Here is a 56,731-nt window from a genome sequence, read left to right on the forward strand (position 1 = left end):
GCGGGGAGATAGAGTGTACACCGGTAGGATGGCTGTCGGGCAGCAGGGAGAGAGAGTGTACACCGGTAGGATGGCTGTCGGGTAGCAGGGAGAGAGTGTACACCGGTAGGATGGCTGTCGGGCAGCGGGGAGATAGAGTGTACACCGGTAGGATGGCTGTCGGGCAGCAGGGAGAGAGAGTGTACACCGGTAGGATGGTTGTCGGGCAGCAGGGAGAGAGTGTACACCGGTAGGATGGTTGTCGGGCAGCAAGGAGAGAGAGTGTACACCGGTAGGATGGTTGTCGGGCAGCAGGGAGAGAGAGTGTACACCGGTAGGATGGTTGTCGGGCAGCAGGGAGAGGGAGTGTACACCGGTAGGATGGCTGTTGGGCAGCAGGGAGAGAGTGTACACCGGTAGGATGGCTGTCGGGCAGCAGGGAGAGAGTGTACACCGGTAGGATGGCTGTCGGGCAGCAGGGAGGGAGAGTGTACACCGGTAGGATGGCTGTCGGGCAGCGGGGAGATAGAGTGTACACCGGTAGGATGGTTGTCGGGCAGCAGGGAAAGAGAGTGTACACCTGTAGGATGGCTGTCGGGCAGCGGAGAGAGAGTGTACACCGGTAGGATGGCTGTCGGGCAGCGGAGAGAGAGTGTACACCGGTAGGATGGCTGTCGGGCAGCGGAGAGAGAGTGTACACCGGTAGAATGGCTGTCGGGCAGCAGGGAGAGAGAGTGTACACCGGTAGGATGGCTGTCGGGCAGCAGGGAGGGAGAGTGTACACCGGTAGGATGGCTGTCGGGCAGCAGGGAGAGAGTGTACACCGGTAGGATGGTTGTCGGGCAGCAGGGAGAGAGTGTACACCGGTAGGATGGCTGTCGGGCAGCAGGGAGAGAGAGTGTACACCGGTAGGATGGCTGTCGGGCAGCAGGGAGGGAGAGTGTACACCGGTAGGATGGCTGTCGGGCAGCAGGGAGAGAGTGTACACCGGTAGGATGGTTGTCGGGCAGCAGGGAGAGAGAGTGTACACCGGTAGGATGGCTGTCGGGCAGCAGGGAGAGAGTGTACACCGGTAGGATGGCTGTCGGGCAGCAGGGAGAGAGAGTGTACACCGGTAGGATGGCTGTCGGGCAGCAGGGAGAGAGAGTGTACACCGGTAGGATGGCTGTCGGGCAGCGGGGAGAGAGAGTGTACACTGGTAGGATGGCTGTCGGGCAGCAGGGAGGGAGAGTGTACACCGGTAGGATGGTTGTCGGGCAGCAGGGAGAGAGAGTGTACACCGGTAGGATGGTTGTCGGGCAGCAGGGAGAGAGAGTGTACACCGGTAGGATGGCTGTCGGGCAGCGGAGAGAGAGTGTACACCGGTAGGATGGCTGTCGGGCAGCAGGGAGGGAGAGTGTACACCGGTAGGATGGCTGTCGGGCAGCAGGGAGAGAGAGTGTACACCGGTAGGATGGCTGTCGGGCAGCAGGGAGAGAGTGTACACCGGTAGGATGGCTGTCGGGCAGCGGAGAGAGAGTGTACACCGGTAGAATGGCTGTCGGGCAGCAGGGAGAGAGAGTGTACACCGGTAGGATGGCTGTCGGGCAGCAGGGAGGGAGAGTGTACACCGGTAGGATGGCTGTCGGGCAGCAGGGAGAGAGTGTACACCGGTAGGATGGTTGTCGGGCAGCAGGGAAAGAGAGTGTACACCTGTAGGATGGCTGTCGGGCAGCGGAGAGAGAGTGTACACCGGTAGGATGGCTGTCGGGCAGCAGGGAGGGAGAGTGTACACCGGTAGGATGGCTGTCGGGCAGCAGGGAGAGAGAGTGTACACCGGTAGGATGGCTGTCGGGCAGCAGGGAGAGAGTGTACACCGGTAGGATGGTTGTCGGGCAGCAGGGAGAGAGAGTGTACACCGGTAGGATGGCTGTCGGGCAGCAGGGAGGGAGAGTGTACACCGGTAGGATGGCTGTCGGGCAGCAGGGAGAGAGTGTACACCGGTAGGATGGTTGTCGGGCAGCAGGGAGAGAGAGTGTACACCGGTAGGATGGCTGTCGGGCAGCAGGGAGAGAGTGTACACCGGTAGGATGGCTGTCGGGCAGCGGGGAGAGAGTGTACACCGGTAGGATGGCTGTCGGGCAGCAGGGAGAGAGAGTGTACACCGGTAGGATGGCTGTCGGGCAGCAGGGAGAGAGTGTACACCGGTAGGATGGCTGTCGGGCAGCAGGGAGAGAGAGTGTACACCGGTAGGATGGCTGTCGGGCAGCAGGGAGAGAGAGTGTACACCGGTAGGATGGTTGTCGGGCAGCAGGGAGAGAGAGTGTACACCGGTAGGATGGTTGTCGGGCAGCAGGGAGAGAGAGTGTACACCGGTAGGATGGTTGTCGGGCAGCAGGGAGAGAGTGTACACTGGTAGGATGGTTGTCGGGCAGCAGGGAGAGAGTGTACACCGGTAGGATGGCTGTCGGGCAGCGGGGAGAGAGAGTGTACACCGGTAGGATGGTTGTCGGGCAGCAGGGAGAGAGAGTGTACACCGGTAGGATGGCTGTCGGGCAGCAGGGAGAGAGAGTGTACACCGGTAGGATGGCTGTCGGGCAGCAGGGAGATAGAGTGTACACCGGTAGGATGGTTGTCGGGCAGCGGGGAGAGAGTGTACACCGGTAGGATGGCTGTCGGGCAGCAGGGAGAGAGAGTGTACACCGGTAGGATGGTTGTCGGGCAGCAGGGAGAGAGTGTACACCGGTAGGATGGTTGTCGGGCAGCAAGGAGAGAGAGTGTACACCGGTAGGATGGTTGTCGGGCAGCAGGGAGAGAGAGTGTACACCGGTAGGATGGCTGTCGGGCAGCGGGGAGATAGAGTGTACACCGGTAGGATGGTTGTCGGGCAGCAGGGAAAGAGAGTGTACACCTGTAGGATGGCTGTCGGGCAGCGGAGAGAGAGTGTACACCGGTAGGATGGCTGTCGGGCAGCGGAGAGAGAGTGTACACCGGTAGGATGGCTGTCGGGCAGCGGAGAGAGAGTGTACACCGGTAGGATGGTTGTCGGGCAGCAAGGAGAGAGAGTGTACACCGGTAGGATGGTTGTCGGGCAGCAAGGAGAGAGAGTGTACACCGGTAGGATGGCTGTCGGGCAGCAGGGAGAGAGAGTGTACACCGGTAGGATGGTTGTCGGGCAGCGGGGAGATAGAGTGTACACCGGTAGGATGGCTGTCGGGCAGCAGGGAGAGAGTGTACACCGGTAGGATGGCTGTCGGGCAGCGGGGAGAGAGAGTGTACACCGGTAGGATGGTTGTCGGGCAGCAGGGAGAGAGAGTGTACACCGGTAGGATGGTTGTCGGGCAGCAGGGAGAGAGAGTGTACACCGGTAGGATGGCTGTCGGGCAGCAGGGAGAGAGAGTGTACACCGGTAGGATGGTTGTCGGGCAGCAGGGAGGGAGAGTGTACACCGGTAGGATGGCTGTCGGGCAGCAGGGAGACAGAGCGTACACCGGTAGGATGGCTGTCGGGCAGCAGGGAGAGAGAGTGTACTCCGGTAGGATGGTTGTCGGGCAGCAGGGAGAGAGCGTACACCGGTAGGATGGTTGTCGGGCAGCGGGGAGAGAGTGTACACCGGTAGGATGGTTGTCGGGCAGCAGGGAGAGAGAGTGTACACCGGTAGGGCCTGTTCCTCTTGCCCGGGGCTGAAGCCCATTGGGAGACATGGTCGGAGGGTCAGCTCATTTGCATATTGGGAGAGATCAGAAAAGCAGGTGTCAGCCTGAAGAGGAAGTGGGGGTGCCTTTGAAAATCTGCATGGAGCTCCGAACAGGAAGCTCAACAGCGATTCCACCAGGGAGCACCGAGTCAGACGTGCCGGGGGCCACGTGGCTGAGGCTACGCACAGGCGGGGTTGTGCCACTTCGGCTCCGGTTCTGCTGTCAGCCGGACCCATCCTCCAAGCACAGGGTCGAGGGTTAAATCATGGGAATCTGAGTTGTCATGAAGAAACCCGTTACTGTGAGGGGGGAGCGTTCCACGTATGCCATGGAGCGTGTTTGCCTTGGGTGGGAAATGTTTAAAGCCAAGCTGACTGTGACTGCGTCCACCGTCGGACGGTGGCAGCCTCACTGGCTTCAGCGGAAAAAGGAGTCTGCAGGCCGGGTCTTTCCACTCGCAGGAGGGAGGAAAGGAGGCTGACGCAAAGCCTCGGCCAGGCCGGTTCTACCGCCAGGCCAGGGATCACCAGCAGAAGCTTCCAGAGGCTGGGTGAGTCACGCCAAGGTCTAGTGGGTTCCGGGGGAGAGCAGCGGGCCCTGGCGGGTTCTGGGAAGAGGAGCTGCCTTGCCCTGGACGCCCCGGCATGTTGCCAACATGCATGACGGAGGACCCCTGGTGTCCAATCTTCCCGTTTCTCTGGAGAGGAGCCTGAGTTCAGGGTGTCATGTGAAATGTATCCTTTCTTTTTTTTAATGTCAGGAAGAAAATAAAATTAAACACGCATCCAAGCCAAAGTGTTGGGTTGGGCCAAGCAGAGCACATCCTCCAAGCTCTGAGACCGACGAGCTCCCAGCGGGACAGCACCTGAGCGGGAGGGGCAGGGCTAAGGCGGAAGGGCTGAAAGATGTCAGCATTTCCCTGGAAAAGGAGCCGCTCAAAGGGCGGGGGCCTGGCAAACACGAGTAGAAAATGTGAGGGAGAGAAAGGGAGACGCGTGTGTGAGTGTGTGTGTGTGTGTGTGTGTGTGTGTGTGTGTGTGTGTGTGGTATATGTATATGTTTTTTAATTGATTTCAGAGAGGAAGGGAGAGGGAGAGAGAGATAGAAACATCAATGATGAGAGAGAATCACTGATCGGCTGCCTCCTGCACGCCCCCCTACTGGGGATCGAGCCCACAACCCAGGCATGTGCCCTTGACTGGAATCGAACCTGAGACCCTTCAGTCCACAGGCCGACGCTCTATCCACTGAGCAACACCAGCCAGGGCTGTTTTCTGTGTTTGGTTTAAGCCACTGTCCTGGATGACCCTTGGGGGCCTCTTTCAACTTTGGGGCTGGAAGCTGCTGATTCAGAACTGCCTGTGACCCTGACGCGTACACAGGTTGTCACAGCCCTCGGGGCTGCCAGCGTCAAACTCCTCTCAACTTGACACAGCGAGGGGGGCAGTCAGTGACCTGAGAAGCTGGAGGGCTATTGAGGTGGTTCACCAACGGGGGGTGGAGGGGAGAGAGACAAAAAAGCTGACACCGATGGCCTCGGACCGGAGCCAGAGACGCGGCGCTGCCCCAGGCTCTCTGTCCATCTGCCTCTCGGTCCCTTCCTCCTGCCGGGCAGCCCGGAACAGGGAGGCCAGCGCCGCGGAGGGCAATAGGCCTTCTCGCTGGCTCTCTGGCAGCATCTGTGGGACCCCAGGCCAGGATGGAAGGGGCCCCCCCTTTGGGTCCACCACCCACCCCACTGGGGACGGAGTCCTGGGAGTGGCCGGGCCTGGGTCTCAGCTCCTCTCTGCAGCCGGCAGGGCCCAGCCTTCCGGGGATAGAGGCTCATTGGGAACACAAGGCCGGCTCCTCCCCGCTGGGAGGCCGGAGAACGGGGTGCAGGAGGCTCAGCCGGGATCTGATGGAGGAGGGAGAGCCGATCTATTTTCATTGATTTCAGAGGAGAAGGGAGAGGGAGGGAGAGATGGAAACATCCATGAGGAGAGAGAATCATGGGCCGGTTGCCTCCTGCACGCCCCCCACTGGGGATGGAGCCCACAACCTGGGCAGGTGCCCTGACCGGGAATCAAACCGTGACCTCCTGGTTCACAGGTCGATGCTCAACCACGGAGCCACGCCGGCCGGGCTCATTTAACTTTAAAAAACGCGGATCGGACTGTTTCATTCCACTGCCTGAAACCCCTCCGTCATCTCAGGAGAATGTCCAAACCCCTCACCGAGGCCACGTGCTCGGCCCTCTGCCTCCTCGGTGGCTGCCCTGCACCTCCGGTCCCCTCAGGACACGGACCGTGTCTCACAGGCCTCAGGCTTTTGGGCAAATGCTGCCCCTCCCTGTGTGTGTAATAGCTGGTCCCTCCCCTCATGTTGAGCCAGCGCCTACTTCTCCTTCCCGGTATAGCTCTGATGATCACCTCTTGCATGAAGGCCTCCCTGATTGCCTCTGATAAACACCCTCCATCGTGCTTAGGCCTCCTTCAGAGCACCTTTCAGTGCAAAGGAATGGTCCCGTGTGGGCTGGCCCCCGGGCTGCGAGCTCCGTGGCCGCTGCTGCCCGGTGCATCTGCATCCACAGAGCCAGCGTGATGCTGGGGCCTGGCCAGAGCCCAGGAAGTAGCTGCTGGACGGCTCCAGCACCTGCTCGCGGCCGCCTCCTCCCCCTGAGAAATGTCAGACTGCGTGGGTGTCCAATGCTGTGACTTGGGGAGCACCTGGGCAAAGAGGGCGTGTGTCCGTGGGTGGAATCGCTTAACTTCCCGAGGGTGCTGCGTTTTGTTTGAAGCCTGTGCAAGAAAAGGCTAGCCGGCCATCTGCTCGGGGAGCGGGCGGACTTGGAGCTGAAGAGAGGCTTCCTGGAGGAAACACATCCCTCCTGGGAGACACCCCCGCCCCCCCCCTCCGGGGGAGGCTGCCTGGCTCCGCTCCGCTGACAGGTGCCGCCCTCCTGGCCCCTGACTGCGGCTCATGCTCAGGGTTTGCTGCTGTGCACCTGAGGGGGCTGTTGTGAGAACTGAAAGCGGCCTCTCTGAGAGCAGTTGGCGGCGGGAAGAGCTGGTGTCGTCGGGGCGGGGGAGTGTGGGGGGCTCGAGTCTGGACGCTAGGGCTCAGAGCAAGACAAGTGGTCCCAGCTGCCCTGTAGAGCACAAGGCTCGGCTTTGCCGTCACCAGGAGCCAGGCCGGCTGAGCGGGAGCCTTTTCTGGCCTCGCCCGCGGGACGGACCCGGAGGAGCTGTTACATCCGCCTCTGCCCCGCCCTGGCTAGGCGATCCCCAGCCGTGGCTGAGCCTCTGGGCGCGCTGGTACAGGCAGAGGCTGGGCTTTGATGATGGATTAGCCTCCAGTTTTGCCAGAAGATGCCGCGAGCCTGGACGCCACTTCCCCAGAACAAACCCTGCCTGGATTTCAAAGCAACTCACATGAGCACAGGCCCCTGACGCCCCCCGTGACGCCGACCTCGATGAGTAACTTCCCGGGAGGAGTTCTCAGGAAGCGAGGGCACTGCCTAGTCCTCGCTCACGGTGCCAAGCGCGCCACCCCCTTCGCACAGACATTGCACTCGGCCTCCACAGCCCTGAAAGGCGTGGGGGTGCCGCACAGGGGCCTCTGGGAATGGGTGAGACCACGAGGCGGAGAGGGATCATGGTTGTGATGCAATCACGGTCGCTAATCAGCTGACCCTGAGGTGGGAGGTGGCCCTGGAGAACCCTCTGTGATCACCGGGGTCCTTGTGGACTTAATGATGGGAAGGGGCCCTGGTCGGTTTGCTCAGTGGATAGAGCGTCGGCCTGCGGACTAAAGGGTCCCAGCTTCGATTCTGGTCCAGGCCACATGCCCGGGTTGCAGGCTCGATCCCCAGGGCAGGAGGCAGCCGATCCCTGATGCTCTCTCATCATGGATGTTTCTATCTCTCTCTGCCTCTCCCTCCCTCTCTGAAATGAATAAAAGTCTATTTTTAAAAATAATGATAAATAAAGGTAGAAAGGGGCCGGGAGCCAAGGGCTGCAGGGACCCCTGGAAGTCACAAAGGGCTCCCCCTAGAGGCGCCCGCAGAACACAGCTCTGTGGACACTTGGTTGTACCCCGGGAGACAAGTCTGGCATCTCTGACCTCCACACCGTCAGGGGACCCATCTCCGCGGCGGCGTGTTTGTTGAGGTGTAACTGACACGGAATGTTATATGGGTCTCGGCTGTGCGCCGTGGTTCACTATTTGCAGGCTCTGCCAAATGGCCACCGCGGTACGTCCAGTTGCCATCCGTCTCCGCCCGCAGTTACAGGAGAGTGAACCCAGCGGGACCTGTTTCTAAGAGGAGGGTGTGGAATCGCAGCCGGTTGGAATCACGCCTCCCGGCTCCAGGAAGGGCCAGGCGAGTGTGGGGGACAGGGAAGCTGCTCCCCCGGGGGGTCCCATCTCACAGAGTCTTCACAGGGCACATGGGAGGGAGGCTCTCGCCCTGTCTCGCGGCTGAGAAAGGGGCATGTGATACGCTCAGGTCGTGGCTCAGGGTCTTGCTCACCGCAGGCCTGGCTGTTGGGCTGTTTAGAACAATTACGGAGGAGGGTGGCAGAATTAATTTGCTGTTTTCTAATCCTCACCTGAGGCTATTTTCCCCCCATTGATTTTCAGAGAGAGTGGGAGGGAGGGGAGAGAGAGAGAAACGTTGATGTGAGAGAGACACATCGATTGGCTGCCTCCCACAGAGGCCAGGATCACGCCTGCAACCGAGGTACGTGACCTGGATGGGGAATCGAACCCGAGACCCCTCGGTCTGCAGGCCGGCGCTCTAACCACGGAGCCACTGGTGAGGCTGGAATTAATTTTCTAAAAAGTCCTTTGGAGGAAGAGGTGCATCTGAGCTTTCGGTTCAGCAGCCATCAGCCCTGATACAAACAGGATTTCCGAGCCTAAGCTGGCTCTTCGCCCAGTTCCCTCATTGACGTCAACCCCGGGTCCCTTTTTAACCAGGGGCAGGGCCGGCTGTGGCAAGGAAAAAAGAGCAGGTGTGTTAATCTGCAACTTGATCCGGGACTAAATTTACCCAGAGGAGCAATGTGGCCGAGTTGTCTCTGAAGCAACTCCCCGTGAATCCAGGGCCTGGGCCATGACTCTCGCCCCATCCACGCTTAGATTAGCCTCAGTGCCATCAGGAAACTTGGCATCCATTCCAAATTCAGCCCTTCGCCCGGCCGGCCTGCTCAGTGGTGGAGCATCGACCTATGGACCAGAAGGTCAAGGTTCGATTCCTGGTCCAGGGCACATGCCCAGTTGCAGGCTCGATCCCCAGTAGGGGGCATGCAGGAGGCAGCTGATCCATGATTCTCTCTCATCCTTGATGTTTCTCTCTCTCACTCCCTCTCCCTTCCTCTCTGACATCAGTAAAAATATTTTCTAAAAAACAATAATAAAATAAAATTCAGCCCTTCCCCAGCCTTTGCTGATAGACACGCTGATTATGTCCTAAGAGACCCAATCTAAGAGTCCAGGGGGTGGGGGGAGAGGGGAGGGTCCCTGGTGGAGGGACAAGTGCCCCCCACCCACCAACATGCGGCCCCACAGCTGGCCCCCTGAGTTGCCCACCGCCTGACTCCAGGCCAGGCACTGACTTCAAACCCCAGGCCAGACCCTAAGGGAGCTCGTAGGTGGCCCAGCTTCCGCAGGCCCGAGCGAAGCGCTGCTCACACCATCACCCGCACCCTCCCGGCTGCCCAGGGAGGCGCCTTCCCAGGCGACAAACAGCGGAGGGAGGGGAGGTGACACACGTTCACCACCTGCCGCAGCTCAGGTGAGTGGCCAGCGCATCCCTCTCAGGACCATTCCTGCCTCCTGCTCACGGAGGAGCGAGGCTTTATTTCAAATCCCTCTGGAAGTCTGCGGGCGGGTGTGGACATGAGGGTCCCACATCGGCTCGGAGAAGCCACCAGAGACCGTGCCCGAGCCGCACGGCGAGTGAGAGGTAGAGGCGGCCTGAGCCTCGCGCCCCCCTCCCCTGGCCCCCCACCAGGATGACAGCTTCTTTCGAACGGGAGTTGCCACTTTTTAAAAATCACACCCACGCCCACCAGGGGATCCTGACGGAGCAACAGGTGGCTTTGAGGTGTAACCGGCGCTGCTCCCCTGGGCTTGCTGCGGGGCCTCCTGCCGCTCAAAGGCACCGTCCGTCTGTTTCCCCGGGTCCCCTCGGGTCAGCATATTTAAAGACAGACAGACTTGAACTTGTCCCTCGGCTGTCGCTTTGTATGAATCACAACAGGACTCTGCCCGGGGACAGCCCGGTTCTGGGAACCCGTAACAGCAGCTAAGCTTGTCACCTTCACGGCGCAGCTCAAATCCCTCTTGGGCGCTTGTGCGGGGCCCATGTGACCGTGTCCTAGACCTGGGGGACCGGGCGCGTGGGCCCTCAGTCACCTCAGCTGCCAGATGCATGAGTCTCACACGGCCTGTGACCAGACCCCGGGCGGAGGCCCAAGAGCAGAGAAGGCCCTGCAGGGGGACGGCCCCTCCCGCTTCCAGACGCTGTTTCCCAGCCAGGCGGAGAGAGTAACGGCCACAACACTGCCGCTCACATTCATGGAACCCTTCGCTGTGAGGGTTTGGGGGGCGTGGCTGCTGTTACTCCGCTAATTAATAACCGGCGCCGTCCAAGGGCCCTATAGGCGGCGATTATTCTTGCAACAAAGCTTGGTGCTCAAGAGATCAGATGGCATTTCACTGTTACCATCGCCTCGCGCTGACCACGTGCGTCTGAGACGCGATTACAGCTTGCTGGGCCTCGGTTCTCCCCACCTGCAAAATGGAGACCATAACAGTATCTGCTCCACAGAGCCGTTGGGAGGATTGGATCGGATCATGTCTGTAAAGCACTTAACAGCGTAGCGAGGGCTCCGTGATCGGAGGGGATAACTAACTTAGAAGCAGAATGCTGGGAAATCACTGTTTCTGGGCCTTCAAGAAGAGCTGGCCCAGGAGGAGGGGGAGGGGGAGGAGGGGGAGGAGGGAGAGGAGGGGGAGGGGGAGGGGAGGGAGGGGGAGGAGGAGGAGGGGAAGCAGGGGGAGGAGGGGGAGGAGGGGGAGGAGGGGAAGGAAGAGGAGAGGGAAGAGGGGGAAGAAGAGGAGAGGGAGGAGGGGGAGGAGGAGGAGGAGAGGGAGGAGGGGAGGAAGAGGAGAGGGAAGAGGGGGAAGAAGAGGAGAGGGAGGAGGGGGAGGAGGAGGAACAGGAGGAAGAGGAGGAGGGGAGGAGGGGGAGGAGGGGAGGAAGAGGAGAGGGAAGAGGGGGAAGAAGAGGAGAGGGAGGAGGGGGAGGAGGAGGAGGAACAGGAGGAGGAGGAGGAGGAGGGGTAGGGTTGGCCTTCTAGGGCCAACTGCTCTCGGCCTGCACCTGGTCAGCATCTCGAAGGATCTGAGCTTCCCACTAGTGATGATCGGAAGGAAAAACCAAGAATGAACTCATCTCTGCAAACAAAGTAGGCTCTCCCGGCCATGAGCCATATACGGTGCTGGGTGGCCGCCCTCGGACTTGAGCCGGGCAGGGGGGGCGTGGTGGTGGGCGGTGGTGGGTGGTGGCCCACACAGGGGGAGGGAGGAATTGTTTCGGCTTTCCTTCCTGCCCCGGCTTAGCACCGAACCCCAGTCCTCACCAGCCAGATGGAAGGGATGGAGCACCTGGCGTGGCTCAGGGCGACCTGATGGTGGGCAGGGACGAGGGGAGCCACTGAGGCCTGTGCTGCCGCCCGCTGCAAAGGGGGGACACCGGTCTGTGCTGTGAGCGGGGCCTTGAAATAGGGGGAGAAGTTGCCCCGAGATGCATTTTCAGTCGGGAATGTCGGCGCCTGGTTCCCTTGAGAGCCGAGTTGTCTGTGGGTCTGATTATGTCGGGGAGTCCCGGGCTCTGCACTTGGGGGTGGAGGGGTTCTTCCCCTTCCCATCCATGTCCTTTCCGCTGATGTCCCCGAGGGCTGACCCTGCACCAGGCACCGCACAGCCCCGCAGAGGACACGGGAGAGGGCGCCACCTGGTGTCTGCCCTGGGGAGTGCTGGCTCTGCGGGGAGACCCCTGCCAGCAAGCCCTGTGCCTACAGAGACGCTGGGGCGGCAGAGGCGGCCCCTGAGGGTGAGCGTGGGCGCAGGCCGCGCCCCAGGCTGGGTTCTGGGACCGAGGCCCGAAGCCTGAGCAGAAACTGGCCAGCAGAGTGGGTGACGGGGACGTGGCTGGGGAAGCTCGGGGTTTTTTGAGAAACAAGGAAATGGCCAGTGTGGCCAGAGGTTAGAACGCAAAGGGAACCGTGTGGAGTGATCAGGAACTGGGGGTGGGGGGCGGGGGGAGGGGGGAGGCCCAGGGCCGCCTCCTCCTTCTCACTGTGTATGGCTCCTCGTGGTCAGTGCGGAGGTGGCCCAGACCCGCCCTGGGCCCAGGTCTGCAGACGGGGGCGCTCCTCCCAGGCGCGGGGTGCTGGGGCTGTCTGGCCCCTCCCTCTCGTTTCTCTCTCTCTTTCTTTAAAATATATTTTTATTGATTTCAGCGAGGAAGGGAAAGGGAGAGAGAGCTGGAAACATCCATGATGAGAGAGAATCGTGGATCGGCGGCCTCCTGCACACCCCACACTGGGGATCGAGCCCACAACCTGGGCATGTGCCCTGACCGGGAACTGAACCGTGACCTCTTGGTTCACAGGTCGACGCTCAACCCCGGAGCCACACTGGTCAGGCCCGGCTCCCTTTTCTCTGGGGGGGGGTGGGGCTGCTCAGCCTTGTCCTGGGAGCTCAGTGGCCCCCCGGCACCGAGCCCAGCGCTGCCCACCCTCAGAGATTCGGGGAGCCGTGGCTCAGCCCTTGGGGTGTCTGGTTTGGTCTTGTGACAGGTGCTGCCTTGTACCCCAGTAAAGAAACCCAGTTGCCACTTCTTACCCCAGCGCCAGAATCCGGTTCCTTCTCTCGTTCTCGCTCATAACAGTGAGAATGCGGCCCCCACGGGCCCTGCCTCGCCAGTTCGTTCAACTCGGGGTGACCCTGGCTGCTCAGCGTCAAGCCCTCGGGCACCACGGGGAGCAGAATCAGACAGGGTCTTGCTCTTTTTTTTTTTTTTTTAAATATATTTTATTGATTTTTTATAGAGAAGGGAGAGGGATAGAGAGTTAGAAACATCGATGAGAGAGAAACATCGATCAGCTGCCTCCTGCACACCTCCCACTGGGGATGTGCCCGCAACCAAGGTACATGCCCTTGACTGGAATCGAACCTGGGACCCTTCAGTCCGCAGGCCGACGCTCTATCCACTGAGCCAAATCGGTCAGGGCCAGGGTCTTGCTCTTGACCCAGGCACCCTGCTGAGCACCTTCCCCGGGGTCCTGTCTCATCGCCAGGACAAGCCCAGGCGGTAGGGACTGTCGTTTGTGCCCATTTCACAGATGAGGAGACTGAGTCAAAGAGACGTTAAGCAACTGACCCAAGGTCACGCTCCTCAGCAGGAGGCGAGGCTGGGATTTGAACCTGTCTGATCCCGAAGCCCAAGTTCTTTGTTGTTGTTGTTTTTCCTCACCTGGGGATATTTTTTCCATTGATTTCTAGAGAGAATGGAAGGGAGGCAGGGGGAGAGGCAGAGAAAGAAACATCGCCGGGAGAGAGATCACTTGGTTGCCTCTCACACGCGCCCAACCAGGGCTAGGGAATCTACAACCCAGGTACATGCCCTTGACTGGGAATCGAACCTGAGACCCTTGGTCCACAGGCCAACGCTCTAACCACTGAGCAACCGGCCAGGGCCCAATGCTCTTAACCAGCACCCTCTGTTCCCTCCACTCGCCTCTCTCTGTCTCTCTCTGTCTCTCTGTCTCTCTCTCTTTCTCTGAATTTCTGAGGCTGTCCTTACACACTGTGATTCTTTTGCAGTCAGGGGACCCCTGCCTCCCTCCCCTGCTTTCCCGTGGGTCCAGGGCACCTCCCTGCCCCCCACGCCCTGTGTGTCCTGGAGGGCCTCTGTCCCTGTCATCTGCCACCTGGATTCCCCTGTCACAGCTCAAGCTGCTCTTTGGAGCTGGAGTTTCACCTACAGCCTGAGGCTCAGCCTGGCACTCCAAGGGGCAGGCGTCCCCTTTTCCAAGCATCGTCGTTTCTGCTCAGTGCACGCCACCTGCCTGGCACACCCCTGGGTCTCCAGCGGGGGGACAGGGTGCAGAGGAGGCGCTGAGGTGACCCAGGGAGTGCCCGGAAGACCCGAACTTCCCCTAAGGGTCATGACTTTAAGGAAGTGTTTCCCAAAGGGGTGCCATCGTCCTCCGAGGAAGTCTCCTTGTGATGGAGCTTTTGGTTCCCACCAGGACCCCAAGGGCGTGGGGTGGCGGGGGGGGGGGGGGAGTCTCCTGTCCGTCTGGCTTTGGGGGGAAGCATTGTCTGTGTCCCCTCAAGATTTGAAATGTCCCCCCAGACACTGACACAAACTCAACCTATTTTTTTATTATTTGAGCACAGAGCCTATATTTTTTATATATAAACACAAACACCAGCACAGTTTTTGGTTTTGTGGGTTTTTTTCAAATGTATACTTAAAAAAAATTTTTTTTTCAGGGAGAGGGAGAGAGAAGCAGAAACATCAGTGATGAGAGAGAATCATGGATGGGCTGCCTCCTGCACGCTCCCTGCTGGAGGTCAAGCCCGCAACCCCGGCTTGTGCCCTGACTGGGAATCGAACCGTGACCTCCTGTTTCACCGGTTGACATTCAACCACCGAGCCACACCGGCCGGGCTGTGCACATATATTTAAAGCCAGGGGAGCCCTAACCGGTGTGGCTCAGTGGATAGAGCGTCGGCCTGCGGACTGGGGGGTCCCAGGTTCGATTCCGGTCAAGGACATGTACCTTGGTTGCGGGCACATCCCCAGGAGGAGGTGTGCAGGAGGCAGCTGATTGATGTCTCTCTCTCATCGATGTTTCTAACTCTCTATCCCTCTCCCTTCCTCTGTAAAAAATCAATAAAATATATTAAATAAATAAATAAATAAAGCCAGGGGAGCTGACTTTGGAAGTGGCTGTATTTGCCAGTGTGTAGACATCTTTAGTGCAAAGATTCCGAGTGACACTAAAAAGAACGCAGAGAGGGAGAGAGACGTGAGCGTGCCCACAGTTCCAATTTTATCTGGAGGCCCTGTCTTGCCCCAGAACAAGGTTTTAGCTTTTGCCAGCACCTCGGAGGGCGCACGTCTGTGAGACACGGGGCACGAGCACCACCTGCTGGCTGCTGCTGAGCACTTGCCAGCGCGCCCTCAGGGCGGAAAGAAGTGTGGCGTTCAGAGTCCACGCTGCCGGGGGAACCCCAAAGACATGGGGCCAGGCTGCCGCCAAGGGGACCGCAGGAAGCACCTGGGTTTGGAGCAGACAGAGTGGGTTTGAGTCTCGCCTTTGCTTAAGCAAGCGGCACGTCTCTCCGCCTCTGGGCTCCAGAGCAGCGAGTCCGACAACACTTTCCGTGATGTGCGATGTCCGCCATCCGGCTGTCCATCCGGCTGTCCATCCGGCTGTCCATCCGGCTGTTCCACGCGGCAGCCACGGTCCCGTGTGGCTGTGAGCACCGACCTGTGGCTGGTGTGACCGAGAAACGGACTCTACACGTGAGTGACTTTGCGTTTAAATAGCCGCAGGGGGTCCTCTGCACCAGGGGGGCGGCTGCACCCCCGGGCGTTGGCGCCAGCTAACTGAGATCATTTGGGGAACATCTCGCACGGTGCGCAGCCCATGGCAGCCGGTTGTGACGTGTGTGTGTGTGTGTGTGTGTGTGTGTGTGTGTGTGTGTGTGTGTGTGGCTAGACGCCCAGTGGAATCAGTAGGACCTTCCACCCACACGCCTCCCCCGTCACTAAATTGGTTGTTGCTCTCTGGTGTGAATTCAAAAGGGAAAGCTGGGGCATTCGTGGGACGCGCAGGTCTGGCTCACACGCATTCCGCGGGATGGACTGGTCAATGCGGAGGCTGCGCTTCCCTCTGGCTGGGGCAGGAGGCAGGCAGCTGATGGCAAGTCACCCCGGTCAATGAATCATCGACGGCAACGCCATGCAGAGGGTGGTCTTGGCCTGGTCCCGGGAAGCCCCCCCTCGCCCCCCGGCACTGGTTGCAGCTTTCCGGCCTCTCTGATCGGCTCCCTGACCCTGGGCCCACGGCAACGCGCACGCAGCAGAGAACCGGTGGGTTCTGACTGTGGCCGGAGTTTCAGGAGCCTGGACGCCGCCGAGAGGATGTTTGCTGGGCTTCTGCCACCCGCGCACAGGCCTCTGGGCTTCAGACTCTCCCCAATGGCCGATGGTCGCCTCTCCTTCCCCCAGAGCGGCGGCGGGGGCGGGGAAAACACCCCAAACGCCCGAGATGAAACTACTGAGGCTCTGTGGCTGCTGGGGGCTCCCACTCCAACCACGGGGTTAGGAAGCTGGGACGGTCAACAGGAGGCACTTTCTAGAAACGGTGAGCCGTCGGCTTAGGGTCAGGAGATCTGGGCTCCACCTGCCCACTGTGTGACCTTGAGCGACTTCTTCAGACCTCTGGGCCTCTGTCTTCCTGTCAGGAAAATGGGCACAAAGTCGCGCATCTTAGCAGATGGCTGTGAGGAGAAGTGAGTGTGGTGCCTAGTAGGTAGCAGGGACTCAGAAGAGTCTGGCTAGTGCTATGCCCCCCCCCCCCCCCCCCGTTAGTGTGACATACTCTCCTTCTGAGAGGACAGCCATTTTGTGTCCCCCACTGCGGTGGGTTACACGGTGTCCCCTCCAAATGTGTATGTCCAAAGTCCTAATCCCCAGGGCCCAGAGATAGGATCTTTAAAGAGGCCATTAAGGAGGCCCCATCCAGCCTGTCTCGGTGGCTGAGCTTCGACCTAAGAACCAGGAGATCAGGGTTCGATTCCCGGTCAGAGCACATGCCTGGTTGGGGGCTCGGTCCCCAGTGTGGGGCGTGCAGGAGGCAGCCGATCCATGATTGTCTCTCGTCATGGATGCTTCTCTCTCTCTCTCCCTCTCCCTTCCTCTCTGAAGTCAATAAAAATATATTTTTTTAAAAGAAGGTAATTAAGGTAAAACGACGTGACACGCCTCCTCTGCTCGCTTCCAGGGCCAGGCCCAGCCGTGCGGCCTTGCAGAGGGCTGTGCGGGGACACGCATCGCCTCCCTGGCAGCCACTCTCAGCTCCCACTCTGCACGGGGCGGGGGGGGGGGGGCACGAAATGGTGGGTAGACACTTAGCTGGTGCTGCCCGTCCGGGGCGCCCCGCCGTCCCGAGCACCAAGCGGTCGCCGTTTGATGACCAGCCGGGGCACAGGCCTGGGGTGCGGGATTGATCCCCAGCGTGGGCGGGCAGGAGGCAGCCGATGGACGATTCTCTCTCATCGTCGATGTTTCTATCTCCCTCTCTCTCTTCCTTCTTCTCTCTCTAAAAAATCACTTTTTAAAAAACTATGTATTTTTTAAAGTATGTTGTTTCTGCCCCGCCTCAGCGACCTTAAGTTCCTTCTCCCCCCTAAGCCTTAGGGTCCATCGCTCAGCTGGTCTGGACCACACGGGAGCTGGATGAGACCTGGGCTCTTTTGGGGGGGGGGGTGCTGTGAGAAACAACGACAACCATCCACCGGCAGTGCGTGCACTGGGCCGCCCCGGTTCTCGGAATCGGAAGAGCGCGTCTGGATCTTCCCCAGGGTTCCTTCCCCGCGGCCCTTCCCTGCGGCCCTTCCCCGCGGTCCTTCCCCGCGGTCCTTCCCCGCGGCCCTTCCCCGCGGTCCTTCCCCGCGGTCCTTTCCTGTGGCCTTTCCTGTGGTTCCTTCCCCATGGTTCCTTCCCCGTGGTTCCTTCCCCGCAGTCCTTTCCTGTGGCCTTTCCCGTGGCCTTTACTGTGGCCTTTCCCATGGTTCCTTTCCCGTGGCCCCTTTCCCGTGACCCCTTTCCCGTGGCCTTTCCCATGGTTCCTTTCCTGTGGCCTTTCCCATGGTTCCTTTCCTGTGGCACCTTTCCCGTGACCCCTTTCCTGTGGCCTTTCCCGTGGCCTTTCCCATGGTTCCTTTCCTATGGCCTTTCCCATGGTTCCTTTCCCATGGCCCCTTTCCCGTGACCCCTTTCCTGTGGCCTTTCCCGTGACCCCTTTCCTGTGGCCTTTCCCATGGTTCCTTTCCTGTGGCCCCTTTCCCATGGTTCCTTTCCTGTGGCCTTTCCTGTGGCCTTTCCCATGGTTCCTTTCCTGTGGCCTTTCCCATGGTTCCTTTCCTGTGGCCTTTCCCATGGTTCCTTTCCCGTGACCCCTTTCCTGTGGCCTTTCCCATGGTTCCTTCCCCGCCGTCCTTCCCTGTGGTCCCTTTCCCATGACCCCTTCCCCATGGTCCCTTTTCCATGACCCCTTTCCCCTGGTCCCTTTCCCGTGACCCCTGTCCCCCGCAGTCCTTTTCTGTGGCCCCCTTCCTGGTGACCTCTTCTCCATGGCCCCTTGAAAACCTCCTACCAGTGCAGTGCACCCCACGGCCATCAGGGGGAGCAGGGGGGCCGGCAGCCGCGCTGGCTGCCCTCACCAGCCCACCTGCCATCCTTCCGAAGCCCGAAACCAAACCGGGCAGAGGTTCACTTACATCTCACTTTTCTACGCCTTTCTCTCTCTTTTTTAATATTTTTATTGATTTCAGAGAACAAGGGAGAGGGAGAGAGAGAAACATCAATGATGAGAGAACCATGGATCGGCTGCCTCCTGCACGCCCCCTGCTGGGGACCCAGCCCACAACCAGGGCACGTGCCCCGAGCAGAATCAAACCTGGGACCTTTCCGTTGCAGGCCTATGCTCTATCCACTGAGCCACACTGGCTGGGGGGGAGGGAGTATTTTCTAGTCCAGTTGTTTTCAGATGAGGGTCCCCCTTCCCCCTCGGACATCTGGCGATGTCTGGAGACATTTTTGGTTGTTACAACTGTGGGCAGGGGTGTGGTACGGCACCTCGAGGGACGCAGGGGATTCTCAGGGTGTGCGGTGTGGCCTATTCTGTGTGATACCGCGAGGGGGGACGCGTGACGTATGCGTTAGTGCAAACCCAGAGAATGTACAACCTGAAGAGGGGACCCTAACGGGTGTGATGGACTCCAGGAATAACAATGGAGCGATATCGGTTCCTGAATTGTAACAAATAGAAGAAATGTAATTCGAGGATCGATCAGTGAGGGGTGGGGGGAGGGTCATGGGAAGTCCCTGTCCTATCTGCTCAATTTCCGTGAACCTTAAACTCCCCTATAAAATAATGGCTCTTCTAAAATAATGAAGAAAATAAGCTGATGAACAAAATAGTCCCGAGACATAGAAGCTTGGTACAGACTGTGGAACCTCGGAGGGAAGGCGGGGGAGGGAGGGAGGGTGGGAGGGAGAGAGGGAGGGAGGGAGGGAGGGTGGGAAGTGATCAACCAAAGGACTTGTGTGCACAGATGCATCACCCCCGGACACAGACAATAGGGGATGGAGGCCTGGGGCCGGGGGCGGGCTGGACAAAGTTCAAGGGTCACTGGGGGGGGGGGGAAGGGGACCTAAGTGATACTTTCCACAATAAAGATTTAAAAGTAAATAAATAGAACAAAGTAAAATAGAGAATGACTCCCTTTCCCTCGCCGGGCCGGCTCGCGAGCAGTGCAGCCGCGGCTGGGAAACAGGAGGTTCCGGTGCGGGAGGCCCTGCAGTTTTATCTCCTCCAGACCCTTTACCCACGGGGAAGGAAGCCCAGAGGGCAGTGGCTCCCCCAGTTGGCGGAGCCCCGTGGCTGAGCCGGGACAGGGACCTCCTACCCCGTCAGGGCGCCTCGTCCCCGCCCCGCGCCTGCGCCACCCACGCTGCACCGAGGGCTTCCTACCTTCGAGTTCCGTCATTTCTGAAAATGTCTTACTTTTTCCTTAAGATGAGGCGGCTGGCTCAGCTTTAGAAGAAAGAGGCGTGTTTGTCCTGAAAGGAACTCCCTACTGCTTCCTCCTGGTCTCCTGAGGCCACACTCTCCTTTTATTTATGTGCTAGAGGCCCGGCGCACGAAGATTCGTGCAAGAATAGGCCTTCCTTCCCCTGGCTGCCGGCACCGGCTTCCCTCCGGCCCCCGGGACCCGGGCCTTCGCTCTGGCCCTGCTGCCCTCCTGTAGCTCCCTCCAACCCCACCCTCCCCTCATAGCAGGTGTCCCGCCCCACCCCGGCCACTCTGCCTGCGCACACGTGTGCTGCCCAGAGGCCCAGAGGGGTCGAGGCAGGGTGGATCACCTGTGTCGTCACCATGGTGATGACACAAGCGTCCTGGCCCGGCCACCGCCATTTCTGTCACGTCAATTTGCATATTCCCTCCTTATTGGCTGTGGGCACCGCCATCTTGGTCATGGAGTGGCGGTCAATTTGCATATTCCATCTTTATTCGATAGGATTTTTCTTGATTTCAGAGGTGATGGGAGAAGGACAGAGACAGAGCGTCAATGATGAGAGGGAATCATTGATCAGTTGCCACGTGCATCGAGCCTGCAACCCAGGCATGTGCCCTGACCAGGAATCAAACTGTTCATAGTTCCATGCTCACTCCGGCCCGGTAGGGTGGGTTAGGGTTAGGGTTATGGGTAGGGTGGGTTAGGGTTAGGGTTAGGGTTAGGGTTAGGGTTAGGGTGGGTTATGGTTATGGTTATGGTTATGGTTATGGTTATGGTGGGTTAGGGTTAGGGTTAGGGTTAGGGTAGGTTATGGTTATGGTTAGGGTGGGTTATGGTTATGGTTAGGGTAGGTTAGGGTTATGGTGAGTTAGGGTTAGGGTTAGGGTCGGTTAGGGTTAGGGTGGGTTAGGGTTAGGGTTAGGGTTGGGGTGGATTAGGGTTAGGGTTAGGGTTATGGTGAGTTAGGGTTAGGGTCATGGTGAGTTAGGGTTAGGGTTAGGTTGGGTTAGGGTTAGGGTTGGGGTGGCTTAGGGTTAAGGTTAGGGTTAGGGTTAGGGTGGGTTATGGTTAGGGTCATGGTGAGTTAGGGTTAGGGTTTTGTTGGGTTAGGGTTAGGGTTAGGGTTGGGGTGGGTTAGGGTTAGGGTTAGGGTTAGGGTTAGGGTTAGGGTTAGGGTGGGTTATGGTTAGGGTCATGGTGAGTTAGGGTTAGGGTTTGGTTGGGTTAGGGTTAGGGTTAGGGTTGGGGTGGGTTAGGGTTAGGGTTAGGGTTAGGGTTAGGGTTAGGGTGGGTTAGGGTTTGGTTGGGTTAGGGTTAGGATTAGGGTTGGGGTGGGTTAGGGTTAGGGTTAGGGTTAGGGTTAGGGTTTGGTTGGGTTAGGGCTAGGGTTACGGTTAGGGTTAGGGTTAGGGTTATGGTTATGGTTATGGTTATGGTTATGGTTAGGGTTAGGGTGGTTAGAGTTAGGGTTAGGCCAGGGCAGCTCGCACTCCTTTTCGCAGCTGGAGCTGCGTCTGCCCTTGCGGGTTATAGCTGAGACCTGAGTGACATCCACGGCGGGTGACAAACTCTGGCTCTGGACCTGACTTGGCCAAAATGCGGGCGCCAGCGGCCCAGGCTCAGCGCTGGCTGCTGAGATGCTCCGAGGCAACAATCCGGAACCGAGGAACGTCACTCTGTTCTCTTCCTTGTCCCAAACCGTTATCCCACCAGACAAACACCAAGCTAGCCACGGTGCCTACGGGACTGTGTTGCTTTAAGTAGGACGGCCCTGACCTTCAGGAGATGACCGTTTAAAAGAGGTTCCAGCTGTGACATGTGCTTCCTGGCCTCAGTTTCTGGCGGCTCAAACCGGACCAGTCTCAGGATGTGCCCGCTGGGGCCGCGGAAGCTTCTCTCTTACACAGCAGCCACGGAGCCACGGAGCCACAGAGCCACGGAGCGAGGATGAGTCAGTCCTCTCTGCTGCCCGGTCCTCGCCGCCCACATCCCGGGGCTCGGATGCCTGACCTTTACACAGGGCCTGCTGGCGGTCCTGTGTCTGAGCCCATGATCCTGGAGTCCCACGTGTTGAACTTAATTCTAGACCAAGTTCAAGGGGAAGCGTGGACCCAGCCCCACCCCGGCTTTGTACACCAGTGGCCTGACTCCCGCGGTCAGTGCCTCCTCCGTTCCAGCCTCGGTCAGGGTGGTATCCGCACCCCCGGCCCCGGGTGAGAGCGGGGCCGCTGGCCTGTGCACAGGGCCCTGTGCTCCGAGATAATAATGATAATAATGATAATAATGAATAATGATAATAATGAGCCGAAGCCGGTTTGGCTCAGTGGATAGAGCATCGGCCTGCGGACTGAAGGGTCCCAGGTTCGATTCCGGTCAAGGGCATGTACCTTGGTTGCGGGCACATCTTCAGTGGGAGGCGTGCAGGAGGCAGCTGATCGATGTTTCTCTCTCATCGATGTTTCTAGCTCTCTATCCCTCTCCCTTCCTCTCTGTGAAATATCAATAAAATATATTTAAAAAAAAAAAAGAATGATAATAACAATAAAAACAGCCTTTCTGACGGGCAGTCATTGTGAGAGCTTCGTGCGGACGCCTTCATTCCCTGCTCCCTGCAATCCTCCGGGCAGACAATGCCCTGTCCCGTTCATGGAGGCACAGAGAGGTCAAGCAACTTGCACAGTTCACACAGCGGACGGGTGGAGGAGCTGGTACCAGCATCAGTCCTTCCACTATGTGGGCTCCCACAGCCAACTCTCCACCGGGCTGCCAGAGTGAACTTCTAAAAGTAGAGATGGCCGGCCAGTGTGGTTCAGCATCGACCTAGGAACCAGGAGGTCACAGGTTCGATTCCCGGTCAGGGCACACACCTGGGTTTCGGGTTGGACCCCCAGTGTGGGGCGTGCAGGAGGCAGCCCATCAATGATGTTTCTATCTCTCTCTCCCTCTCCCTTCCTCTCGGAAATCAATTTAAAAAAAATTTTTTTTTTCCAAAAACTAATCTCCTGGTATCCCATCACAGCAAGAATAGAATCGAACCAGGACCACCGGGCTTCCTCCAGCGGCTGCCCGCCTCTTTCTCCACCCACAGCCCTCCTGCCCCCTGCCTGGCTCACCTGAGCGCCCGCCCGCAGACTATTGCCATTCCTGGAGCATTCCCCTCCCTCCAGATGCCGGCCTGGCTTTCCTTCCCGCCTCTTCCCAAGCCAGCGCCACCCCTGCCAGGAGGGCTAGTGGGACCCTGACTAAAACCCGGCCACTCCCGCCGCCGAGAACTCACTTTTCTTTATAGAGCTCAGCACTGCGTGGCGGTAGAGCGTCTGTCTGCTTGTTGTTACACTAGAGGCCCGGTGCACGGAAATTGTGCACAGCTAGGGTCCCTGGCAGCTGCCTGCCTGAGGGGCCTCCCCTCCCCTAACCGCCTGCCCCGTCACCGATGCCCACCATTTTCGTGCTGCCCCCTGGTGGTCAGTGCACGTCTAACACCTGAATGGTTGAACTCCTGCCTGTAGGGACAATTTGCATATTAGCCTTTTATTAGATAGGAGGACTCCTCGCTAGAATGTAAGCTCAGGAGGGCAGGGATTTATTTATTTATTTATTTTAATTTGAAAGCCTTGCACATATTTTTATTGATTTTTTAAATTAAGTTGAACTTTGGAACAGGCAATCATTTACATGGTGGGAAGTCAAAAGGGAAGTTTTGTTCATTCCCATTCCTGCCTCTGGCTATCCAGTTTGCCCTACCCCCATAAGAAGCCACTTTTATTAGTCTCCCAGTATTTCTTTTTATTATTATTATTCTATTGATTCCCCACAGAGAGGAAGGGAGAGGGATAGTTAGAAACATCGATGAGAGAGAAACATCGATCAGCTGCCCCCTGCACGCCCCCCCACTGGGGATGTGCCCGCAACCAAGGTACATGCTCTTGACTGGAATCGAACCTGGGACCCTTGAGTCCACAGGCCGACGCTCTATCCACTGAGCCAAACCGGTCAGGGCTCCCAGTATTTCTTTACACATCGCTTCTCGGCCTTTGGCTAAGGTCCAGTGCAGTATTTCTTTATGCAAATATCATACATACCTGTACGGATGAACCCACGTAATCTTATTTTGCTACTTATACCAAAAATATAATATACATAGGCCGCACCTGCATTTCTTCCTTGAAAATGTCTTCTGGACATCACTCCACATCAGTTCACAGAGCGCTTCCTCGTCTTTTTTTATAGCTGCGTAGTATTCCCTTTGGGGGACATCCTATGGTTGACTCCATGAGCTCCCTGCTGATAAGCACCTGTGGGTTCCATCCGCTGCTATTACCACAAACGCAGGGCAGGGACTTTTATGCTGAGCCTCACCCACCGATCTTTTTTTTTCTTTTTTATTACATTTTTTGGGATGACATTGGTTAATCAAATTATATGGGATTCAGGTGTACCATCCTATATGTCATCTGCATATTGAATTGTGTGTTCACCACCCCAAGTCAAGTCTCCTTCCATCACCATCTATCCCTCCTCTTCTACCCCGACCCCCCTTTCCCTCTGGCAATCACCATAAACTGCCCGGCTGGTGTGGCTCAGCGGTTGAGCATCGTCCCAGGAACCAAGAGTTTGCTGGTTCGATTCCCGGTCAGGGGCCCTGCAGCAGGCAGCTGATCGATGGTATTCCTCTCTCATCGATGTTTCTCTCTCTCTATCCCTCCCCCTTCCTCTCTCTCTAAAAATCAATTAAAACACATTTTTTAAAAACAATGACTTAACAGGAAGGAGGGCGTGGTGGAAAGGAGCGCAGGGCGGCTCCCGGTACTGCGCGGAGGCCCCGACAGGGGGCGCTGCAGGCGGCGGCCGCTCCCCGCCGGCGGGTCCTCGCCGCTCTTGCCGCGCGCGCCGGCGCAGGGACGGCGTGGGGGGGAGGGCGAGTCATATGACCCGCTCGGCTTCCTGGCTCGGCCGCCGCCGCCGCCCGCCCGCGTCCGTCCGCCCGTGTCGCGCCGGGGCCAGCAGCCGTTGGGGGGTCGGGGCCGAGGCCCGCTCGTGTGGAAGCCGCCGCCCGCCCGCCCCGCACCCGCCGCCGCCATGCTGGCGCTCATCTCCCGCCTGCTGGACTGGTTCCGCTCGCTCTTCTGGAAGGAGGAGATGGAGCTGACGCTCGTGGGGCTGCAGTACTCGGGCAAGACCACCTTCGTCAATGTCATCGCGGTGAGCGCCCGCCCGGGCCGCCCCTCCACCGGGGGCCGGGTCGGGCCGCCGGCGGCCGCGCGGGGGGAGGGCGGGGGCGGCGGTGCCTCCGGGGCCGGCGGGAGCGTCCCGCGTGCTGGGCGCTGCGGTCGGGGCGCGGGGAGGGCGGACTTGCGCTCGTCTGGTGGTTACAACGCCTGGGGGGGTCGGGGCTCCCCTGGGGCTTGCTTGCGGGGGAGCAGCCGAGGGGTTAGCCCCAGCCTGTCACTTTCCCGGAGGGTGGGACTTGGCGAGCCCGCGGGCCCGTGAGAAGCAGGAGAATCGAGAGGCTCTGTCCGGTCGCCACTCGGAACCGGGCGCCCGGTGCGCGCAGCTCGGCCCCTGTTCTCCGTGCGCGGGTTGCACTGGCTCCCACGGGACCGAGATGAGCTGGTGGCTGCTGCGATGGCCCCTGGACGTGGCGGGCAGAGCCGCCGCCAGTCCAGGCTGTGCCACCTCCTTCGGCTCTGCTTTTCAGGGTTCCTGTCCTCAAGCGGGGGGTATGGGGAGGGCGCGACGGATCTGCAGAAAGTTCACTACCTTGACAAACACGGTGTGGGGGCGTCGCTTCCAAGAGGAGGGAAGGCACTGGGCGGGGACCGAGCTGAGGCCAGGCCCAGGGATGGGCGTCTGGAGGGGAGTCGCCCCGGGAACCCATCTACAGCGCGGCGTGGGTTCGGGAGCGACTGCGTGCAAGGGCGATTATTGGATTCCGGCGGCTTAGTGGCTGCGGGAAGAAAGAAGAGGGGAAGAGCCTCGTCGATCTTTATTTAGAGCCCACGAGCTGCCGTGACTCAGTCTTCGCCGCGCCCCTACGGCTGGTCCTTCTCGGGACGAGCCTGCAATTACTCTAGAGAGATGGCAGCGCTGCTTCCACCTTTGGGGTGACAGCTGGAGCCCTCACTTCCTAGGAGGCTGGCTGTCCAACTGGTTTGGGTGCAGGAATGATGCAAACACGGCTCCCTCATTGGGGAGAATAGGCGACATGTGACTGTGAGCCGTCGCACTAATGGAGCGAGGATGAGTAAGACCCGGAGGGGAGGCGGGAGCAGCTTTCCTTTGAAGAATGGGGCATAAGTGTAAGCAAGCTTACCTCTTGGCTTGCCTCGTTTGGTGCTGTCATCTTTTCCCCTTGCGATGACTATGTTTCAACAGGTGTAGTAGGGGGAATGTGGCTCTAATGCCACTAAAATGAATGAGGACAACTTTGGGCTAACTCTCCCTATTAGGACCTTAACATGATTTTTTAAACATATTTTTATTGATTTCAGAGAGGAAGGAAGAGAGAAAGAGAGATAGAAACATCAACGATAAGAGAGAATCACTGATTGGCTGCCTCCTGCACACCCCCCACTGGGGATCAAGCCCACAGCCAGGAGATATGCCCTTGACTGGAATCGAACCCGGGACCCTTCAGTCCGCAGGCCGACGCTCTACCCACTGAGCCAAACCAGCCAGGGCAGGACCTTAATATACTTTAACGTGCTGCGGGAAAGATCAGCTGAGTGCCTGTGAGCTCAGGTAACTGGACATCCTGTGATAGTCCCTGAATATAAGGCTTGGAGTCTCCTTACCCTGTGGACAGGACTGAATGTACAGTGTAGGTCGGTGTACTGCTACGGTCAGTTGTGTTTGTTGCAGTGAGGTAGTTATGTTTGGAAACCCTCCACCAAACTTGAGCCCACCTTGGAGGGACTCAAACACCGCAGCTTAAAATACAGAGCGTGTGCCAAAACCGGTGTGGCTCAGTGGATAGAGCGTCAGCCTGCGGACTGAAGGGTCCCGGGTTCAATTCCGGTCAAGGGCATGTAACTTGGTTGCGGGCACATCCCCAGTGGGAGGTGTGCAGGAGGCGGCTGATAGATGTTTCTCTTTCATCCATGTTTCTGACTATCTATCACCCTTCCTTCCTCTCTGTAAAAAATCAATTAAAAATATATATTAAAAAATAAAAAATAAATAAAATAAAATACAGAGCGTGAGCTGTGAAGCCAGGCAGCCCCGGGTTTGCATCTGGCTCGGCCGCTCTGCAGCCATGGATCCTCTTTGTTTGCTTCCTCACCTGCGAAGTGGAGGTGATCATATGTTTCTTAGAGGGTTGCTCTGAGGGGTGAATGAAATGACACGTGTGACCTGACCAGCATCGTGCTGCCCACAGAAGGTGCTAGGTCAGTGGTGACTGTGGGTTTTACTTGTCGTGGGTACAGCCCTTCAATTCGGAAACATTGAGAAGGGAATTAACTGGGGTCATTTCCTTCTTTGAGTCTGTGTATCCAGCTGTGGGCTGCAGTCGTGGATTTATGGATTGAGGCAGGTAATCCCAATACATCACCTCTCTCCCACCCCCATTTTAAAAATTATAGTATTTTTAACAACAACAAAACTTCTGGAAAGCTGTTGAACTCATAATGAACCAGTGGTTCCACTATTATTTTAACATTAGACTATTGACTATGTATTGGCTAAGATGCTGGGGGGGGAATGAGACCTCCGAAAATGGCATACTTTTTCTTTTTAAACCTCAGACTTGAATCTAATAGAATATATTGAGGGTGAGGAAAAGGTTAGTAATTAAGGGTGATTTTACAGATTTTTAAATAGGAAGTGTCCAAAATAGTAAATTTTGCATTATCTTTTTTAAAATCAATTTTATGTCCTTTGTACTTTGTATAAAATGTTTGTTTTATAGGCTCAAAAATACAGATGTGTTGAGCACTGTGTCACTTCTATTCAAATTCACCAAGTACCTTCTCAAATCTGAAAAGCTTCAGGTGAAGCCAGTTTGCTTCGGGTAAAAATCAATCTTCTGTAAACACCAAATTAAAATTTGGCTGTATTTCTGTCTTAAAAGTTTAAAGAATATAACAGCTGTTATTTAACTTACTCCAATGGCTTGTGAAGCTGAAATACATACAGTAGGGTTTGGTTCATTCTGAAACGTTGACTTACAGAGGGGGTCCCTCCTAGAAGGCATATTCTTGTGGCTTTAAAGCTGAAATGACCATTGGTTTTCCCTGAGGTTCTGTGTAGAGGCACTTGATGTACATAGTGTTCTCTGTGTGAGACACCTCTCGTCTCTGCTGTCCTGAACGGTGTTAGGGATGGTACAGGTCCCGCAGCTAAATGTGCTGGCAGTTATTGCGCAATACGTCATGTGCCCTATATGTGAAATGTATGTTGAGCAATCTTTATTTTTAACTGAGGCTTAGATGGGTCATAGGATAGTTGCTAAGAAATATTTAATAGGATCTACCAAAATGTTACAGGATAAGTTTTGTAGACAGTGTGTAGTTTTGAAATGAATAGCAGCATAAAATTTTGTGTACATTTTTGTGAAGTGTTATACCACAAAGGTTAATCCAGTGAAAAGTTCATTATTGCTGAGAATTAGGGAAAGGAGATATTTGGGAAGATTGTAGAAATAATAACCTGGAATCATTTGTTTGTTTGTTTTTAATCCTCACCCGAGGATATTTTTCCCTCCTTTGATTTCTAGAGAGAGTGGAAGGGGGAGAGAGAGAAACATTGACATGAGAGAGACACACCAATCCGCTGCCTCCTACATGTACCCCAACTGGAGCTGGGGAACCTACAACCTAGGTAATTCCCTTGACTGGGAATCGAACCCAGGATCCTACAATCCGAGGGCTGATGCTCTAATCACTGGGGAAAACTGGCCAGGGCATGGAATTATTTTTTTAAGAATTTGTAGAAACCTCAATTAAGTGTTCTAATTTTACCCTCATTTCATAGATGTAGCTAGGAGATCCAATATTCCTGCACCACAGAGCTCATTGGTAGAGAGAGGAAATTGGAATCCAGGGCCAGTGCACTTTCTGCTTCTCCTGTCTGCCTCGGTAGATCCAGTTGAGGTTAGGATCACAGAGCTGTGAATTAGGAGATCTTAATCCTTAAAATCTCTTTATATGTAAGTATCCTCCTCTTATGAGTCTGGATAGCATTCTTTATTATTTGGGGTAAGAACGGCAGAAATAGTTCTTAGCGAAAATTTGCTGTGGCTCATTCTGAAGTCGAACAAATCTGTCCTTTACTGTGGACACCAGCCTTTCCCTGAGGGATGCTTTAACAGCTTGAGCTGCCGAACCTGAGGGCCTGCCAGGGAGCCTCTCTTCAGGGTTCCTTACCCCCCTCCCCGTGCCATCACATTTTCCAAGCAGACCCCGCACCTCCAAAGCCCATGTCTCATTAGGAAGCTGTTCGAGTGCGATAGTGCATTTAAATACCGACCCAGGCCCTGACCGGTTTGGCTCAGTGGATAGAGCATCGGCCTGCAGACTAAAGGGTCCCGGGTTCGATTCCGGTCAAGGGCATGTACCTTGGTTGTGGGCACATCCCCAGTAGGGAGTGTGCAGGAGGCAGCTGAATCGATGTTTCTCTCTCATCGGTGTTTCTAGCTCTCTATCCCTCTCCCTTCCTCTCTGTAAAAAATCAATAAAATATATTTAAAAAAATAAAAATAAAAATAAATAAATAAATACCGACCCAGGACATTTCACACCATAAAGCACTTCCCAGGTTTCTCCAAGATAAAGTGGATGGTCACGGAACACGGATACAGAATGCATCTTGCACCTATAAAAATAGATGTTTGAGTGTTATTTTTACAAGTTTTTTCTGATTATCAAAATCATACAGGGCCCTTAGTAGACATTTAAAAAGAAGAGTGTAAAGTAAAAGACACCACCTACCCCACCATCCAAGGTTGACTACTGTCAGCATTTCAGAGCAGTTTCTCTTGTCTTTTGTAAATGCGTGTACCCACGTGCCCTTTTTCAGTTTGAGATTGTACCATCTTTTATGTGGGCATACTGTTGGTTTTCTTTTAGTTACAGTGTGTGCATTTGTCTACATCTAAAGCCACTTTTTCCGTTTCTTAAGGCACTGTTTACGTTTTTCCCGTTTTATTGAGAAATAATTGACATGCATCCCTGTGTAAGTGTAAGGCGTGCAGCATGATAGTTTCATTTACATGCATTGTGAAGTGGTTACTACTTTGGGTTCAGCTAACGTGTTCTCATATCTGTCTCTATATATAAAAGCCTAAGCAACCATCCAACCATTCGACCGGTAGCTATGACGCGCACTGACCACCAGGGGGCAGACGCTCAACGCACAGGCATGGAAACGTGGAACAGACTGATGAGTCTCAGAGGGAAGAGGGGAAGGGGAGGGCGGGGAGAGATTAACCAAAGTTCTTATATGCATACTAGAGGCCTGGTGCATGGATTCATGCACCAGTGCGGTCCCTCCGCCTGACCTGCAGGGATCAGGCCGAAACCGGTAGTCCAACATCCCCTGAGGGGTCCCGGATTGCGAGAGGGCGCAGGCCAGGCTGAGGGACCCCACCGGTGCATGAATCTGTGCACCGGGCCTCTAGTAGATAAAATAAAAGAAAAGAAAGAGCCCTAACCGGTTTGGCTCAGTGGATAGAGAGTCAGCCTGCAGACCCAAGGGTCCTGGGTTCAGTTCCAGTCAAGGGCACGTACCTGGGTTGCAGGCTCCTCCCCAGCCTGGGCCCTGGTCGGGGCACATTCAGGAAGCAACCAGTCAATGTGTTTCTCTCACATCGATATTTCTCTCTGTCTTTCCCTCTCTCTTCCACTCCCTCTAAAAATCAGTGGGAAAATATCCTCAGGTGAGGATTAAAAGAAATAAATAAAAAAGAAAAAAATAAAGAAAAAAAAGGGAAAAAGTTCTCCTTATGATGAGAACTCTCGGGCTTTCCCTCAACAAGAGCAGTGTTAGCTGTAGTCATGATGTTGTGTGTTAATTACATACCTACGACTTAGCCTATGGATGCAAGTTTGTGCCTTTTGACCACCTTCCTCCAGTTCTCCCTCCCTCCACCCTCTCCATCTGGTCACCACAGGTCTGAGCTTCCTTTTCTGTGTGTTTGGGGGTTTTGTTTTGTTTTTCAGGTTTAGGGAGATCTTCCAGTATTTGTCTTTCTCTGTCTAACTTACTTCACTTGGCATAATGCGCTCAGGGCCATCCATGTTGTCACAAGTGGTAGGATTTCTTCATTATTTATGGCTGAGTAACGGTCCATTATGTACGTACCACAACTTCTCTGTGCACTCACCCGTCAATAGAACACTCAGGAGGCTTCCATGCCTTGGCTGCTGTAACTAATGCTGCTGTGAGACGGGTGAGCAATGTCTTGATGACTTAGCTTGCATTTCCTTTGGATCTCTTCCCAGAAGCAAATATCTAGATCCTACGGTGTTTTTATTTGGAATTTTTTGAGGATCCTCCATACTGTTTTCCATAGCGGCTGTACCGGTGTAATCCCACCAGCAGGGCACAGAGGTTCCCTTTTCTCCACATCCAGGCCAGCATTGGCTCTTTCTTGTCTTTCGGAGGATGGCCGTTCTAACAGGGGTGAGTGATCACTATCTCGTTGTGGTTTCAATTTGCATTTTCTTAACGACGAGTGATGTTGGGCAGCTTTTCAGGTATCTCTAGGCCTTTCCTATGTCTTTGGAGAAATGTCTGTTCAGGTCTTTTGCCTGTTTTGTTTTAAGTGTATTTTTATTGATTTCAGAGAGGAAGGAAGAGAGAGATAGAAACATCCATGATGAGAGAGAATCATGGATCAGCTGCCTCCTGCACGCCCCCCACTGGGGATCGAGCCACAACCCGGGCCTGTGCTCTGACTGGGAATCGAACTGTGACCTCCTGGTTCATAGGTCATGCTCCATCCGGAGCCTCGCCGGCCAGGCTTGCCTGCTTTTTAATTGCCTGATTAGCTGTTGGGTTTTTTGTTTCGTTTTGTTTCATTTTGCTGCCGAGTTGTATGAGTTCTTTTAACATTTTGGATATTAATCCCTCATGAGCTATGTGGTTTGCAAATATTTTTCACCGTTCCATAAGTTGTCTCTTCACTCTGTGGATGGTTTCCTGTGCTGTGCAGAGCTGGTTAGCTTGATGTAGTCCCTCTCGGTAATTTTTTATTTTGTTGCTGGTGCTTTAGGTATCATATTCAAAAACTGTTCCCAAGACCCACGCCAAGGAGCTTTATTTCTGTTTTCTTACAGAGTTTTATGATTTCAAGCTTACATTTAAATCCTTAATCCATTTGAAGTTCATTTTTGTGAGTGGTGTGAAACGTGGGTTTCATTCCTTTACATGTGAATGTACATGTGATGAACATACAGTTATCACAGCATTGCTTATTGGCTCTCTTGTCAAGTATTAGTTGACCGTATACGCTTGGGTTTGTTTCTGGCCTCTGGATTCTGTTCCATTGGTCTATTTGCCTATTTTTATGCCAGAATTATTGTTTTGATGGACTATAGCTTAGTGCAGTGGTCGGCAAACCGCGGCTCTCCAGCCACATGTGGCTCTTTGGCCCCTTGAGTGTGGCTCTTCCACAAAATACCACAGCCTGGGCGAATCTATTTTGTAGAAGTGGCATTAGAAGAAGTTTAAGTTTAAGAAATGTGGCTCTCCAAAGAAATTTCAATCGTTGTGCTGTTGATATTTGGCTCTGTTGACTAATGAGTTTGCCGACCACTGGCTTAGTGCACAGCTTGAAATCAGGAAATGTGATGTCTCCTGCTTTGTTCTTTTTTTCTCAGAACTTCTTTGACTAGTTGGGTCATTTGTGGGTCCCTATAAATTTTAGAAGAGAGTAAAACTGTTTTGAATGCCTTCATAATTAGTTATGGCACCTCTTGTGGATATATCACAATATATTTGATCATTTCCTCATTATTGAACATTGGTATCCAGGGTTTTGCGGTTGTACAGCAATTCGATCTGCATTTCCTGAGGATGGGTTCCAGGGTTGGCATCGCTGGGGTCAAAGGATGTGAGTCTATTTCATATCAGATGGCCACTTTACTCCCCAGAAAACGCATTCCCGCTAAGAAGGTCTTCCGAACAGATTTCATATATAAAGTTGGACTTCAGTAAAGAACTTTGTCCTTTGACATTTTTAGGGCAAAACATACTTACTAGTAGTTTGTTGATAAGGTGAAATACAGCAGCAGTATTTTAAAAGTATCTTATTAGAGAACTAGAGGCCCGGTGCACGTGCACGGGGGGGGGGGGTGTCCCCCTGGGTCCCCCTCAGCCTGGGGGGGGGTCCCTCAGCCTGGCCTGTGCCCTCTCGCAATCCGGGACCCCTGGGGGGATGCAGGGATCGGGCGAGGCCGGCAGTCGGACATCCCCGAGGGGTGTAGTAGAGCGCGGAGCAGCAGGAGGCCAGGGAGGAGCCGGAGCCCATGCCCGGCCCGGCACAGTGCGGCTCCCGCTCATCCCAGCCTCGCTGCGGCTTGGTAAGCTCGCTGAGCGGTGCTCCCGCTGTGTGGGGCGCCCTGACCGCCAGGGGGCAGCTCCCGCATTGAGCGCCTGCCCCCTGGTGGTCAGTACGCGTCATAGCAACAGGTCGATCAACTGGTTGGTTGCTTAGGCTTCTGTGTATAGAAATTGCTCTGATTCTGTGTTTAATGTTTTAGAAAGCAAACTGTGCAGTGAAGCCACATAAATACAACTCATGTCCTTGCTATCACAGTCTGGTTCTAAATTCACTGCTGGATTGCTTTAGGAGTTTACCTTCCAGAGTTCTGACATATTTCCATGTGGTCCTTACCATGTGGGATGCTGGGTTTTGGCATGGTGCGGCGAGTTAAAAAATATTCTTTATGAAATCAGAGTCTAAGAAAGTCTGCCAAGTAGACCATTTTTGAAGCTATGGTATATGAATTTTTTAAATTGTATGACTTGAGTATCGTTTATAATTATAAAAATTGATTCATGCCCTAGCAGGTGTGGCTCAGTTGGTTGAGTGTCGTCCCATGTACTGAGAGGTCACAGGTTCGATTCCAAGTCAGGGCACATGCCCTGGTTGTGGGCTCAATGCCCGGGTTTCGGGCTCCATCCCCAGTAGGTGGCATGCAGGAGGCAGCTGATCAAGGATGTTTCTCTCTCATCGATGTTTCTATCTCTCTGACCCCCCCCCCCAAATAAACAAAGGGGAAAAGGGCCAGGGGGCTACCTTGAAAAAAAAAAAAAAAGACACAGTTGAGGGCAAGAAATTGTTGGATGAAGGAGAAAACGAAAGGCTGCAGAAGTCCATTGAATCCGCCCCCACAAGGCCACTGCGAGCCTGAAGCTGCAGGCACCGGGAGCCAGCACAGGTTTTTGTCCGGGGACTGAGGAAGGCCTGTGTTTCCAAAGGGTGCATTTAGTTGCAGTGCAGAGACTGGAGAAGGGAGTTGATTGCAAAGTTATTACAAAGGTCTGTCTGGCTGAGACGGGAGGGTAAGGACTGGCGGAAAGACGAGCATTATCATGGAAGTAGAACAGGTGCAAGTTAGCAGTTGGATCAGAGGTGCAGGGCAAGGGGAATTGGTAGTCTAAGACCTTTTTAAGGATTTGAGTGTGTGACGGGGAATATGATTTTGTGATCAACCAGGAGCGGATATGGGCTGGAGCAGGGGGATGGGCCTCGAAGAGAAGGGGTTGTGGGGCAGCAGTGTGCTCTGTAGTTGATGCTGAAGGGATGCTGCTTGGGGAGGGCATGGATGCTGAATTTGAATACAGCGTGACCCAAACGGAATTAAAATGCCATCAGTGCGTATCGGTGTCCTCAGGTGGAGTAGGAGCCGTAACGTAGTAAGTCGCTGAGCATCCAGCCCTGGTTTCTCCTGGGAAGAACGGGTTGTGGGGTGTTCTCTTCCGAGCTTGCTGGGCCGGCCTGCCTCCCTGCTGCTGATGGTTCGGGGGCAGCGTTTTGTGCGCAGGACGGAGCGGGCTGTTCTCTGAGCTGACTTGGTTTCCCTGTGGAGCGGGTGCATTGGCTGTGCCCAGAGCACAGGCTGTGCTCAGTGGTCCTAACCAGGCCTCCAGGCGCTGGGCCGAGGCTGAGTCCCGGGCTCACACTCCCCCGCAGCCCTGGGAGCCTTTGCTGAAGAGCCTGCTTCTGGGTTTGGGCGTGTCTTTGTGCTAAGAGGAAGCGTGGGAGCTTTAAGACGGGGGGGCCTGACGTAGGGAGAGCCGATCTGGGACTTCCTGAGCGCTGATAGTGTTGGGTTCGGAGTACCATTGTCCTTTCTGGTCAGGTTACATCACTGAGTGTGTCACCGTGTGATGCTCAGTCTTCACCTTCCGGGTGGCTGTTGGGTGTCCGCTCACAGACCCACTCAGGCGGTCTGCCGTGGACGGGTAGCGCTCAGACAGCACCGTGACAGACAGGAAGCGGCTGGCACCTGCGCTGTGGTGTTCTTAAGCTGGCGACCACGAAGGTCACTTCTGACAGCCTGCTGTACTTCGTTAGGGTGAGTCGCAGGCAGCCCTCGGCCATAACCCCCTGCAGCCCTGCTGGGAGGTCTGGGGCAGCCTGCTGAGGGGCTGCTGTGTGGTGTGTCTTCGTGGAGGTGCATTCGCTTGGAGTTGCCAGTTTGGGATTGGCTAGAAGAGACGGACTGCCCTGAGCTGGCATTTCACTGCATGTGCTGCAAACCAGCGGTCGCCAGCCGGCGGTCCGCGAGCCACTGTGGTCGGTCCATGAGGTCCGAAAGGTTGGCGACCGCCGCCGTAGACCACGAGCCTCTTGTTTATTTGCGACCTCTCAGCTGGCCATCGAGTCGGTATTTTGTTGTTGCTGTTGAGCAAGCTAACCTTCACCTCAAGCTTCTGCACAAAGGGTGACCTTGCTTCCTGTCCCCAACACCCTAAGCGCCTGGAGCATGCCACTGCGGAGAAGGTGGCACTGGGGCTTTGAAGTTCAGACCCAGTTAGGGGTTCAAATCCCCGTTAGGCCACTCTTTAGCTGTGTGTGACCTTGTGACCTTGACCTCAGGTTTCCTTTTCTATAAAATGAGGTCAGTAAAGTGAATGGTGTTATGCTGCTATCATCGCTATTATTATTAACTAGAGGCCTGGTGCCTGAAATCCATGCACTGGGAGGAGGGTGGGGGGAGGTGTCCCTCAGCCTGGCCTGCACCCTCTTGCAGTCCAGACCCCTCGCTCCTTACCGCCTGCCTGCTCGCTGCTCCTTACCGCTTCCGCCACCGCCGCTGCACTCTCCAGCCGTGAGCCCGGCTTCTGGCTGAGCTGCACTCCCCCATGGGAGCGCACTGACCACCAGGGGGCAGCTCCTGCGTTGAGCGTCCGCCCCCTGGTGGTCAGTGCACGTCATAGCCGTTCCGCCGTTGGGTCTGTTTTCATATCAGGGCTTTATTATATGGGATAGGATAGGCTAAGTCAGCGACCGTATCCCAGCTAACAACAGTGACGTAGTCTTCAGCAGTGGTCGGCATAACTGGAAAGCATTCTTGTTGCTCCTGCCTCTTCCTGGGCTCCTAATTGCCGGCCCAGCTCCCCGCCAGGTGGTAACAAGTGGGGGCATAGGCAGCTGCTGAATAAATAATGATGTTAGCATCGAGCAGGCGCTGCAGTTTGGAACCTGAGCGGTGTGCAGTGACTCAGTATTTCAGGACTGCCCATCATTTCAGAGCTGAGTGTCAGTGGGAAGCGGTGCTGATCACACTGATGGGCTAATGGGGTGTTGAGTGTTTCTTCAGAGACACCCAGAGAAGCCAGAGGTGGGACTTGGCCATGACAGAACGCGGTCAGACGGTGGCCTTTTCTAACCACACCCTTACTGCCAGAGGCGCTGGCAGGCGTGGAGGCAGAGGTGTCTGCGGCTGTGTGAACCGAGCTCAAAGATGGCATGAATTCCCGTCTTAAATGATTTTAGGGATTAGTCACGTCAATATTTTAAAAAGTAAACAGTTACTAAGCACGGTGTGGGGGGGGGCACAAAGCGATCCACATGAGGTTGTTAGGGCGGGATGAGGTTGCAAATCTGTGAGGCAGAAAAAGGCTCCACGCGGGCAACACGAGGCTAACAAATGACCCCAGTTCAGGGGACCTGATGGCGCAGATCGCCGCCTCCGGGGCTGACACCAGCCGCGCTTGCCGACATTCTCTTGCTTCCACCGCTGCTGCCGGTTCATGCCGGGGGGTGGGGATGGGGGTGCTGGAAGCTTCCTTCATCCTCCAGGTAGAGAGGGGAGCAGGTACCAGCCATGCGTGCTGTCACCTGGCGTGACGCATGACGCGCTGGGATCCTGGGGTGCGTGTGGAGGGTCCTCCACTCCTAACGCTTCAGGGTTCTGAGGAGCAGTAGGAGTCATGGGTTCAGGTCTAAACTACGAGACGGTTCTGGTGGCTTCTCAGAGGTGTCGCCGGCATTCTCATTGCAGGCTGAGTGGCCCCAGTGCACGCGCAGCTCCCGCGAGCAGTGACGCGGTTTCCCTGGAAGGAGGAGGAGGCAGCGGGGAGTTGTGTGAGCTGTTCATCACCAGTTAGGTTCTTCCCAGCCCAGAAAACCGCCCTGTCTGACTTCCCGCAAACAAGTGGAGCTGATCGGGAAGCAGAAGTAGTTAAGGGGTGACACCGAGGCGTCCGAGCGAGTCCGCTCACTTCCGGTGGGCGTCCTGTCTCCCGGGTGAGGGGTGTGGTACCCAGCGAGCCGGCCCCCGGCCCCCCGGTCGTTCCCGTGTAGAGGTGCCAGGGCCGTGGCGTGTTGGCACCTGCTTTCTGTGCAGAGCGCACTGAGCTGTGTGCTTCTCTTTGGGGGCCACGCACGGTGGTTTTTAAAACTATGCTCTCCTGTTGGTTCCTCAGGACCCAGCCTCCTGCCTAGGTCCCAGCGCATTGTTCCTGCCTTACATTCTGTGTCTGGTGAATGATGGAGCAGGTTAGCACGGAACCGGGGCGTCGGGGGTGCAGCCAGAGAGAGAAGGCGCCCTGAGGGAAGCAGCTGTCTGTGCGGAACTGTGACTGGGTCTGGGCTGAAGTTTCTAGACCAGAAGAGATGGTTCTGGACCCCGGGAGACACGGGTGGGTCCCTGCCAGGGACCTGACGCCTCACCTTGCCCCACAGGCATTTGGTTGCCCAAAACTGACAAGACGATTCCACAAGGGGTAGGTGTTCCCTTGTCAAGGACCATTGTTCCCCAATCACACGCAGAACCGCTCGCTTATACAGCGTGGCGGTGCACTGGCTTCAGTTTCCTAACCAGTGATTTACCCGTCCTTCCTGCCCTGTCTCACGTCACTGTCCGCTTTAGAAGAGAGTCAGCCTTCTGAGATTGTAAACTCTTTTTTGGTATCAGGGTAATACTGGACTCAAAACAAGTTGGGGCCGAAACCGGTTTGGCTCAGTGGATAGAGCGTCAGCCTGCGGACTGAAGGGTCCTGGGTTCGATTCCTGTCAAGGGCATGTACCTTGGTTGCAGGCATATCCCCAGTAGGGGGTGTGCAGGAGGCAGCTGATCGATGTTTCTCTCTCATCGATGTTTCTAGCTCTCTATCCCTCTCCCTTCCTCTCTGTGAAATATCAATAAAATATATTTAAAAAAAAAACGAGTTGGGAAATGTACCTGTTTCTTCTGTTTTGGGGAAGGAATTACGTAGAATTGGTGTTATTTCTATTTAAAATGTTTGGCAGAATTCATCTGTAAAACCGTCTAGGCCTAGAGATTCCTTTTTAAAAAGATTTAAAATTACTAATTCCATTTCTTTTCCCCCCAGTCTTTTTATTAAGTTGTGGGTTAACATAACATTACCTCAGTTTCAGGTGTGCAACATACTGATTTCATATTTGTATGAATGGCAGAATGGTCACCATGGCAAGGCTAGTTAACGTTCATCACCTCACATAGCTACAGTTTTTTTTCTTGTGATGAGAACTTTTAAGATCAACTCTCTCGGCAACTGTCAACTATGCAGTACAGCACCTCTAACTGGAAGTTTGTACCTTTGAGCCCCCTAACCCTTCACCCCTCGCCTCTGGCAACCACCAATCTGTTCTTTGTATCTATGAGTTCAGTGTGTGTGTGTGTGTGTGTGTGTGTGTGTGTGTGTGTGTGTGTTTAAATAGATTCCATATATAAGTGAGTGTACCTGTTGGCTATCTGTAGTCTTCTTTGGGAAAATGTTTCTTTTGACCCTCTGACCATTTGTTAATACTTTTTTTGTTTGTTTGTTTGTTTTGCTGTTGACCTGTTGGGTTGCATGAGTTCTTTATGTATTTTGGACACTGGCCCCATATCAGATAGATAATAGGCAGATACTTTCTGCCATTTAGTAGGGTGCCTTTTCACTTTACGGGTGTATTTTGCTGTTTGGAAGCCTTTTAGTAGTTTGACATAGTCCTACGTGTTCGTTTTTGCTCTTGTTGCCACTGCTTTTGGAATCAGATCCAAAAGGCATCTCTAAGACGAGTGTCAGGGGACTTACTGCCTGTTCTCTCCCAGGCGTGTTGTGGGTTCAGGGCTTACCGTCACCTTTAACCAGTCTGAGTTCATGGTGGGTGTGCTATAAGACAGTCTAGTTCCATTCTTGGACTGTGGTGTTTTCTCACACCGCGTATTGAAAAGACTGTCCTTCCCCCATTTACCTTCTTGGTTCTTGGTCCTAAAACAATGGGCCATTCGGGGTAGGGCAGAAGTAGGTTTACAGTTGTGAGTACTTGAAAGAGTTTGTTTTTGTATTATTACTTAGTAATTACTGTATTTTCTATACAGACAGCTCTAACCCTACATTTGCCCCGCCCTGTATATGTGTGGGTTTACTTCTGGGCTCTATTCTGTTCCAGATATTGCTTTGACTATCCGGGGTTTCATTTCTTTAATAGATTTCTGAATAGTCTACTCAAGTTCTTCTCCCTAGGTGAGTTTTGGTAAGTTGTGGCTTTCAAGGATTTCATTAGACTTGTTGAAATGATGTGCATAGCGTTTATAGTATTTCCTTATCTCTTTAATATTGGTAGAGTTTAGAGATTCCTTTTTTCATTACTAATATTGGTATTTTTATCTTCTGCTTTCTTTTGTCAGTTTATCCATCTTATCTTTTTAGAGACTCAGCTTTTGGTTCTATGATTTTCTTTTATGAATTTTCTGTTTTCAGTATTATTAATATTTACGGCTCTTAATATATTCTTTTATTGTATTTAGAGGGAGAGAGAGAGAAATATTGATGTGATAAACATCGATCACCTGCCTCCTACACGTCCCCTCCTGGGGATCGAGCCTGAAACCAGACATGTGCCCTGACCTGGAATCAAACTGGTGACCTTTTGGTGCCTGGGACAACACCCAGCCAACTGAGCCACACGGGCAGGGCTGCTCTCTAAGTTGTACAGTATAATGAATTGACATTCCTTATTGTGAATTGATTGTCACAGTAAGTTACTTTAACATCCATTATCTAATATAAATTCCCAAAAAAAGAGAAAAAGGAAAGGGAAAAAGGGTTTTTTCCTTGTGATGAGAATTCTTAGGATTTACTCGTAACAACTTTCAGATCCACCAGCCGGCAGTACTAACTGGTTATAGAGCACATGTGCTCTAATACACACCGGGGTCTGAATTTCTGAGCACTTCTTTAGCCGCACTCCACAAATTTTGATGTTTTTTATTGAGTTTACAATATTTTCTAATTTCCTAGTCACTCCTTTTTGACCCATAGATTAATTATATATAATCAAATATTTTATTTCCAGGTACCTTTGTATTAATTATTTCTAGCTTAAATCCATTATGGTCAGAGAACACATTCTGTGTGTCTTGAATTCTTTTAAGTTTGTTAGGTTTTGTTTTATGGCCAGAACGTAGTTTATCTTGAGTGACTGTGCCACGTTCACTTGAAAAGAACGTGTATTGGCTCTTTCCGAGTGCAGTATTCTGTACCTGTCCGTTAGGTCCCGTGTTTCTTAAAGGGCCATGGTGGTGGGCCTTGGCCTTTGTGGGCAATACCGCCAGATATTGAGCGGCTTCACCATTTAGCAAACCCTGTGTTTGCTAGGGCTCTCCAGCGCGGACTGGGGAGAGGGGACACTTTCACACTGTCCGCCTCATCAGAATTTCTGAAGGCCGAGTGACCACGCTGCCTGTGGGGGTGGCCCCTGAGCGGCTGGCAGGGGACGCCCCTAGGAAGTAGTCCCGGCCAGCAGCTGCGCTTCCCTGCGGCGTGTCTGGATCTGGGGCTAGTGAGCCAGGGAGAGAGTGGGGCTCATGCCAGGCACAGAGAGCAAGAAAACAGCGCCGGGGGCGGCTGGGAAGGGATTCCTTCAGGAACGGGGTTAGCAGGAGGGAGAGTGTTAGGGCCTCGTTGAAATGATGGGTTTGAGGCCATTTCAGTCCTTTGTAAAGGAGATTGCGCGGAGCGGCTCTGTTGGTATCGCAGGCAGTAAGGGTCATTTAGCCGCGACAAAGGAGTTGAAGTAGAATGATAACAGGCTCTTAATTAGCTAGAGACTCCCTGTGCCATTTGCTTTATAAAAAGCCCTAACCTAGCGGATTTTCATCTGTTATATTCCGTGTTCATAGCCTGATGTCAAAGAAAACAGGAGTCTTCCACTCCGTGTTCATGTCACCCAGGAAGAACTGGGTCCAAGTCCACGTTGCTGCTGCTTGGGGTGTTGTGTGTCCTGACGGTGTACATAAACCCTACAGCAGTCAGCTTGAAAGTAAAACTTTGCACCCCGTACTGCCAAGAGAAGCCTGGGTGCTTGCCAGATAACCGTAAATTTCACAGCAACAAAAAGACAAACCAGAAACCCTAGCAATGTCACAGTCCACCTGGAGGCTTGCTTCCTGGATCCTGAGGGGTCAGGAGCGGTCCTTCCAGAGGTTGGTCAAGAGCCCGCCGAGGGCATGGGCGGTGCCTGCGGGCCTGGTAGGCCCCACGCAGCTCAGCTGTGAGGAGTTCAACGTTGCGTCTGGGGCTGGAGTGGGTCTCCTCGGAGGTGAAAGGATGCCGTGTCTGCTGAAGGCCAGCTGTTTGGGAGCAGAAACTGCTCTCTGCGGGAGCTTTTGAGACTCAAGAAGGCCCCTAACCGGTTTGGCTCAGTGGATAGAGCGTCGGCCTGCGGACTCAAGGGTCCCTGGTTCGATTCCGGTCAAGGGCATGTACCTTGGTTGCGGGCACATCCTCAGTAGGGGGTGTGCAGGAGGCAGCTGATGGATGTTTCTCTCTCATCGATGTTTCTAACTCTCTATCCCTCTCCCTTCCTCTCTGTAAAAAATCAATAAAATATATATTTAACAAAAAGAAGAAGAAGAAGAAGAAGGCAAAGCCCAGGAAGGGAGTGGCTAGCGCGGGCGATGGAGATGGATTGGGCCCTGACCAGCAGCAGCTGTGCGGGGGGAGGGGGGCCGCCCTGAAGTTGGTTGCTTGCCCCTTGGTTCTGTGTGGGGAGTACTGAGGGGATCCCCTTCCTCCCAGACCAGCAAACCCAGTGAGTTAGGGAGATTTATTCTCTGATTAAGAAGCGTTAACTGCCCAAATGAGTCTTAACATTTGCTTTTAAACTGGCGTCGGTGGGAAGAAATTTTGTCTGCAGTTGGAAGAAAGTCCGGATTTGCACATAAAAGGGGAGAACAAATCATTTTCTTTCGGGAATCACTTCAGGAACGGATGTTCAAAGTGTTCTAAAATGGGGAGCGAACGGGCGTTATGTGACCCTTGAAGTAAGTGCTGCTGCAGTTAATACCCACCAAAGGGGTCCGCTTGCTTGCGCACATCACACATCGAAGCCCAGCGAGGTGGCGGGAGTCCCGCAGAGAGAGGGAGGGGGGCCGCAGAGAGAGGGAGGGGGGCCGCCACTGCAGGAAGTGCCCGCCCCGTCACAGGTGAGCGGCGCTTCCGGGGGTGTTGGGGATAAAAACCATTCCTCGTGGTGACCCTGGTCAGCGCTAGTCACCGGTCACTGCGTCTGGTCCTGACGTCAGCCATGGTGCCGCTTCATCTGGTTTTCACTGCTTTTCAGTAGAATGTTCCTCTTTGGGGTTTGTCTGGTGTTTTCTCATGACTAGGGTCAGTTCATGCGTTCCCCGCTGGCATACTGCATCAGGCACAGGTGTCCCTTCGTGTCCTGTGGTGTCACTCTGTGGCAGGGCTGTCCCTCTGAGCCTCCGTGATGTGGTTCGGATTGCCCGGGTGCGACTTCTCACTGTCTGACCCCAGCGCCCCCTCCGGCACGGGGCGGTGTGTGGGATAGACCCCTTGAAGACCATGGGAATGCCCTGCTGCTCAGCAGCACTGCCCCGAGACCTAGCATCCGCTTGCCTTCAGTTTTAAGCGCTTCACAGCAAAAAAATAAAAATTAAAGTTGTTACTCTTCTTACTAATGTCTCTGGAATATAAGAGCAATATTATTACCAGAAATTCCACATATTAGAGACTGTAAGGCACCATCATGCTGCCAGCTAGGAGTACTGGCAGCCTGGCCGGCGTGGCTCAGTGGTTGCGCGTCGACCTGTGAACCGGGAGGTCACGGTTTGATTCCCGGTCAGGGCGCAGGCCCGGGTTGCGGGCTCCGTCCCAGTGGGGGGCGTGCAGGAGGCAGCCGATCCATGATGCTCTCTCATCATTGATGTTTCTACTCCCTCTCCCTTCCTCTCTGAAATCAATAAAGTATATTTATAAAGAAAGAAAGAATTAGGGCCGTGAGGCCGGTGGTCCCCGCGGAAGCGAGCTCCTGTGGGGTGGCGCGGAGGCAGGGCTGGCCGAGGCGGGAGCGGCTGTTCTAACAGGTCTTCTCTTCCTCAGTCCGGGCAGTTCAGCGAGGACATGATCCCCACCGTGGGCTTCAACATGAGGAAGGTGACCAAAGGCAACGTCACCATCAAGGTACGTCACCCCTGCCCCTCCCTTCGGGTCACCAGCAGGAGCAGCCAGGGGTTTCCTGTTGGTTGACTTTTTACGAGTGTTTGCAGTTCTGAGCTGGCGAGCGGCCTGTGCCCGGGGCGGGGCGTAAGAATGTCCTTGCTCTCGTCCGCAGAGCTGCAGGGGAGAGAGCTGCAGGGGAGGGCCCGCAGAGCACTAGCGGCCCCGGCAGAGCCACTCCCGGGGTGGTGGTCCTGGGAATAAACCCCGCGTCCGAGGACGTGGAACATGGGGTCAGTTCTTCCCTGAACAGTTAGTTGTGTGTAGAAAATGAGTAATTTAGTATATTTGGAGCAGCAAATACGGTAACCAGTTCTCCCTTTCTTCCCTTCTAAGCCTTAAAATTAAAACTGTGAAAAGGGGAGAGTTTACTAATCGAACCATTTTGATTTTAGAAGAAGCTTGAATCCTGACTGTGGGCTGTCGGTGAGCGGCCATGTCTCAGTGTGGGGCTTGGTTTGGTGGCTCAGTGGCTCATGGGAGTTTGCTCCCAGGGCCTGGCCCTTGTGGCCATTTCCCCAGTCTGTGGGCTCCCAGCTGGTCACTCAGCTCCTCATGGAGCTCATCTGATGCAGCTCCTCGCTGCTCACGCAGATGCTCTTCATGCGTGTTACAGGGCCTGCCGCTCAGCTGGATAAGTACCATGACTTGGGCCCCTATGTCGCCCATCGTCTGGAATAGGAGGCCTAATGCCGGCATTATTGGGGGTAGGGCTTTCTTACAGTAAAATTAACGTATGTAAGAAAATCACTAGGTAGGAATGTTGCCTGTGTTGTTTACAGAATTATTAAAAACGATTAGGCATTAATGTATATACCCAGACAGACAGTTCAACGTTAATAGATTCTGAATGAACCGTTTTCTGTCTTGGCATTCAAATCTGGATGGTGCGTGATCCTGGAGATTCTAAGTGTTATGTCAAAGGTATATACAGTAGTCCCTTATCTGCTGTTTCAGCTACCCACGGCCAACCACTGTCTGACAGTATTAGTGGGAAATTCCAGAAATAAAGATTCATAAGCTTCAATTTGTGCCACTCCACTCTGTCCCACGCGGGGCACGAATCGTTCCTTTGTCTGGCATATCCACACTATATGTGCTACCTGCCCCTTAGGCACTTATAATTGTCACAGTTGTTCTGTTTTATTATCAGTTATTGTTGTTCATCTGACTGTGCCTACATTATAAGTTGCACTCATCATAGGCATGTACATAGAGGAAAACGAGTAAAGAGTTCGATACTGTCCGTGGTTTCAGACATCCACTGGGGGTCTTGGAACATATTCCCTGCAGATATGGGAGGACTACTGTATTTTCAATATTGGAACTGTATTGGTAAACAGGCAAAACACGCATTGCATAGAAAACTAAATCTTTGCTCAGCAGAACTTGTAGGTTTCGTGTGACATTTGAAATGTGGACTTCAAGTTTAGAAGGGACCCCAAGCACTTCAGACTCAGAGCTTGCTTGAGCTCAGGTTTTTCAGAGGGATGTGGCTCGTTGGGAAAAAGAGTCTGTCTGCCTGGTCTTCCTCCTCCCGCGCACGCGTGATCTGAAATGTGCTGAGAGTGTCTGTCTTGCTTGCAGATCTGGGACATAGGCGGGCAGCCTCGGTTCCGGAGCATGTGGGAGCGGTACTGCAGAGGGGTCAATGCCATCGTGTAAGCCCTTCTAAAAACCAATTTAGGGGGCGGGGGCGGGGTGAGGGGTCAATGGGAGGGAAAGGGGAACAAGTCAATTTAGGTTTCAAGGAAAAGTGATGTTTTTAATACTACTTCCAAAGCCTCCGTTTTTATTTTCAGTAGTAATAGTCGTTCTTAGAAGTTTCTTAGTGTAATTCATTAACATGAGACTTTAAAGTACCTGATGATAGGATGAGAGTCTTATTTGTGTTTTTGTGCATGCTTCTCTGCGCTAAGGAATATAATTCTGTTACTATCATTATTAACTCCTAAGACAGTCATTTAAAAGTATTTTGGGGTGCTGAGCTTTTTATCTAGGGTTTTATTTTTTCCCCATAGCCTTTCCCATCTCTCCCCACCCCCTCCCTCTAGAGCTTTATTTGATGAGCAGCTTCAGTGGTGTAAATGTTAACAGTGAACATGTGTGATATTAATTGTGACCGTCACAGAATACGGCACATTGAGATCATGTGTGTTTCAGTTACATGATCGATGCTGCAGATCGCGAAAAGATAGAAGCCTCCCGCAACGAACTCCATAACCTTCTAGATAAGCCACAGCTACAGGGGATTCCAGTGAGTATGCGGTGCTCGCTCTCGCCCGTCGCCACATCACACACCAATGTTCGTGACGGCTGACGTCCGCGCCCGCCGCCTGGTTTCAAGTCGGAGGCTAACGTTTCCTGAGCGCCTGCCATGTCCCGGGCGCTGTCCGTTTCTCCTCTCCTGCCCGGTCGTTGATTAAACCCCGCGCAGCCGGAGCCGCCCAGCCCTGGGATGATCAGACTGTTGGTCACGTCCTTCCGATTTCAGTTTAAGAACGGAGAGAGGTGGCCAGAGGGACCATAGGGGCAGCCTGGGAAGCGGTGGAGGTTGTCCTGGCCAAGTGACTGTGCCGAGGGCGGTGGTGTGGGAACAGCCCCCAACGCCGGGGACTAGAAGGGCAGGTGTGGGGAGCATCCTGCTCCCTGGCCGAGGCGTTAGGTGGAGGTGGTGCCCTCGGGTGAACGAGGGGACGTTGGCAGAGGACCAGCTGCAGCCTCATGGGAGTCCGTGGGTGTCAGACCCGAGGTGTAGCCCCTGAGTTACCCTCACAACCACTGCGCGTGGTGGGACCCTCCTTAAACGCGGAGGTCAGCGCTCGGGTCACGTGGCCGCGGGCGTGTCGCACGCCAGGTTTTGCATCCGTGTCTGTCAGACCTTGAAGCTGCTCTTTTCCTCCCGCAGTAAAAGCCAGGTGTGCACGCCCCAGTAAAGCCCTCTTCCCTCGGCCCGCGGGCTCCGTCACCCGGAGCAGGAGGCCACCCCGCCCTTCCCGCAGCCGGCCGCCCCGCCCTGCTGTCGCCTCTGGCTCTGCAGTCAGGGTCTGGGCTGCCCTTGGCCGCGGGTCCCTGCTCTAGCAGAGAGGAATGCTGGGAAGGAAATCGACAGAAGCAGCAGCTTTATTGGGAGGGGGCGGGTTCAAAAGGGGGGAGAGCTCCTAAATGTAGGAAGGGGGCGAAGACGCAGGCACCCCCTAACCGACAGCTGATCACGGATGACGGAGACGCAGCTTTAGAAACTCAGGCAGGTCCGGCGTGGGAACCTGCAGGACTCAGCGGGCGTGAGGAGAGGGGAGAGCCGGGAAGGGAAGAGGCTTGGCTGGGCTCCCCGACCCGGGGTGTCGCACCCCATTGAGAGCTCCCAGTGCCTGCTCTGCCCCGGCCTTTGCGTGAATAAGAATCTAGGGCCTACGAGGGACTCGGGTAGTGTCCACGGGGTGGCTGCTAAGTGAAAGGAGTGGGTGTGACAAGGTGGACACGGAGCGTCCTTTGTTAGCACGTGCCAGAGCTTCACGCTCTTAGGAGTGTGGACGGCACCGAGTACGTCTTATGTGCCCGTGCCCTTAGCTTCGGTGAGGCGGGAAGGGTAGGCCTGGGAGGGGAGGGGAGGGGAGGGGAGGGGAGGGGAGGAAAGCCTGTCTCTGCTTTCCCCCTTTTCAGAGCACACCGGGCAGCCAGGGACTTTATTCCCGGAGCGGCCTCAGCGTCTTCATCGGCCCCCAGACTTCCCATTGCCTCAGCGTGTCTACACGGGACACTCCATAGGCTGGTCCTGAATGTTAAAAGCTTACTTACACGTTCACATAATTAATAGCTTACAGATTAAAATGGTTCGAAATTGTTTCTCCGCCCTTGGTTGTTAAGATCACATTTTGGCAAAGATTTGTTAAGAAATAGCAGAATGCACACGTACCCGTAGCATAGTTTTAAGTAGAAGTTGGCAGCCACATGCTGGATAAAGGCATCTACGTGGTGGGAGTGGAAATAATGCTGATTTGGTGATTAAATGAGTGAGCTAGGCCACCAGTTACACAGAGTGCTTTACGGTTATGGCGCGGGGTCCCATTCTCACTCCGCACCCACACAGATGAGTCTGACGTGCTTCTGTGGCGTTTCCTTTTGTTACGTTTACTCCTAATATCTTGTCTCTTAAAGGTGCTAGTCCTTGGAAACAAGAGAGATCTTCCCAATGCCTTGGACGAGAAACAGCTCATTGAGAAAATGTACGTCCTGCGCCTGAGGGGGCGGGGGTAATGGTTCCGAGCGGTTCCTTTCCGTTGGCCCGGCACTGTGGGCGGCTCCGCTGCTTCCCTCAGCGGCCGGCCGCCGGGCCAGGGAGACACTGGCAGCAGAGTGAGCCCCGCGTGTCAGTACTGATTCCTCAGCTCAGGGATAAACAAGAGCAGGTAGAACTGAGCAGTGATGAGGCAGACCGCTGTTGTGAGTGCAGACTTACTCTTCATTCTGCTTCTTACAGGAACCTGTCTGCTATTCAGGATAGAGAAATTTGCTGCTATTCAATTTCTTGCAAAGAAAAGGATAATATAGGTAAGAAGTGGCGGGTGTTTCTGGAAGGAAGGGTTACCCCGGAAGGGGCATCTAATGGTATTTCTGTTTATTGTCCCCTTCTGTGTAAGTGGCCTCCGGTGCAGAGCCCTGTGGCTGTGGCTCAGAGTGGGCGCCATCGCCGTGGCGGCCGGTGTCCCCCCGAGTCTGCCGCACTGTGGAGGAAGCAGCTGCGGCCGCACACGGGGTTAAGCAAATGGGGTCCACTTAGTGTAACTTCCGCAGAACTCGCAGCCAGCTGTGCTCTAGAACACAATGGCATTCTGGAAATAAAACTTCACGAATGGGTCCTAAACATGGTTTTCATGGATGGGACCAGTATATTACTGCCCTGGGTTACCTCTGTCGGAGGGGTAACCCCAGGTACCTGTCCCTACTTCAAGTCTGTCCCGATTCCCTAGGCCCGCCGTAGCCGAGCACGACACACTGGGCGGCCGGAAACAAGCTCGTTCTTTCAAGGTCACGAGGCTGGATGCCCGAAATCCAGCAGGGGGCGTGCGGGAGGCAGCCCCTCAGTGGCTCTCCTGCTTCTCATTTGCCTCCTCTCCATGCCCACAGCCTGCCTTGCTGCGGGCCTCCGCGCTCCTGTCCCCGTGGACAGCTCTGTGCCTCTGAGCCGGCAGCCCTCCACGGCGTCCCCCTGCTGCTCTTGTTGATCTTACTAAATAAACTTGCGTTTCCCTGCTTAAAATTCTCCACCACCTTGCTGCAGACGTGGGAGTAAATTCCCCATTTCTTGGTGCCTCAGAATGGCTCTCGAGGCTGCCTGGCTCCCTTCAGCCCTGTGGTTCTCGGCTGAGGCCGGTGTGACCCCCCCCGGGGGACGTGGCAGTGCCTGGCGATATTATTGGTTGTCACAACCGAGGGGGCGGGCGTAACGCATTTAGTGGTAAAGGTCATGGATGTTGCAAAATACTCTACTGTGCCCAGCAGAATCTTCTCCCTTCCTCCCGACAAAGCGTTAACCAGCCCAAATGGCAAAGGGGGAGGGGAGAACCTAGCTTTAGCAATGAGGGCCCCCACCCCCACCCCGCCCCTCTGCTTCTGCCTCAGCCGCTTCCTATCACTTACAGCCGCTCAGAGAGCCACTGTTTCTCGTGGCAGGCGGCCCAGAGTGAGCTGGGAGTTAGCTGCGTTTTAGATATTCTCTCTGGTGTTTAGTTTCTTCACTTCAGTGTCTTACCGCCTTTTTCCCCCTCCATCTTTAGATATCACACTTCAGTGGCTTATTCAACATTCAAAGTCTAGAAGAAGCTGAGAAGCGTCCCCGAAGTCTTTCCGGTCCTCCTGGCTCTGATCCTAGAATTACTGTCCGCCCCTCTGAAGTTCTTCCCGGAATCCGGTCCTTCCTGAACCCAAGAAACTGCCTGTCAGAGTTCATTTCTCATGTGCACTGCGGAGCCGTGTCCCAACCTTCCCAGAGCGTCAGCCAGAGGTCACGTGCCGTCGGCACAAAGCTTCCTGCACACACACCGTGTGTGGGGCTTTTTAAAAACATACTTTTGACCATCTTAAATCAAGAAAATTGCATATTTCTGTTCTGGTCTTTCTGGGCCAGATTTTATATTGGTTTTCGGTAAACGTCTATCTATTATATTATAGTCTAGTAGCTTAACATGATACTGACTTGATACAGCATGAAGTTTCTAGTGCCACACACAGTACTTAGAAAACCTGTAGCCTGACCCATGTGGGGGGTAAACATAACGTCTACACTCCCACGCTGCATGTGAAATGTGTAACTGCACCTAGGAGTTGAATGGCCTGCGGGGATGAGCGAGGCCCCGACCCACGCCCTGGGTTCTGGGTTCCGTTCGAGGTGAGACCTTCCTCCGTGTGGGCTTCCGCCTCTGCCTCAGGCCTCATCGCAGGGGCGGGGCCTGGGGGCGGGCTGCTTGTATCTGTCCAGATCATTACTTCCCCATTTTCCTTTTTTGCTGGTTCAACACACTTTTTTAAGGGGTTGGGAACTGAAGATTTTCTCAAAAGCTTTCATGAATTTAGAGCATTCCGGCCAATATAATAAAACGTGTTGAGATCTCAGACTTGGTTCTTTTATCTCAGTCGTGTATCAGTGCAGCGGCCCGACTTCTCTCCGGCGGCCATGGAGTCAGCGTTCAGCACAGACACTCACACGCAAGGAGGTACTAGTTCTTGTCCTGATGGGAGGCTCGGCACCATCGCCGGTGCCGTTAGGCATCTCGGTTATGGTGACAGCCCCAGGCCGGCCTGCTTTCTCTAACCTCTGACAGAACCGTGCGAGTGCCTGCAGGCTGTGGGGTGACCCATCACACCCAGCACTGAGGGCCTGAGGCTGCTCCCCGTTCTGTGAGACGGACGGAGGTGCAGAAACGTAAAACAGACCAGTCTTATAGGGTGCTGACCTCCACATCACACAGGGACATGCTGCTGCTGGCTCACCGGCCCCTCCGTGGCGGGGCTGCGCCCGCCTGCTTCCATGACCTCGTGTGTGATTGCTTTCTGTGGTGCAGCAGCACTCATGTGGATGGCGCATCTCCACGTGTGTTCATTAATGTGGACAGCGCATCTCCACGTGTGTTCATTAATGTGGACAGTGCATCTCCACGTGTGTTCATTAATGTGGATGGCGCATCTCCACGTGTGTTCAGCACTCATGTGGACGGCACATCTCCATGTGTGCTCAGCTCATGTGGATGGCGCATCTCCACGTATGTTCAGCACTCGTGGATGACGCATCTCCATGCGTGTTCAGCTCATGTGGACGGCACATCCACGTGTGTTGAGTGCTTGTGTGGATGGCACATCCACGCGTGTTGAGTGCTCGTGTGGATGGCGCATCTCCACGCGTGTTGAGCGCTCAGCGTGCGGCAGCAGTAAGTCCTAACGAGCCGCAGTTCTGGTTCACACCTGCTCGGCCTCACCTCTGTCCGCAGAGAGCGCTGTGTGGGCGCAGAGCCTGCCCGTTTCTCCGGCCACGTCATGAGCAGCAGCTCGCCTCTCAGTTCTGTCCTCGGAGATGCTCACGCCCTGGCGGGCATGGTTCTGTGCGGAGGGACAGTCAGCCGCTCCTGCGGCTCAGCGCCGGGAATGGCCCCTGCAAAGAATGGCGACTTGCTCGTGCCTCGGAGGAGGACTCGGAACTGGGAGGAGAGGCGGGACCGCCGAGTCTGCGAGTTGACCTGTAGCTAAACCTCGCGTGCCTGTGTGTCTGGCCATCGCCCTCAGCATTTCAGGACGTCCGGACACCACCCACACGCTCCTGTGCGCTCCCCTCTGCATGTGAACGCTTACCAGCTACCGCGCTTTGTGGACGCCGAGTTTGGTACTTAGGTGGCTGCGTTTTCCGTCGGTTACCGCTCTTCTCCGCTTTAGTCAATGAACTTGGGTTTTGAGGGTTGTGTTGCCAGTTTTCACCTGGACGGTGCGTCCTGATGGAGCTGTCACTCCTGGGGGAGGGGTGACAAGATGGTTCCAGGGGCAGGGCCCACGGGCATGTGCAAGAAGGGAAGCTCAGCTCCCAAAGAAGTGAACTGTTCCGTGTCCACGTGAGTGAGGCTGATGGGGGCGGTGCCCGAGGTGCCAGAGCTTGTGACCCGTCAGGATGCACCAAATTTGGGACTTTTAAAGAGCTAGTTACGCATTTTATAATCCAGTCGTAAAAATCAAAACTTGACTAATAAACTGAAATTGCAAGACACGCCTACGTCAGTTCCAGATGGAACGATTTAACTCTGAAACGGTGGTTTCCCACAAAGGCACGTTTTTCAAGTAAAGCATTTGGCCTGTTGGCTGGTATGTTATGCACTATAAGAGGGAACGTTCATCTCATCAAAGCTACTTGAGAACGGTTATGATGGCCAAGCCGCTGTGCTTCAGTGACTGAGCATCGGCCCAGGAACCAAGAGGTCACTGGTTCGATTCCCGGTCAGGGCACATGCCCAGGTTGCAGGCTCAGGCCCTGTAGGGGCGTGCAGGATCCATGATTCTCTCTCATCGATGTTTCTATCTTTCCCTCTCCCTTCCTCTCTCTAAAAGTCGATAAAAACATTTTTTGAAAGAGAGAAGTGATGCTTTGTATTTTTACTCAGAGAAGTTCAGCTTGGCTTTTCCTGTATCTGTGCTGTCGGTCTGTGCAGCCACGCCTTGTTGGCCACCTGGGTGTGTGTTAGCTCCCCTAGGACAGAAGTCCCTGGGATGTCCGGCTAAAAGTCTGTCATTGAATCGGTGGAGCCGTTCAGTCAAGGAATCCATTTGGTCCTCTTCTCACCACCCTTCTAGCCAAGCCGTTTCTGAAGGAGAGAGAGTGAGTGGGGGGCTGGGGCAGGGAGGTAACGTTAGCGTACTTTGCTTTGAGTCTAAGTTTAGATCTGCTTTAAAAACAGGTTTCTAAAACTGGTCCCTTCGCTCCCGTCAGGTCAGTTGTATTGGCCTGGGGCCCCCTCAGTGCTCCTCCTCCTGACTGTGGAAGTAACTGCCTTGTGTTCCATCCACAGAGGATTTCATTTCGCTAAGCCCCGTTGCCTTGGTCGTTCCAACCCCGCTGTGTCTCACAGCTGGAGACTGGAGTGAAGTTTAAATTGACTGCAGCCCTAGCCTGTGGCTCAGTGGTTAGAGCGCCAGCCCTCAGACTGAAGGGTGTCGGGCTCCATTCCAGTCGAGGGCACGTTGCAGGTTCAATGCCTGGCCCCTGTCGGGCACGTGCAGGAGGCAACCAATCGATGTGTCTCTCACATCGATGTCTCTCTGTCTCTCCCCTTCCCTCCCACTCTCCCTTAAAATCAATGGGAAAATATCCTCCGGTGAGGATTAACAAAATAAAAATAAAATAAATTGACTGTAGCAAGCACCATGGCTGTAACAGCCAGTTGGCCAGGTGATTTACTTGAAATTTGCTCTTGGGAAACCGCCACGTTCAGAATTTGAAATATTTTCACGTGATTGCAAACTTGAAAGGTAGTGCGCTCAGCAGGTCCATGAAAAGGAAGATGGCGAAGCAAACGCCGGCCTCGCCAACGTCCTGGCCGGGCAGCTCTGCAGCGTGGGGGCCTGCGGGTGCTTCCTCCGATCCGTGAACTCCTCTGTCCGACATCCGGCTCCTCCAAACTGGCCCTCCTGCCGCGGCCCAGGCGAGCGGAAGGGCCGAACAGGCAGATGGAGAGCCTGGGAGTCCTGGGGTCCCGGCGTCCCCAGTAGAGTGACCGGGGACATCTCCAAGCCTGATGAGGGCCTCGGGCTTCCCAGCAGGGACGGGGCGCCTCATTTTTCCTGGGGCGTGTGTAACAGGAAGGGATGTAGTAGGAAAAGAACTGTCCTTTGAAAATGTTAATGTCGCCCACCCAGGTGGCTCCGTGGTTGAGCATCGACCTATGAAGCAGGAGGTCACGGTTTGATTCCCTCCCGGTCAGGGCACATGCTTGGGTTGGGGGCTCGATCCCCAGGAGGCAGCCAATCTATGATTCTCATCATTGATGTTTCTAGCTCCCTCTCCCTCTCCCTCTCTGAAATCAATAAAAAGACATTTTTAAAAACGTGAATGTCGCTTGTTCTGTCACCTAGGCCTGAGAGGAGGGGTTCTTCTCTCCGCTGTGTGACCGGTGAGCTGTGAACCCCTCTCTGGCCCGCAGTTTTCCAGCCTACCGAGTGCCAAGTACCGGGTTTCTAACACAACTTCCCCGCTGAAGGGCTGTGGTTCTGGCAGCCTCGCCATTTGGACGGTAATGAAACGAGAGACAAAAACGCCCTCTTAACCTCGTAAATGTGCTGCTTCCGCGTGAAAATAACCCAAACGCAGAAACGCTCGCGTTTTGTGGCTTTGCATTTTGACACAGTTACGAGCCGGGGGTCACAGGCTCTTCGCAGGATGACAGTGACTTACCTTCTGTCTGAAAAACGCTACGAACTCGGGGCTTGTGTTTTGGAAGCCGCTCCAAAGTGTGAGAGCGTTCCTCCGGACGGCAGAAGGGACATGGGTACCCGATGGGGGACACCAGCTCGGGGATGGCTTGGAGCCGCTGCCCTGGGCTGGTTCCGTTCTAAGACCGAGGGCGGGGCCGGGCAGCAAAGCCATGTGCTCCCTCCGAACCTGGGGGGAGAAGAGGGGGCGCTGACGGTAGTGTCCCCTCCAGCCAGCTCTCCTGTAACCCTCCGAGGGCCTACAGGCCCCCAGCTTCGTAAATCGGTAGCACGCGATATGCTCTCTTGTGGCTCCGTTTTTTGTTGTTAATCCTCATCAGAGGATATTTTTTTCCACTGCCTTTTCAGAGAGAGTGGAAGGGAGGAGGAGGGAGAGAGAGAGAGAGACATCGACTGGTCGCCTCCCCCAGGTGCCTCTACCAGCGATGAGAAGTGAACCCGAAACCCAGGTTCGTGCCCCTGACCAGGAACCGAACCTATGACCCTTCGGTCCCAGGTCCTGCGCTCTGACCACTGAGCTACCGGCTCAGGGCTCTTGGGTCTCCCTTGTGAGGGAGTCCGTCGTGTCCAGCTACCGAGCACGTGAGTTAGCCATCCCTTCTCTGCCTGTGTCCTCCTCTCGGGAGAGGCACTTGCTGTGATTGGTCACAGCGGGAGCGGATTGGGGGAGCACGCCTCTCCTCGCCCTTCACGGGGCTGGGAGCTCTGCCGTCCCTGCTCCTCTGGAAGCATCGGCAACCGCAGGCCCGTGGCACCGGGGTGCTGAAGGTCAGTTCTTTTCTTTATCCTCACCTGAGGACATGTTTATTGATTTTTAGAGCGAGAGGAAGGGAGAGAGAATGAGAGAGAAACATCAATTGGTTGCCTCCTGTTCACACCCCAACCTCTTGGTGTACATGATGACCCCCTAGCCCAGCCGTGGGCAAACTACGGCCCGCGGGCCGGATCCGGCTGTTCTATCCGGTTCTCTTGCTCTCCCCTCCGCTCCTTTACTTTGAATTTATATTAGTTCACACAAACACTCCATCCATGCTTTTGTTCCGGCCCTCCGGTCCAGTTTAAGAACCCATTGTGGCCCTCGAGTCAAAAAGTTTGCCCACCCCTGCCCTAGCCCACACACCAAGGCTGACTGTCAGTTCTCCATCGGCAGGAGCTGCATTTAATTGAGTGGTTTTAATAGTGGGAAGGAAAGCTCACCACTTTTTTCATTTTTAAACAAATTGATTTTTAATAGGCAAGTCCCAGCATTCAAAAAATTGAAAATACATCAAGAGCCGGGCCAGTGTGGCTCAGTGGTTGAACGTCGACCTATGAACCAGGAGTTTGATTCCGGATCAGGACACATGCCCGGGTTGCGGGCTCCATCCCCAGCAGGGGGCGTGCAGGAGGCAGCCAGTCCATGATTCTCATCATTGTTGTATCTGTCTGTCTCCCTCTCCCTTCCTCTCGGAAATCAATAAAAACAAAGAGCAAACAGCACTGCAGCGAGTCATGGGACGTGCGACCACTCCCAGGAGCGTGTCTGGGCCAGGGGGTAAGTGCATCTGAACGTAAGCCGGGGCTGCTGTGCCTTCACGGGGCGGACCCGTTTCCTACCATCTCTGCCCCCCGTGTCTTACCAACAGTGTGTTGGCAAACTCTGGGTTTCTGCCCATCCAGTAGGTGGGAACGATGATATACTATTCAATTTCAAACCAAATGTGCAACATAGCTCTCTTACCGAGCTGAGGAAAAATATGACCTTAATTCTAAAGTTGGCTCTTCACCAAATTAATAGTGGGGTAATAGGAAAAGTACTGTTAATCCCCTTCTTTTTTTTTTCCCTTAAGCGTATCCCCCCGCCCTCCTATACGACAAGTATAGATTGCTCCCGAAAGAAGCAGTAACCAGTTTTAAAAGTCACTATTGCATGCCCTGGCCGGTTTGGCTCAGTGGATAGAGCGTCGGCCTGCGGACTCAAGGGTCCCAGGTTCGATTCCGGTCAAGGGCATGTACCTTGGTTGCGGGCACATACCCAGTAGGGAGTGTGCAGGAGGCAGCTGATCGATGTTTCTCTCTCATCGATGTTTCTAACTCTCTATCCCTCTCCCTTCCTCTCTGTAAAAAAATCAATAAAATATATTTAAAAATAAAATAAAATAAAAGTCACTATTGCATCACGTGGGTGTTTTACACCATTGCTTTGGGTAATGAGGCATTTCTAGCTTCCTAGAGGAGCTAGAGCCCTCCTGTGGCGGACGAGTCTAACCCTGGTGCTGGCCTGGGAGGCTCTGGGACCCGCTGTCGGGTGAGGGCTCGCCCTGGCCTTGTTCGTTCGTGCACCCAGACTCACCGGGCAGGTTCGCAACACTGGACTGGGAGCCCCACTGACTCACCGCGGAGGGTGTCTTTGAAGGCACCAAATCCATGTTGACCAGGGCACCTCCTTCAACAGTCCACGCAAGAGGGAGACTGCACTTGGGTCACCCCGTGGGATGGGACCCCACCCCACGGAGACTTAAGACAGTCACGTGTAGAAGCAGGAACAGGTTGAGTCAAACAGAACTGGAATTAGACTTTTAGCATTTTAGCCCTTGTCCTATTTCAGACCATGTTTCCTTAGACACATCCCCCCCCCCGCCCCCAAAATAGTGCCTTGAAAATAAGAAGGGCTGAGTTTCCTTCATCCAACAGACCTCAGCTGTAGATGTACCAGGCGGGGACTTGGACTAGACCAGCCGTGGGCAAACTACGGCCCGCGGGCCGGATCCGGCTGTTCTATCCGGTTCTCTTGCTCTCCCCTCCGCTCCTTTACTTTGAATTTATGT

At 54.6% G+C, this 56,731-nt stretch overlaps 1 protein-coding gene across 1 annotated transcript; it reads left to right on the forward strand.

The window, feature by feature from the left end:
• Positions 1-24,430: 24,430 nt before the first annotated feature.
• Positions 24,431-50,072, forward strand: ARL8B (ARF like GTPase 8B). The gene is made up of 7 exons (XM_080673986.1): positions 24,431-24,734; positions 43,344-43,424; positions 45,048-45,121; positions 45,624-45,717; positions 47,619-47,686; positions 47,941-48,011; positions 49,238-50,072. The coding sequence occupies exons 1-7, from the start codon at positions 24,612-24,614 to the stop codon at positions 49,285-49,287; spliced, it is 561 nt and encodes a 186-aa protein (XP_080530112.1). The 5' UTR covers positions 24,431-24,611; the 3' UTR covers positions 49,288-50,072.
• Positions 50,073-56,731: the final 6,659 nt, after the last annotated feature.

This window comes from Plecotus auritus (genome assembly GCF_963455305.1).
Source record: "Plecotus auritus genome assembly, chromosome: 6".
Lineage (NCBI taxonomy): Eukaryota > Metazoa > Chordata > Mammalia > Chiroptera > Vespertilionidae > Plecotus > Plecotus auritus.

What these genes read in the sequence shown, in the direction of transcription:
- ARL8B (XM_080673986.1), top strand. Translation starts at nt 24,612, where the DNA reads ATGCTGGCGCTCATCTCCCGCCTGCTGGACTGGTTCCGCTCGCTCTTC. An exon ending in AGAGGGGTCAATGCCATCGT is followed by an intron (nt 45,122 to 45,623) that starts GTAAGCCCTTCT and finishes TGTGTGTTTCAG; the next exon opens with TTACATGATCGATGCTGCAG. An exon ending in CAAAGAAAAGGATAATATAG is followed by an intron (nt 48,012 to 49,237) that starts GTAAGAAGTGGC and finishes CTCCATCTTTAG; the next exon opens with ATATCACACTTCAGTGGCTT.